Consider the following 72,089-nt stretch of genomic DNA (forward strand, 5'->3'; position numbering starts at 1 on the left):
AAGTTTAGTTGGAGCAATAGGAATTGGAAGAAAGGGGGTAGTTCGCGGTAAAATAGGTATAGATTGCGGTAGAGGCTTATATTCCGGTTGAGGTTTTTTAAATACGGATATCTGTTAATATCATCATTTAAAAGCTCGACAAAATTTTGGGGCAGTTCGAACTCTTTGGTCTTAATATAACGAAAAACCCCAGCTAGGATCACAGATGAACTCCTTAGGGCTTTATAGAGAACTCATATCAAAGAGTTCTTTGTAGATCAAAAAAGGGTTTAAAATAGGGGACAAGCGTTAAGAACCCTTTTCTCGGCAAAGTAGAACCTTTTTTTCTTAGAGTGTATGTTACTTGAATTTTTTTAAATACTAATTTTTCTAAAGTGCGTGCTACGGCCCGATAAAGCCCTTCGGCGTTTTTCTCTGGCGTTTCACTGGCTTTAAAAGTTTGCGGTAAGAACAATAGTGTGTAGTTGTCATAATCTTCAGGGTTAATTGGTTCTGGCTCTTCGGGTTTAATTGGCTCGGGGTTTCTCTCTGGCGGGTCAATTGGCTGCGGGAAGGGGAGGGAGTCGGTAGTATGGGTAGGTCAAAAATAGAGGATGTTGTAGAGTCTGGAGATTTTGGTGGGTCGGGTTTCGGTGGGTCGGGCTTTGGTGGGGCAGGTTTCGGTGGGTCGGGCTTTGGTGGGGCAGGTTTCGGTGGGTCGGGCTTTGGTGGGGCAGGTTTCGGTGGGTCTGGCTTCGGTAGGTTTGGCTTTGGTGGGGCAGGCTTGGGTGGGTCAGGTTTTGGTGGGTCGGGCTTTGGTAGAGCGGGTTTCGGTGGTGCAAGCTTGGGTGGGTCAGGTTTTGGTGGGTCGGGCTTCGGAAGAGCGGGTTTCGGTGGGTCGGGCTTTGGTGGGGCGGGTTTCGGTGGGTCGGGCTTTGGTGGGGCAGGTTTCGGTGGTTCTGGCTTCGGTAGGTTTGGCTTTGGTGGGGCAGGCTTGGGTGGGTCAGGTTTTGGTGGGTCGGGCTTTGGAAATGTTGGATAGTAGGGCTTTGGTGGGGCAGGCTTGGGTGAGTCAGGTTTTGGTGGGTCGGGCTTTGGAAATGTTGGATAGTAGGGCTTTGGTGGGGCAGGCTTGGGTGGGTCAGGTTTCGGTGGGTCTGGCTTTGGAAATGTTGGATAGTAGGGTTTCGGTGGTTCGAAAGTAGTAGGTTGCGGTTGTACAGGTGTTACAAGTTTAGTTGGAGCAATAGGAATTGGAAGAAAGGGGGTAGTTCGCGGTAAAATAGGTATAGATTGCGGTAGAGGCTTATATTCCGGTTGAGGTTTTTTAAATACGGATATCTGTTAATATCATCATTTAAAAGCTCGACAAAATTTTGGGGCAGTTCGAACTCTTTGGTCTTAATATAACGAAAAACCCCAGCTAGGATCACAGATGAACTCCTTAGGGCTTTATAGAGAACTCATATCAAAGAGTTCTTTGTAGATCAAAAAAGGGTTTAAAATAGGGGACAAGCGTTAAGAACCCTTTTCTCGGCAAAGTAGAACCTTTTTTTCTTAGAGTGTATGTTACTTGAATTTTTTTAAATACTAATTTTTCTAAAGTGCGTGCTACGGCCCGATAAAGCCCTTCGGCGTTTTTCTCTGGCGTTTCACTGGCTTTAAAAGTTTGCGGTAAGAACAATAGTGTGTAGTTGTCATAATCTTCAGGGTTAATTGGTTCTGGCTCTTCGGGTTTAATTGGCTCGGGGTTTCTCTCTGGCGGGTCAATTGGCTGCGGGAAGGGGAGGGAGTCGGTAGTATGGGTAGGTCAAAAATAGAGGATGTTGTAGAGTCTGGAGATTTTGGTGGGTCGGGTTTCGGTGGGTCGGGCTTTGGTGGGGCAGGTTTCGGTGGGTCGGGCTTTGGTGGGGCAGGTTTCGGTGGGTCTGGCTTCGGTAGGTTTGGCTTTGGTGGGGCAGGCTTGGGTGGGTCAGGTTTTGGTGGGTCGGGCTTTGGTAGAGCGGGTTTCGGTGGTGCAAGCTTGGGTGGGTCAGGTTTTGGTGGGTCGGGCTTCGGAAGAGCGGGTTTCGGTGGGTCGGGCTTTGGTGGGGCGGGTTTCGGTGGGTCGGGCTTTGGTGGGGCAGGTTTCGGTGGTTCTGGCTTCGGTAGGTTTGGCTTTGGTGGGGCAGGCTTGGGTGGGTCAGGTTTTGGTGGGTCGGGCTTTGGAAATGTTGGATAGTAGGGCTTTGGTGGGGCAGGCTTGGGTGAGTCAGGTTTTGGTGGGTCGGGCTTTGGAAATGTTGGATAGTAGGGCTTTGGTGGGGCAGGCTTGGGTGGGTCAGGTTTCGGTGGGTCTGGCTTTGGAAATGTTGGATAGTAGGGTTTCGGTGGTTCGGAAGTAGTAGGTTGCGGTTGTACAGGTGTTACAAGTTTAGTTGGAGCAATAGGAATTGGAAGAAAGGGGGTAGTTCGCGGTAAAATAGGTATAGATTGCGGTAGAGGCTTATATTCCGGTTGAGGTTTTTTAAATACGGATATCTGTTAATATCATCATTTAAAAGCTCGACAAAATTTTGGGGCAGTTCGAACTCTTTGGTCTTAATATAACGATTGACTGGTATCTCGACTTTATGATATTCAACAGGCTCTCGAACAGCGTATAGTTGTCACGATTCGAGTCACTTATGACCTGAATTTCAAATTTGTTAAAATCTTCGCTTATATTCACCCAGTGATTTGGAAAAATAATTTCCGCTAAACCGACTTCATAATTACCACTCAAGTTCAACGGCTGATGCAAATAATTTTTAAAACTTGACTGGGTATTATTTGGATATATATTTAGACATATATTAGACGCTAAAGTTAAAAAAAACTCGTCATTCATGACTAACGCTTGTTTGTCAACTAACACCAACTTGTTAGGCTAACGTTATTTTTTACAAAAAAAGATTGTCAATGGATCGATGGCTTTGCCAGGATTCGAACTCGTTACCTTTTGGTTACCACATCAGTAAATCTGCCTTTACCCATTGAGCCATTGACAATCTTAAGAAACACGCTGTTTATTTTCATCAAGATGACGAACTTGATAAGTCTTTGCAAGACGACCTTGCAACATCTACGAGGTTGATTAAACACGCGTGGGCTCCCGCTCTTAGGTTTTAATTATATAGACTTGCTTATTATTAGTACAAAGGGAATACCAGCCAGGGATCTGTCCGGGGGTATTAAAAATGGGTCATTACCCCTTTCATAGCCTGCTGGAAGGTAAGATATTTTAAATAGGATGTTAACATATCTGGGGTGGATGATGTCATGGCGGCCATCTTGGATCCTTGCATATTTTTATAGTCCTTACTACTGACGTCATTCTTTTTTGCTCGACTAATAATCTAGCTTTAAGAGGTTCATCGTCGAAAATTGAAACTCCGAACTGCGGAGTATTTCTTAATCTTATTAGCTTAATAAGCAAGTATGACAGTAAAATTGCAGAACACGTGAAAAAAGTAAAAGAAGGTCAAACGAATGTTACCTACTTTTCACCGGGTATTCAGAATGAAGTTATAGCTTTGCTTGGTTCGAAGGTGAGATCTCAAATTATTTCTCGAATAAAACATGCCAAGTACTACTCACTAATGTTTGACTGTACACCGGACGCATCACACAAAGAACAAGTGACACAAATTATACGATATGTAACCATAGATGACGAAGGATGTTCTATTCAAGAAAGTTTCATAGGTTTTATTGAGTCGAAAAATAAAACCGGATTAGGATTAGCCAACGAGATTGAAGAAAAATATGAGCGGATGGTTTGGAACTAAGAGATTGTAGAGGACAATGCTGGATCAAATATGGCCGGTATATACAAAAGTGTACAAGCACGGATTTTGACTAAAAACGAATTAGCAACCTTTGTCCCTTGTGCCGCTCACTCTCTCAATCTTGGCGGTGTCCACGGAGCTAGCGTTACGCCTAAAATGATAACACTTTTTGGAACTGTACAAAGACTGTTTGTATTCTTCTCCAGTTCAACTGATAGGTGGAGATTGTTGACATCGATGCTAGAAATCAGTTTGAAAGCAAGTAGTGACACAAGATGGTCAGCTAAAAGACAAGCCGTAGAATCACTTCATCAACAACTTCCTGGTGTCTTGTCTGTATTGAAAGAGATGGTTGATTCAAAAAAAATTCCGAAACTGTTTCAACAGCTCAAAGCTTTATAAAACTTATGAACTATGACTTCATCTGTAGTTTGGGTTTGTGGGTTAAATTATTATGTTTTATAGACAGAGTTAATATTTCACTTCAGAGCCGAAATATTTCGATAAATATTGCTTCAAAAATGGTCAGAGGGCTTAGAGATTCTATTCTTCACGTAAGAGAAAATGATTCAGAGATTGAAAAACTATTAGTACTTGGTAAGGAAGCTTGCAAGGAAATGAATTTGGTACCTGAATTTAAAGAAATGAGAAAACGGAAGGTTAAGAGGATGGATTCAGAAAAAGCTGCTGATGAAGGGCATTTAATAACTGAAGAACAAAAATTCAGACGAGAATCAAACTGTGTAATGGACAAACTTCTTTCAGAGCTTGAATGGCGTTTCACCAAGCTGCACCTTATTTCGGAAGAGTTCGAGTTCTTAAGTGGACAGTCACTTTTGGAAATGGGTGTAACCGATCTCAAAAAATGTGCCAATAATTGTGCATTAAAATATAAAGAAGACATAGAACCCTTAGAAATTGCCTCTGAGATAGAAAGTTTAAAATTTCAATCACCTTTATTAATTGAAAACCTAATTAGCACTACCCATTTGGACTTGCTCAATGAACTACACAAAAAAGGAATTGTAAGTGCATACCCGAACGTGGAAATTGCCATAAGAATTTTTTTAACTATTCCTGTGACAGTAGCGTCAGGTGAACGTTCATTCAGTAAATTGAAAATTATTAAAAATTACTTAAGATCCGTAATAGGCCAAGAAAGGCTCTCAAACATGGCTATTTTAAGCATAGAACATAAAATTTCCAACAGCTTGAATTATGATGATATTATCAACGATTTTGCAGCTGTTAAGGCTAGCAAATGAGTTTAATTGAAAGGTTTTCTGACTTTGGCAATTTTTGCTATGAGTTAGGGGCGCCAAATATTCTCTCGCCCCGGGCGCTATTTGCTCTAGGTGCGGCCCTGAACGTAATTATACAAAACAAGCCGAACGTGATTTATGAATAAAAAGTAGCACAGTAGTATGTAATAGATAGCTTATACACAATATTAAAAAAACATTCTCTTATCACAATGTTTTTTTACATATACATATGGTTTAATAGGCCAATGTCGTTTAAAAACTTCGACAGAAACCCCTGTCACGTGTTCGGGAGGTTAGGCTTAAGGTTAAGTGCCACATCGGCTTTTGACAACGTTGCTGTGAACGTCATGGTAAAGCCGCGCCAAGTGTTTAGCGGACCGAACACGTATCAACCATTTTGGCCAATGTCAGTCACATCGGCAGTTGACGTTGATATCACGCGCGAACACGCAGTCCTGAATCTCATCAATAATAATGCTGTCTGTTGAGATGACCATACGAAAATATTAGGCTTTGTACGTCATGCATACTAGTTATATCATTTGTTTCTTAAAGTAGTCTGTTTTAGGACTATTAATGGCTTGTGATTTAAATATCAATGTGATTTAATTACACGCATATGTAATGAGAAAAGGATAGCTTATAATATTTTATAGTACACAAGATCTAACGCAAAGCAAACAAAAACCAGAGAACAATCCTTTTTATGTTACTATCTAATAGCCTGGGCTTGCAGGCATCCAATACCCGCTACATTTCCTATCTACACAATATTTATGAACTTGGATGCTCAGTGGCGTCACTAGGCCTTTAGCTTGGGGGAGGGGCCATAAACCCCAAACTTCAAAGTTAGCCCGCTCAAAATAATTCGTGAACCTTACCAAAAATAATTCGTGAACCTTACCGAAAAAGTGCTCGTTGCCCCCTAAGTTATAAAGGTCTACACACGTTCCAAAGAACCAATTATGCAAAATTTGATATTAATTTCCCTTAAAAACTTTCAATAAGTTTGCCCAGTCAAAAAAATTGCAAAGCCTAGCAATGCTACTGTTGGTGCTTACCTCTGTAAAATTTTACAACTTTCGTCTCCTGCTCCTTCTTCCACTCATTCTTAGTTCTATCTTCTCTATTTTTCCCCATGTTTTTATGCTAATATCTTACAAAATTCCGAGTTATTATGCATAAAGAGCTCGCCATATTGCTGCCTCGGCATCTATGCACGTAATTAGACTTTCCCTAATTGGCTATTTGTCTCATCAATCGAAGTTGACGTCGACCGTCGATATTGATCCTCAAACTATTTAATATCAACTGATATCAAAGAAAAAACAGTCAATTTTACAAATAATTGATACGTGTTCGGTCAGCTTAAGGCCACGTGTCAAATTGATTTTTGAGGATGTGGTTCCAACGTATGAAAGACATGGTAAGTTTCAGGATAAGACAGTTTACTAGTCTTCAAGCATTCATTGAAGTGTAAGTATAGTTTCTCTTTAAATTTAAAGTGTTGTGTTTAAATCTTAGTTCGCAACTTAATTATGTTTAATGTGAATATTTAGGGATAACTCCAATACCATAAATGTATTTTTCGTGAAGGATGACGCTCAACCTACCACGAGCTTTTTCGAAGGGTCGGTGGACAAGTGAATTCAACTTGTAACTTTCCAGGATAGGAAAACGTTACATATCCGTCAAGTAATCCGTCGGGCAAAGGAGCGAACTATGGAATTCACTATCCGACTGAGAATGGATTTGCTATAGGTTCATAGCTATGGGAGAACTTACTGGAAAAACACATTCAAGTGGTTACATTCCTCACTGAATCAAAACGTGCAAAGAGCGCGATTAAGGAAATAGTTATACAGCAACTGACTGAGGGAATCAAGAATAGCTGCAACGGATGCATTTTTGACCACCCATCGCAGATACCACATGACTGCATAATGACGGAATGGAGTGAACGTGTGGACATCGACGCATAGATAGAAAAGTGATGGTGGCAGGCAGCTTATGTTAACTTCGTGAAGATATATTTAAAAACCCACTTCGGTCGTCTCTGTTAGGAATGTTTAACGCTACTGTTTCAAAACAAGTAAAATCATACCCCTTAAGTGTCATAGAAAGGAAGTCCTTCGCATTCCCGAGCAAAAATAAAGAGGTGATATCTATTGTTCCACTATTGCATAACTCTTACTTAATTTTTCTCCCAGATGTTTTTCATATTTTCATTTGATGAAGGAACTGTAGAGGTTGTCCCGTTGTCTTGGTGCCCTAGTGATGTTTTCTGTTATTGGCCTCCATCACACTTGCATTAAAAAATTAAGAAACTAATTACAAGCTCTGCAAATCCACATTCTGAATGGGAGAACAGGTAATGATGAAATTGGCAAGTGTTGCATTAACCTTCGTATTTTTACGAAAAAACGTACGAAGGTGTCACTAAAGATAATCTCGAGTATTTTAAAGAGGTTTGGAAATATTTGTGCCTTCATGAAGGTTTGAACAGAGTCTTAGTTGTGGTGTCCATGGTAGATTAATACTTGTTCAAAAAGTCCATTGTTATCTAGGAGTTATTAACTTCAAGGAAAAAACAATTTAAATAATCTATAAATACAGAAGCGGTCCTGACGAAATTCAATTCCGGGTTCTTCTGTTTACCTCTTATTTACCGTACTACGTGGCTGACCACGATTTTGACCCTGAGGGGTGGAAATTCTTTACGAGAAACGATTTTTCTGAACAGCAAAACTCTCGGGATTGTGGTTTGTTTACGAGGCTCTACATATAGGCCATAGTAACGGGTAAAATATCACAAGAAATAACAAGCTGCCCCATTTGAAAGGACATTCGTGCGGGATATGTAAGATAATGAAAAACTGAAAAAAAGGACTTAAAATTAGAGCATGAGGTAAAAAATTGTTTACAAGACGCAATACCTCCAGTTCTGAGCGAGGCTGATAAATATTTACTTAACAGTACAACTCGTAGCAGACAGCGAAATGGCTGTATAGCCTATATAAAGCGTATAACCCAAAAGTGCACTGGCATAGAGATGGATACCGTGTTTCTGCCCGTAAAATAAACTGCATTGACAAATTTCCATTAACTGACCATAATCAAGGAATGGAAATCAATACGACGATGATAAAAACAGACGATGTATCTAGCCGATCGTTGAGTTGAAGTCGGCTCATTTTCTTATCGAGTCTTTATTAAATTATGCGCAGGACATAATATATTTTCCAATGATTAATTTTGGTTTAAAGTTAAAGGTCAGAACTACCGCTGTTTAAGTGGTAGTAGCCAATAAATCAATCATTAAAGTTTAAATTGAAACACGTTTTTAGAATGGAACATACAAAATGATAGTTATACCAAATATATTGAAATTTCAATATTGCATTGTGACATATTATAATGTACAATTGGAAATTTTTATACTTCATTTAAAACAGCAGCAAAGATATCAATATAAAACCCACTTTAATATTTAGGATTTTAGGTGGATTACACACTTTCAATGAGTTGTATTTGAAATGAATTTTAATACAATGATCATTTATACAAAATAATGTTTAAGAACATCTAAATCTCTATTCATGGCACCTGAATGCCAGTCCTCCTTCACCCTAATACCATTCCAACAGACGCAAACATTTGCCTACGACAGTAAATTGCCTAATAATACCATATAGTCCATGAGACAGAGGAAATTCGAGTATCAATCGGGGGACCAGAAATGTTTATGATTTTTAGTTAGGGGGTCACGTGGGGATAGTGAAAACGCGTGATAGCAATCTCGGTCGCCCAGCTATACAAGATGGCGGCCGATCCAAGATGGCGTCGCGCGCCTTTCTTTAAACGGCTATTACGTTTGACCTTTTGATCCGATTACAATGAAACTAATTTTATTCGATAGATTATATATGGCTAAATATTTTGTCATGTGAATTATTTTTGTAAAACCAGCGGTTTGCCGTCAAATTTAAAAAAAGACATTTCAAGCAAATTTCAAGTCAAAGAGCTAATTTCTCTCATCATGATTTGCATAAAACAAGAATTAAGAGGGATGAAGAAGACGTTCGATCTATTTGCGAACTATTAGAAAACAACTGGACCAACCCTTTTCACCAAGACCCTTCCGATATCGTAAGTTTATCCACCGGAGCACTCGCGTCTCCAGATGTAAGTCAAGACCTTCTGAATGCTCATGATAAAGGTGAAGAGGCGTACAAAAATTTTCAAGAAAATCGAATCCAACATGGCAGGGATTTTCATGACCCAATCAAAAAGCTTCAACTTAAAACATTCTCAAATATGAAGACTCTTTCAATGAAAGGCAAGAACAAGGAAGTAATTTTGAAAGCTGATCAAAGGCTCTTTGCCAACATGATATTAGTAGCAGAAAACCGTAAGCTAGACATGCATGAGGTATTTTGTCACCCACTTGGTCCTACACCTTGGACGCTTGCTAACGCTGATGGGTCGCTTAATAAAACTAACAAAGCGGCTTTTGCAAAATTTCTGGAGAACAAAGTGGCCCCGACGGAAATTATTCGTGGCTCAAGTGCCACTTTGATCGATGCGATGGCGATAATTCAGAGATTGCACGGCGAAAACAACACTTTTGAAGAACTTTCTACGCAAATTTTTGGACAGATGCTCAAAGTTGGCAGAGACAGTGATCGTATTGATGTAGTGTTTGATGTTTACAAAGAAGCTTCAATCAAATCTGCTGAGCGTGCAAATCGAGGCTCTGGTGATGGAGTTATTTTTCATGAAATAAGACCTGGTCACAAAATTAAAAACTGGAGAAGATTTTTAACGTGCGGCGAAAGCAAGACTAATCTAATATCTTTCCTGGAAAAAAATTGGAAAACACAAGAAGTGAGAGATAATTTTTCACGCAAAACACGCAGAGAAGAACTACCCGACCATTATTATAGCATCAGACGACACTGACGTCCTCATTTTATGCCTAGCGTTCAGTTCCAAAATTGCAAGTAACATTTATGTTGGGAGAGGCACGAAGGATAAAGTAAGAATCGTTGACGTAGGAAAACTTGCTGCAGCTTTAGGATCAGATACGTGCGACGCACTTATAGGGCTTCATAGCTGGACTGGTTGCGACACAGTGAGCGCCCTCTCGGGTCAAGGAAAGCTCAAAGCGTTCAAGTGCATATCTCAAGATGCAAGTATCAGGCAAGCCGTATCGGATCTAGGTTTAAAGTGGGAGGTTACTGAAACGCACATGGCCTCAATTGAAGCGTTAACTTGCCAAATTTATTGCTCCAAAACCAAGTTCGTTCATGTTAACGCTTTACGATATCAAATGTTCCGCGCCAAAAAAGGAAACATTGAATCGGGACAAATACCTCCTTGCAAAGACACCCTTCACCAGCACACGTTACGTGCTAATTATCAAGCTGCAATTTGGCAGCGAAGTTTAATTGGCTCTCCTGATATACCAGACCCGGCTGCAGGCCATGGATGGAAACTTAACGACAAGGGACAACTAGAAATAAATTGGATGGTTGGCCTCCCAGCTCCGGAAGCTGTATTAAATTTAATGGCCTGCAACTGCAGTAGAAATTGTCGTCCCCTAGACTGCGCTTGCATTTTAAACAAGCTGAAATGCACAGCCGCATGCAAACTTCAAGAATGCTCTAATATGGAGATAGAAGAACCTTTGCACACTATACCTAATGAAGACTCTGATGAAAGCGATGACGATTAATTTTTATTATGCACATATGTATAGAGAATAAAGTGACTTAAAAGTTTTTAATACTTGAACTAATTTATCTGCACGTATAAGGACATATATTTCCATTCAGAACGAAATAGAATTCCATTTCAATGCAACAACTGATTACTAATTTAAGTATGTTTGAGACCTCCCATGTTGAATTATAGGTTATTTTGCTGATTTCTGAAGAATTTGTGGAAAAAACAATTTACCCCTATATTAAATTACTGATAAATTGTTACGTATCTTTAATAAACGTTCAAAATTTAGATCATGTGAAAGCTAGAAGACCATTGTAACGTACCGTACTCCAGAAAAAAATTAATTGTGAATATTAAGTACGTCGCGTTGCAGAAATTGATTAAAATAATGATGTGAAAAGTCTATTTTTAAATTTGACGGCAAACCGCTTGTTTTACAAAAATAACTCACATGACAATATATTTAGCCATATATATAATCTATCGAATAAAATTAGTTTCATTGTAATCGGATCAATAGGTCAAACGTAATAGCCGTTTAAAGAAAGGCGCGCGACGCCATCTTGGATCGGCCGCCATCTTGTATAGCTGGGCGACCGAGATTGCTATCACGCGTTTTCACCATCCCCACGTGACCCCCTAACTAGAAAACCTAAATATTTCTGGTCCCCCGAGTTGATACTCAAAAGTATTTTTTTGGCGCCTGGCTCACGGACTAATAAATATACATTAAGTAGTCGTCAAATACAATTTTCTTATAAATATTAAAAATTAGGGACTAATTTAAATCGAGAAACCTACGTGATAAAGTTAAAATAAACTCTGTTTTATTTAAATAATATTCCTAGATGGTTTTTGAGTAACATGTCATCAATCAGTCTCGACATAGGTTTCGCTTCATTAATTCCTATATGTAATACTTTATTACCATAATGTTAATTGGTAGTTAGATTTGTTTATCTTATACATACCTTTAAAGAACTCACCTCATATTTGAATGGTCTCAAAAAATATACTCATTGGTAGTTTTTATAGGATAGATAATCAACTTCAAGATATAGTTGCAACAATTAAGCCAGCCTGTTGCATTAAAGGGGCACCTTAAGGTAAGGCATGCTCGACTAATAATAGTGTATATACCTTAATATATGGGTTGATTACAACACTTAAACATGGCAAAGATCCTTGAAGAATTTGCAGCCTTAGAAAATTCACCATTGGCAGTGTCAATGATAAAAGTTTAAATACCAGAAATCTATAATAAAGAAGGCTTATGAATATTTATAATTTATTTTATTTTTTAGGCATGTCAAGAACATTATTTACCAGTCGAACATTATTCCAATAGTTGTTTTTCAAACTTCATTCGCTGCTGGTGATTTGATTATAAAATACGTACAGTTCATGGTGCCAAGTGCAAGGGAAGCTGGTTGTGACCGTCGTAGAATAGATATTAAACCGAATCAGGCTTGCATGACCCGTTACGAGTAGGCAATCATATTTGAATAAGACACAGATTTCTCCAGATCATGGCCTTTGAATGACTGAATACCTCCGCTATGGGATGGTGCCTCATTTCATGTTCCAATCACTTACTTGCGTTGCTCCTTTCCTTGAAACGTATCTTGAAGATCCATAAAATCAGTAAATAACAGCAGGAGTTCATAATAACCCCCCTTCGGGGGGGGAGTACGAAACTTGCCATGGAGCTAATGGTAAAAATCGCGAACAACAAGATTTTGTCGTTGCGCATATAAAGGAGTAGCTTGTTGATGGACATACAACTTTACAGTAGATTGTAGTAGTATCTATACTCCTTGGTTTTCGTTCCAAAACTTGGCCGGGATCTCCGTCGTTAAGAAAAATGGCGAGTATGTGGACGTAGAAACACGATGGAATTCTTATATTAAAGATACTGGGAATCAATTTGTCCAAACTGTTTTAATTTAACCACGGAATTCTCACACATATCACAAAAAAACAATAATGACTATCGTTTAAATGTTTTGTAGAAAACTAGAAACCATCGCAAAGCCAACTTCTTAGCCAAGGCTTAATGTACACCGCGGCTGCCCGCGCCGACAGACGTGAGACGCGACTCGCGAGCCATTTTCGCTCCGAAAATCACAAGATGAAAATAGTGCTAACGCGGAATATGGGAAATTAATGCGCGTGGGCGCTAAACATTTGGGTAACTATGTTTTTGGGAGTTAAGCGGTGTATAAATCCGCTGAGCTTTACGGCGAAACTTTGTTGTTACGGTCTTTTTAACCAGTTTCGTACTTGCCCCCCGAAGGGGGGTTATTATGAACTCCTGATAACAGTAAAAAAACACTTTTCATTACCTTGAAGGAACCTTTTCGCCTCCAGCAATTAAGCTGGTTCCTCGAAGTCTTTACTACTTACTACATTTACATAGTACTTCCATTGTCATAAGCCTCGGTCGAAATACTTTTCGAGCTCGTGCACAGTTCGGCTTGATTTTAAAAGTAAATCACATAACTTTTCCGCTACCTTTTCCGAACGATAGGTTAGGTTAGGTTGATTGACATTACAAACGGTATTACTTTGTAATCACATAACTTTTCCGCTACCTTTTCCGAACGATAGGTTAGGTTAGGTTACGTTAGGTTGATTGACATTACAAACGGTATTACTTTGTAATCACATAACTTTTCCACTACCTTTTCCGAACGATAGGTTAGGTTCATTGACATTACAAACGGTACTACTTTGTTATCACAGAAATTTCCTTTTCCGAACGATAGGTTAGGTTAGGAAATCGTAGGTTGATTTTCATTAAAAACGGTATTACTATGTAATAACATAACTTTTCCACTACCTTTTCCGAACGATAGGTTAGGTTGATTGACATTACAAACGGTACTACTTTGTAATCACATAACGTTCCACTACCTTTTCCGAACGATAGGTTAGGTTAGGTTCATTGACATTACAAACGGTACTACTTTGTAATCACATAAATTTCCTTTTCCGAACGATAGGTTAGGTTAGGATATCGTAGGTTGAAAAACATTACAAACGGTATTTCTTTGTAATCACATAACTTTTCCACTACCTTTTCCGAACGATAGGTTAGGTTCATTGACATTACAAACGGTACTACTTTCTAATCACATAAATTTCCTTTTCCGAACGATAGGTTAGGTTAGGAAATCGTAGGTTGAATAACATTACAAACGGTATTACTTTGTAATCACATAACTTTTCCACTACCACCTTTCCACTACCTTTTCCGAACGATAGGTTTGGTTAGGAATCTCCCTATTTCCACTTCATCCCCCTATTTCCACTTCATCCCAACTATTTCCACTTCATCCACCTTCTTTCTACTTCTTCCCCCTTCTTTCCACTTCATCCCCCCTCTTTCCACTTCATCACCCCTCTTTTCACTTAATCCCCCCTCTTTCAATATATTTCCTATGTCCCCTTTGTGGAGGGACAAAAATACGTCGTTACTTTTAACACTGTCGCTGATGAGCGGTAATGAAGATAACCCACGCCTCTTCTTTCATACCCTCACGCCGCGGGGAAAGGAATCGTGGACTTAGACGACCCCTTCCCTCTGTTCTGGATCCATTCCTAATGATCACAGGTGAGTGGACTTTATTATCAGAAGAAACTCCAGATATGCCACTTCAAAAAAAAATTAGACTAAATCTTGACTGGGAAGAGCTCACAGAGCATCACCAAAATTATGAAACTGGGGAAACTTCTGACCCAAGTAAAATTGTCCAGACCATATCAATGAGGTATATACGTAGCCTTCAGACTATAAGAATTCCGAATCAATGAGAGGATGGTTCTGAATCCTCTTATTGTGGGAACCGTATAATCATGTACGAATGTTAAAGTTAACTTTACCTAATTCATCTGCAGCTCCATACTGAGTGAAACGGAGGAAAAAATTATGTACTTAAAAAGATGGAAAGAAAAATTAGAAAAACTAAAGGTTGAGCAAGCAAAAATAACTCCCCAAGATCAACGAACAATTAAATATAAAACCGATATTGAAAAAACTATTAAAAAATTGGAAATCGACATAAATGACCTTAAGGTAAATATAATATAATTCACGAAACTTTCAGAGGTATTGCAAATAAATATTTTTCAGGAAATTGCCAAAAAGAAAGATGTAAAGACAAATTGCCAACGGAATTAAAAATATACTTATTCGCTACTCAAACCGTTTTTATTTTGTTATTAATTCATGATTCAAAATGTATAAATAAAAATTACCTTTATTAAAGTCAGTATTGCTATTTCGCATTATAGTACTTCTCTGAGAAAGTAACCACCCACCAAAGGGCCATAGGAAAGAAAATTGAAAACGATTTTGGCTTCTCATTAAGTTTATTACATAATTTAAAGAAAATGCAATGCAAAATATTTAAAAATCCCAATACCTAAAATATCAATAATAATTCCCCTAGACACAAAATCTCGTACAATAGTGAGCCAATAGTAGACCCCAATCCGCAAAGTCACTACCCTAACTTTACTTCTAACAATTAATTACAACTAACTACGATCACACTAAGGCTTAGCATAGCCAAAGCAAAATTACAATAAATTAGGACCTGCCGTGTCCTGGCAAGCTCGCCATATCAAGGATATTCAAACATCTGTTTTGCACGTGAACAAGAAGGCCTCTATGGTTACTTTGGATTATTTAATGGATATTTCTGGTCTACCTCAAAGTTTGATCGAACTGACAGCGAGTTTACAAAGAAAGGGAAATACGCCGAGCCAGTGGAGTAAATAGATATTTTTAACTATTCGAGCCTATAACAAAGTTTTTATAAACTCTTTGCAGCCATTTCCGATTATCTTACACTCCCCTGCGTTTGGAGCAATTTACAGGCCTCTTAACTGACGTTTTTGGGAAAGGGGCTTCTCATACAGTCTATGGAGATTTTCAGCCATTGGATAAGACAAGTGAAGCCCCGGCGTTTTACATTCACGCCATTCAAAAGCATTAGATTCGGTCCGTTTGCAAATCCGAAGATTAACAAATAAATTTTATAAATTTGATAGAAACATAAACTTATTGTACAAGTTATCTTGAAGGTCAATTACTTTTTACACTATGATTAAAAATTAAATATCTTCTTTCTTTACTATGAAAGTTTGTTCTCTTTTACCACCGTATCTGGAAGTATAATACTTCCGTTTAGTACTTGTCTCTGCCTTTCGCGTTTTAGAGCATTCAGATTCTTCGCGGTCTTTTAGTCTATGTTCATAAGTGTCACCACGTATTTTAATAGATTTTTCCACTTGGTCAACCTTTGGTTTTTTAGAAAGTGAAACACTTTCTCTACTTATATTACTGTCTGTCACGCTGTTTTGAATTGTCTATATCGCGAGTATCACGAGAGTTATGTTTTGGTTTCTGTTTCGGTGGCGTGATTAAAGTGGATGTAATCATGTTCCTTAAAAACCGTTTGTTTGTTACAGGCCTATTTGGCTTAGCCCACCCATGAGCTCCGATAGAATTTGCCCTAATAGCCGCTTTTTTAGTGTCATTAATTATTTCATCAATCGCCTGTTTTTCAAGAATGGAATCCTCCATTTCAAATATTCAAAGAATAATGTTTCTTCCCGAAACAATATGATAAAACTCTTTACCGTGAACCCTTTACTCGCAACAAATTAACACTTACAGTAAAATTTACTCGGTAATTAGGAAAAACACCGATTCCCTACCAGTAACCGCGCCGCTTTGGTAACCGTAACCGCGAGTCTGCGACACACCACGACCGATGCAAGCAAAATACTAGTACAATCTAATGCAAATTTAGTAAAGGGTATTTCTCCAGCTCCTTCTGCTGTTAGAACCCCTGTAATCCCTCCTGAAAGGTTAGCATTTTCGGGTTCACCAAATGAAAGTGCCGCAGAGTTTCTCATTTCTTATGAGGAATTTTCAAAGTTCCATAAACTTACAGATAAAGAGAGTCTATCTGCTTTGCCTCTCTTACTTAGAGGGCATGCCCTTTACTGGTTTAGAAATCTAACCCTGAGATATGATTCGGTACGCCAAACTAACCCGAGCCATCCTACACTGCAAATTCCAGGATCATTCCAAGAATGGTTGAAGCACACATTGAGACCACCAAATTTGGTATCGATTTAAGAACACATTCACTTCAGGATCATTACAAGACCACTTTAAAATGTTCTAAAAGTGATGTTGAAATGTTCTTGATATGTTCATGCGTTCTTAAAACATTCTAATCATGTGTTCTTGAAGTGGGTAAACGTTCTTATAGTGTGCCGTATATTGTGCTCTTATTGTGTTCTAAAGACGCGAAGTGTTCTAAAATTCCCTTTTTTAAGAACACTTTATATGATCTTGATGTGGTTCTCGGAAGTGTGCTTAAAATGCTAATAATAATCATTCAGTATACATTTTCACTTTCTTTATTAATTTATTATTGCCACAGTATTTTAATTTCCTTATCCAGTTTTGCTGCTCTATTTCCAAGCTTATAATACGAATGGTTCATGACCCATTTCGCAAAGAGGGCCATCGGTTGAAGAAACACAATTGGGTAGTCCAATTCTTGAGTGTAATATGCTGAAAGCAGAGTCATCAGTATCGTCGGGAGTTTCAGTTCATGATCCTTAAATATAATTTCGAATCCGTTGCCGACAATCACTGCTTTTGATATTTTACCGTTATCAATCGCCACTATAGGCACAGGGGTGGTCCTTTCGCGCGAATTTTCATTTGCTCAAGTATTTCTGAGTCCTGTCAGATGGGGAAAAGAGTTAAATATTCAAATGAATAGATATGAAAATAAATGATATTTACATACTTTAACTTCTTCAATAATTGACATAGTTTTAATTCCTTTGGTTTGAAAATTTCCTGCCTTTTTAACAAACCACATCCACGCGAAGTACATAAAATCGTGGCCCTGAATTAAACACTTTAAAACGCTGTTTATATTAGTTTAACTGATATGCAAATACCTTATTTTTTCTCGCTTCTGATATGTCTATAATTATATTGAAGAATTTTTCAACATTACGGGATACTGATTCAAATACCTCTCTTCCGCACATAAGGCGAAACTCAAACAAAAACTGCAAAGTGAAAGAAATCTTATTCAATGTGGGCTTTATAAAGCACTTTTCTAAGTTAGAAGTTAAAAACAATACGTTTAACTTACAATGTCGACAGTTTCAAAACAAGAGAACACTTCTAAAATCACTTCATCGCTACTGATAAGGTTGGTTCGCAAATTGAATGTCTTTTTTAAATTTGCCTTTACAACGCCCATATCTGGCTTGGCTTTAATCCACTCAGTTTGAATAATTTTTATACAATTTTTCTCTTCATCAGCAGTTGCCTGGTCTCCCTTATAATGGCTTCTCGAAAATCCACTAAAACAAACACACATATTTAAAGGAAAAATTGATAAAGCCCTATTGAAATATGAAAACCCACAAAGTAAAGAAATCATTTAAAATAATAAGAATCTTAATATAAAATAATGTTACGCTGCTAGCTCTGGTGGGTATGCACATTTATACATTTGAATGAAAGGAAATAAATGATGGCAATTATATTCATTTAATGTGGGGTATAAAGTTCAGCTATTAAGTAATTAATAATTTAAACGAGGGTTTTAGCTATAGAAATACTGCAAAATTCCTTTACTTTAAGATATCGTAGAATTTAGAAAGGCATTAAAATATAAATGCTCACTTTAAGACGGGTTTTGATTTCGAATTCTTAGAAACTTTTGGTTTTGAGACTGTCTCTGTATTTGCCGCAGCTAAACGCTTGAATCCTTTTGTTTCTCTCGTTTCATCAGTCGATTTTTCAATTATTCTTTGCTTTCTTATTTTCGAGCTAAGTGATTTTGTAAATTTTTCCTATAATGTATACAACTTAATTACTCATAGCGAAGAGCTAAAAAATGCATTCATTATCGGATTTATACCCATGGTGTAGTGCCGTCTAATTTTATGCTTGGATATAGTTCATACATCCTTGAGCCTATATTTGTGTAAGCGGTTCGTGTACAAACATTGGGGTTTTTTATATAAAAAAAACAGCATTCGGAGACGAAAATGTGCCAAGTATGGCCACTGGTGACAGTACCATCCTTTAGGGCTTTCTCTATAAACTTAGAAAAGGCAGGAATACCATAGTCTGAAATCTTCGCGTATATATAGTTAGAATATTATCAAGTTATATATAATTCAAATATAACTTACTGAGTTTTCTGGCTTTTTGTTATTGGTATTTTCTTCCTCAATAGTAATAGAAGCAAAGCTGGCTTCTTGATCTTTGCCAATGGTATCAGTCTCATCAGCAGTTTCTTTGCTGTTTGAACTAAGAAAATTTGGCTTCTCCGTATGCTGCTGGCAATTTAAGGTCTGAGAATAGTTCTCGCAACTAGTTTCCATCACAGACATGCTAGAATTAGGTCCTACAAAAACAAAATCATTTCAAATATATAAAGTTACACCCCTATCCAATAATTTAACTACTTATGTCAGAAGACGCTCCTTTTTCTAATGGCAAGGCAGGTTTTGAAACATCATTTGCGTTAATCACTACATTAATAAATGCGCAGTTAAGTAATAGTCTATTTATGAAGGTTTATGAAATACTTTTTTCGTGTTTCGTAACTGGGCAACAACAGTAAGCACAATTGTTATTTGTTACATCTGCACTTCTTTCGTATTCACAGCACTCGTCCTTTCCACAATCTTTACACGCACCCCTAAGGATGTTCCGACTATCTAACATTTCCGAACTGCAAAAAAAATCTTCAAATTAGGAACAATATGCGAAATTGCAAGGGGATGACTAGCAAATTTGTCTTTCATTTGGTGGGATGAAATCAAATGTGCTAAACCAACGCCTTATTACACTAAATATCAATATAGCACATCTATCTCATTGAGAATAACGACTCAAATTATTAAAATTAAAAATTATATGGTACATAAAAAATGAAAAGTATCAAAATATACATAATTTTCATTAAAATTTAGTATAGTTATATATGAATGAATATCTATAAATTTGTACTAGGAATGAGGCATGAATATTTGTTGACCACATAAAGATTTTCTGCTATGTACCTTGGGGCCAATGGAAATGGGTTTTGCAGAGATGACTGACGAACCAAACTATATAATTCGTTTAATACTAATTTGTACGCATTAAAATCTGGGTTGTACTCGTTTTTTGAAGACTCTTGGATCACAAAGCACAAATCATTTTCTAAACTTAATATCCGATGAACAACGGCAAAATTTGGCTGTGCTTCATTAATGCAATTTAATACTATACAGTTGCCTTCCCTGTAGATATGGCCATGTACAACAGCTTCTTTGATTTCCCAAATTTGAGATAATCCCGCTAAAGCCCTAATGCCCGTTATTATATATTCTGGATATTTTGACAAGTCCAATGGTCTCTTAACAGATATGTCATTTCCACCGTATAAATAGTTCAAATTTGGGCTTCCATTTGGTCCTCTTTGATAAAAACAATTTCTCAGTAAACTATAATTGCCCATGCTTTTCGCTATGTTTTTAAAGCTTCCCCACTTGCGCCCTTTAAATACCGAAAAAAATGCTTCAAATCTCATACACCAATGGTGTCTTAATGGTCCAAACATAGAAATCTGCCTAGGTAGATGTATTAGATAATGGAATTTTGGTTTAATTGAAATATCCGGGTAAAGCCGCCGAAACTCTATTATGTATAGTTCAACGGCATTTTTAAGCTCGTCAACCGTTTTTGATGTTGCGTAAGGCGATGTCCCGATGTGAACTATTTGCACCAAGCGAATGAAGTTTTTTAGATTGTCCTTTGACTCATCTGTAACCCTTTCTCGTATAACAAATGGCAAGATTTCTATTAGAGTTAGACACGAAGCTGCGGATATATTTAAAGATCCTTCAGATTTCAGGATAGAACTTTCAATTGTTGGTGGTTTATTTCTATTTTCAAGATAATAGTATTTAAAATTATTAAGGGATTGATTTAACCATTCTAAAGTAAACAATTTGGCTTCAGAAATGAAATAACTCAAAACTGCTTTTAACTCAACAAGGGCAACGCCTTCTAACAAAACATGCATAGGGTCATGGGTCGAAATACTTAAGTCAATACCCTTTATATCAAATAGAGGGGAACGCCGGTTTATACCATATTTCTTACTAAAATCCTTCCTATATTTTTCGGTAGAAATTTCATCTAGAATATCACATAAATCAAGGTGATCTTCTGTTGTACGCAAACTAAAATGCTCTTCTCTGAAGTGCTCAAAAACATCAGGCTTAGATCCATGGCATGTTCTGCAACATTTATGAGCGAATCCAACCCCCTCTTTAAAACCCCAAAGCTGGTTTGAAGCAGGAGTATCTGCTGGTGTACCAAGTAAAAGGCCAGTTAAATTTTTACTAACGCCATCTATTTTAAACCCCAAATCTACACCATTCTGAAGTTCATTCATAGATTGTACAAAATCTAAAAGAATATTTTTCATACCAAATTTCTTAATGTAGGATGATTTAACAATTGCCAGTAATTGTTTTGTGTACAATTTTGACCTGAACATAGGAGGGATATTCACTAACTCATACGTGAAAAATGTCAGTTTGTGAATTTTTTTGTGCATTCCAATTGGATTACATGTCTCAACATCATCTACATTTAAAATAATTTGCAGGCAAAATGCTCCAGCTAAATTATGGTTTTTATAGAAAATACCATCACACCAGTCTTTCATTACGTCCCCAGTAGTATCAAGTGCATTTGTAAGCCAGAATTTGACATCAGGCATGGCAATTAAACATTTTAAGCTCTCTAAAATGGGAATACTATAACCCCAAACCGACTGATTTTTCAATTTCCCCTTAGAAACGACGGTCATTCTTCCCATGTACACTTCCTGAGGTGTAATTAAATTGAAATCTGACTTATAAAATGTTTTCCTTAACGCGTCAGATTTGAGAGATAATGAAATGTCTTTGATATCAAAAAAATTATCAAACAATGTATCTGATAACTTTTTCCCATCTTCATTTGCAAAATTGCCAAACTTAGAACGGATAAATACCCCAAATGCTTTCATAAGCTCACTAAATTCTTCAACAATGCAGTCTATACTTTTCTTACTGAATCCAAACTTTGCTTCAAGTTTTAGCAAAAAGTACCCGAAAGCTTTTTTTAGCAATAAGTATTCATTTTTAGGATCCTTCCCTTCAACTAACGGGGCATGGTCATTAATGTTAAACTCATCTGTGTCCATTGAAATATCTTCCAGCGAATGATATTCATCTTCATCATCAATTTCATTTGGAATTGGTTCATTAAGTTCCGGTTCATTATGATACTTTGAACAATGTTTTTTAAACGCGTGCCAACTTTTAGATGTGTAAGGACAATTTTTGCAAGAAACAAAAAATAATGGATCATTCCGATGTAATTTTATGCAATGCAAACTTAACGCTTGTAAAGTTTTTCCAGAATAGCTACAAATATTGCATGGGAAAGTATTCATATCTATATAATCCGTCCCTAGCTTAAAATAAGCTAGCCAAAAATAGCTGAAAAAAAGGGAAGAGAAACACTGATTCCTGGTCAGTGATGTTTCGAAAATTGATTTTTATCATAAATTGAACTTTGCTAGGTTATAGGACTATGAAATAAATGTGCATAAACAGAAAATTTCTCACAATTGCTCGTATACTTACCTGAAAAACAATGATCTTGTTTAACCAAGAAGCCTAGAAAAAATAAGAAAAAATTTTGAATACCTAGATTTACCGATGGTGAAGGAAAATAGTTTTAACTTTAAAATCTATTTTCCAATAATTACAGCCAAACTTCCCCAGCCACGCTTGCTCTTACCCAACTGTTATCCGTTTGAATTTCCTTAGCACAGTTAATTACGAAACTGAATTTGTTTGTAGGCCTTTAACTAAGCCTATTGCAGATACAAAGAGAGCCTCATGTTACCCTAAGCCTAACAGAATTTTTTTTTTTTTATTGTCGAGCTAGGACCAAAGAAAAGGTCTTACAGCTCCGAAACTTTTTGAAAATACTTATGAACACTTTACATTACAAGATATAGGGAATATAATACAAAAGTAACATTAATTAAAATTCAAAATTTCATCAGTACATTCTATGTCCTATAACCCCTGTGTTATTGTTATATAGAGTACCTTAACCAGTGGGAGCCGTAACGCTTTATCTTTTAAGTTGCTCAATTATTTTACGTTATTAAACAACAAAAAAGGTACTTACTTATGCTTATTTACTCGTGCCCTCTGCCGAAAAACTGGACTACGTTCAACAGAACTTAGTAACCTTCGCCGAAAGCCCGAAAGAAAACTTTCCAAAAACCGATAACTTCAACTCAACCGCCGGCTTTTCCGCAAGCCCGTAGTCCGTTATTTTGCTCTTCAGAGACGAGGCAACTTCACTCTTTCTGTCCGAGTCGTGTCGTGTCACGTGCTATGAAATTAACAACGTCATTGGGTGAAAGAAATGCGTGCCTTCTGGCGGGTTTTACCGAAACGATCCTAAGACAGTAAGCTTAGCTCGCGAACGCGAAACCGTACGTCTCCGAACGCAGGAGCCTCGGAAAGTTGGAACATCATGGCGCCGTCGTTTTGTTGTGTACCTCAGTGTAATTCTTCGAAAAATAAATCCATCCCAGGACTTTCAATGCACTTATTTCCAAAGGATAAGAATATTAGATTAGAGTGGAAACAAAAACTAAAAATTAGGAAGAAAATAAGCAATTATATGCGGGTTTGTGGCCTTCATTTCCAACGGAAGGATTTCTTCTTTCCAGGTAATTGAGCCAAGGCTTAAGTAAACATTTTGAAGTTCTGACCACGCAATAATAATTAATTTGGAATAATAATATTTTTCTATTAGATTTGCCAGCAAAGAGACGAAAACTTAAGAAAGGAATAATTCCTTCACAGAATTTGCCAGTAACTTTGCTAGAACCAAAGGATATTGTCGGGAAGAGGAAGTTACGAAAACAGTTTGTGAAACATATTCCGAAGGAGGATAGTGGCTCTAAATCAGTTCAAGATAGCGTATTGAAAGAAACTGACAGTAGTAATTCTGAAAATTCGGACCATTTATTCAGTTCATGTAATTTGACTACGTCCACAGAAACGTTTGTGTGTGTTAGAAAGTTTGACAAGACTTGCCAGGTCAATAAACATGTTTCCCATAACTTCAATCTTTTGAACATTATAAAAACTGATAGTGACTTGTATAATATGTGTGGAATAGCTTCTTTTGAGCTGTTCAACGTACTTGTTGGCTGTACGCGTTCCATATTTACTATAGATATTTCCCTGCCAACCGAAGGTCTAGTATTTTTAGTACTAATGAAAATGAAACTCAATCTGAGTTTTATCGTCATAGCGACAGTGCTAGGCATTTCTGAAAAAAGTTGTAGACTCTACTTTCATCAGGGTGTACGTGCTTTAGCGGATGTTTTGGAAACAGCAATTGAATGGCTCAGTAAGGATGAAATTCTAAAAAACCTGCCTACGTTTTTTGAGAATTACAAGAACGTGGTTTTGATTTTAGAATGCACAGAAGTACTAATTAAAAAGTCCAAGTGCTTGAGGTCCAGCATTTTGACATGTTCATTCTGTAAAAGTTGCAACTCAGTAAAGTTTTTAGTGGGTGTTGCTCCAGCTGGAAACATAACGTTTATCAGTAAAGCTTATGGAGGACGAACCTCTGATAAGTTTGTAACTAATGATAGCCAAATATTAGACAAGCTCACACCATATACAGATGGTATTATGGTTGGCAAAGGTTTCCACATCGATGAACTGTGCTACAGTCGAGGAATTGAGCTAATTAGATTGCCATTTCCTAATAAAAACAAAAATCAGCTAACCGTTATGGAGCCAAAAACTGAAGTAGACCTAGTCAAAGTCAGGGATCATGTCAAAAAGTCCATTAAGCGATTAAAAATATTTGAAATATTTAATAACAACATGGAATGGGAATTCATGCCTCATTTTCATTCTATGATAACTATAGCCTCAGGCCTTGTGAATTTATCAAGGCCATAAGGCTGATACTGAGTCACTTTTTTCCCTGAAAGTAAACTATTTTTGCCATTGGTTACTGAAAGCAAGAGCAAATAGAAGAGTATAATACTTTGCCTCCATGCGCTGAACCTCGTTTGAGGGGCAAGATTCCTACCACTCGGTTAGCGTCGGCTGACGAGCAGCGGGATCTCTACACTCCCACACTCCCTTGAGTGGTTCTACTTTCTCAAAACACCTCTAGCGTCCTGATAGGTTAATTAAAATTCTAGGGGCAAAAGTTAGATTTTGACTTGAGTCAAAGCTATTTTTTAAACTGAGTTACTTAAAGTTGCTGATAAGTCCTATCTCAAAAATATGTTTTTCCTATCATTTTCGAGTTAATTAAGGGTGAAAAACCCGTAAACTAATTTTTATCAAGGTATCTGTATTATTCCAGGGTTGCCACGGGTCATAGAGAACCTGGAAAAGTCAGGGAATTTAAAAATGGGCTGAAAATCCGGGAATAGGGACTTGGCAATTCAGGCTTAACTCCGCCCCCAGCGCCATTATGGTATGTTTTTTTAACAGAATGAAAGCTACATAAGCCCCTCCTCCTGGTATGTTTTTTAGCACTAGTGGAAGGTAGCCTGACGTTGCATGACGTAGTACTGCCAAGTCCCTATTTTAAAAGTTTCAGCAAAGTCAGGGAATTTGATTTTAGTGGGTAAAAGTTATGGTGATAAGTCTTTATTGAAAGAGTATAGTGAAAGTTGCTCCTCATCCTCTCTTAACACGGATAACTCTAGAGCAATCCTTAAAAATGTCTAGAATTTGTTTTTGTAAAGTAAATGCTCTCTAAAAAAATCTCTTAGACTGTTATTTATAGTTAAATATTTCTTAATCATTTTGGTAGAACAAATACATTGGAAAACTTAATGTAGAGAGTTTATTTAATTATAAGTACTTAAAATGTTTATTGCTCTGAATAAACTTAGTAATTTTTTGGAAACTTTTGGTTATCATTTCGTTAACCTTCTCTACGCTGATATGAAAAATTTAATTACTTTACAACCGTAAATCATGATAAATTTAATGAACTTGAGCAAAATGTGTTTTTAGGGTAAAAGTATTATTGTAAACTTCTCGTTAGAACACTTAGCACAGGAGCATAGTAAGATCACTTTCAAATATTTGGTGTTCTTGAAGTGTGTAACTCGCTTTAATTTTCAAAGTCAAGTCATAAGAACACTTTAAACTTTCAAGAACACGAATGATCGCTATTAGAACGAAAACGGAACCATAAGATCATATTGAGAACACATCGACTCACTTCAAGAACTCATCAGGAACACTTAAGTGTTCTTTTGTGATCTTGAAGTGATCCTGAAATTTGCAGTGATAAGCTAACATGGAAAAGTTTTAAGAAACATTTTAAAGCTCAGTTTAGGGACTCAGCTGAAGCAGATTCAAAACTTAGATTAGAAATTTCACAGAGGAGACAGAAAGATAAAGAATCTGTTGAAGAGTTTATTGGGGAAGTAACAAAATTAAATCTGGGAATGAATCTCCCATTAACGGAAAAAAAATAGTTATCATTATAAAAAGTAACCTTAAAAAAGAGTTGGAAGCTCCTCTACTTTTATGCCATTTACAACTCTTGAGCAGTTAAGAACAGCTTTAAAAACAGTAGAAAGAAACCTGCACAAAGAAGATAAGCCTATTGAAAAGAAAAAAATCTCCTCCTAAGCAGTCAAATAGGGCTAGGGATTCCCGAAATAATGGGGCCTTTGCTCCACAGCCTTATGCCATGAATTGGATCCCTCAACCTATGTATTATAATCAGAATGCCCTACCTTGAGAATATCCTAATCAAAATATGGGAAACCAAAATAGGTCAATGATCCCAAATGTACAAGGAAATAACTCTCGACCTAATTAAAGGTCTAGGTATAGAGCAAAATCCCCAGCTAGACAATTCCACCCACCTACTTGTTACATATGTCAGAAGACTGGACATTACGCTTCCGACTGCCCTGATAAACAACCCAGCAAGTCGGGGGAAGATAAAGCTGGAGAGATCCCTCAGGGTCCCTCTCCCGATGCCCAATAAAAATCCCTATCAAGAAGCGTGTCGCGTTCCCTTTAAGGATTGAATCCGTAAAGAAAGGTTCCATCCATAAAAGGGTTACTATTCCCGTTATATTTGAACACGCGACAGTATACGCAAAATTAGATAGCGGGGCAGATGCTTCTTTTATTAGCTTAGATCAATGGCAATGGATTTGTAAATTTGGAAGTTTTTCAGAGCTACCTGAAGATGAACATTTAGATTGTGTAGTTTGGGGCGACGGCCGTTATACGTTTACAAAAGGTTCCCACGAACTTGACTTCTCTCTTAAAGATAATGGGAATGAAAAATATTTTAATTTTCAATTCTATTTTGTTCCTTCCCTCACTAGTGACTTTATATTGGGACAAGATTTCCTTGAGGAATATAGGGTCTTTTTTGAATCTTCACATTGTTTAGTGGGTAATTTGAAGATCCGTTTTTCAATTCCATCAGAAAAGGATCGAGTAAACCAGGAGATATTAGATAACATCAGGGAAGCGATTTCCGCAGCTCCTATTTCTAATGACCAACGTCTACAATTAGAATCCCTTTTGTTAAAATTCCCTGAATTGTTTTCAGATAAAGTAGGAAGAACAGGACTAGTCTTCCATGAGATTCATACGGGTAATAGTCCGCCCATAAAATCAAAACCTTATCGTGTAAATGATCAGAAGAAAAAATAATCGAACAACATGTTAGGGACATGTTACAAGTATGAAAATTCTTATCTTTAATTGATTTGCTTCTGCTTAAACTAAAATTACCTCAACCCGTAAGTGGTAACTGCCACAGAATAAAAATAAGGAACTCCGTACTTCTACTTTCTTATAGACTTATTACTAGCCTTTATAACTACTACTAGTAATTCTATTAGAAAATTTCTTTCTTGTCATGTTGAATGTTTTCATAATAACAAAGGAGATCGTAAGAAAATAGACGCATAGTAAGCGAGAAAAACAAATTTCAAAAATCAAAAATTATTATTTGTTCCATCTGTAGTATGGCGATATGTTTAACAAATTTCCCTACTCTGATATTTTCATGATTTTCCACACTGCCGTTTATAGAGTAGTGTCAGTATGGAAACGTCATAGCTCAGTGTAATCCCCCTACTGGGCGTGTACAATATCCCCTCTTACAAGAGAGCGCCTAGAGGGAGAGATACACCGTCTACACCTCGTTTCTTTCGCAGCTTTGATTTGATCGTCACAGATGCTTAATATTAAAATTTGTAATTTTATGCTAAATACTTAAATCCGCAATTTTATGCTTAATATTGAAATTGTCCGTAATTTTATGCTTAATATTGAAATTGTCCGTAATTTTATGTTTAATATTTAAATTGTCCGAAATTTTATACTTAATATTGAAATTGTCCGAAATTTTATGCTTCATATTAAAATCCATAGTTTTGTGCTTAATGTTAAAATCTTTAACATAATTCACATATAGGCCTAGGTTAAATATTTCATTTGGGCAGAAAGTTAGTAATTGAAATGAATAGAAACGGCATAATTGTAATTACTACATACTAGTGATTTAATAAATTGAGAATGTTCAGTGATCATCGTCGATTCAATCAAATTCATATCTTCAAATACATAAATTTTTCTTTGGTGGAATAAAATCATCTACCGATAGTTTCTCGTATACTACCTTACCTATCAGAACTTCTTTCCCATTGAAAGAAGCCTTAAAACCTTCCGCGGGCTGTTTACATCACGGAAGAAAAAAAATTCCCTTCTTGGGCAATGCCTATTCCCTCCCTCCCCCAAAACTTCCCTTCTTTGCCACTGTCCCTTCCCAAAAAAAGAAGGTAAACATCCTTCACCAGCCAGTTGCCTTCTTTAATTCTGAAGAGATATTTCTTCCCAAAAAAGAAGGCTCACCTCCCTACTCGAGGGACTACCTTCCGAATCTTAGAAAGGGGGTTCGCGATAGCTAAAGCTCCATTCAAGACATTTTTCGGTCTGGGGAAGGAAGGTAGGGTTGTAGGAAGGAAGTTGTGCCTTCTTTTACCCAATCTTCTTATCAAAGAAGGCGCCCTTCAGCTTCTATAGTGTTGCCCTCTCTTCTCCGAAAAAAAAGGGTTAGAAGGCGCGATAGCGCCCTTCTAAGGAAGATTCTTCTGAAAATTCCCACCACTGCCCGTTGGTTTAGTTGATCAAACAAAACGGGGAAAACCCTATCGGTTTTGTATTGATTATAGAAAAATAAATAGTGTTACAATAAAAGACCCGTATCCCCTGCCTAATATAGAGGATATGCTAGCTAGAGTGGGAAGACCTAATATTATCACTAGCCTTGACTTAAAATCCGGGTATTGGCAAGTGGAAATGCACCCTAAAAGTAGACCAAAAACTGCTTTCGTGACTCATATGGGAAAATTCGAGTTTAACGTACTCCCATTTGGGCTTTGTTACGCCCCTTGCACTTTCCAACGTTTAAACGACGAGATTTTTAGAGACGATGATTACTTTCAGTTAATTGACTATTTAGACGATTTAATCTCTCTTAGTGAAGATTGGGATCAGCACCTAACGTGTTTGGAATACGTCCTAAATACATTAAAGGAGCTCACCCTTCAGTTAAAGAAATGTCGGTTTGCACAAAAAGAAGCAGTTATTTTCGGTCACATAGATAATGCACAAGGAGTGCATATTGACCCTTCTAAGATTGAAGCCATTAAGAAATTCCCTCCTCCTAAAAACATTAAGGAAGAACTAAGATTTTTAAGGATGGCAGGTTGGCATAACCGGTTTATTAATCACTATTCTCAAATAGTAGCTCCAATTAATAAACTTAAAATAAAAGGTCAGAAATTTAATTGGGGTACTGAACAGCAGATAACATTCGATAAAATAAAGGAAGAAATATGCAAGGAGCCGCCTTTCGTTTCCTTTAGAAGGGATTGCCCTTGTATTCTAACTACAGATGCTAGTGACGCAGGGTTAGGTGCCCTTCTATCCCAAATTCAGGATGATACAGAAGTCCCTATAGCATATGCTAGTACTGCACTTAGGGATGCTGAAACTAGGTACTCCACTAGCGAGACGGAATGTTTAGCTATTTGTTGGGCAGTTAAAAAATTTAGACCCTTTTTAGAAGGTCGTAAGTTCACAGTTCTTACGGACCATCAAGCTTTGCAATGGCTGTTCAATATTAGGGAACCGAATTCTCGTCTAGTTAAATGGGCCATGTACCTTCAAACGTTTCACTTTAACATTAAACACTAGAAAGGAGTAGAGAATGTGGTAGCAGACGCGTTATCAAGAGCTCCGATAAACTTCTTAAGCATTAATTTTAGCTTTTCTCCTTCCTCATCTACTAGATTACAGGATCCAACTAGTAGTAATACAAGTTCAAATTCTACCGATAACAGTTCCTCAACCTCCTCTAGCGACTCTTTTGAAGGTCAAATACCTCCCCCAGGTCCTAGAGCGTTATATTCAGTGTTTACATTAGAAGATGTGAGAAAATCCCAAAGGGAAGACCCTTTTGCTTCCCCTATACTAAATTCCTTACAAGAACCAAACCCAGTTAGGCATAAATTGTTTGAACTGAAAAATAATCTTCTTTATCGAAGACCTTATAGAAATCAACCTGAGAAAATATATTTACCCCCTCGGTTAAGGTTAGAAGCCATGCGATTATTGCATGATCACCCTTTGTCTGCTCACAGGGGCAAAGATAAAATCCTGAGAAAAGTAATATTTAGATATTGGTGGCCTACTATAGTAAGAGAAGTTCAGTATTACGTGAGAGGTTGTACATTATGCCAACAGTTTAAGGCTAGGAATAGAAAAAAAGCAAGGGTTAATGCAAACCTCCGAATTGACAAGTCCTTGGGACCAAATTAGCGTCGACATAATGGGGCCTTTCCCTCAAAGTAGACACCATTGTCTTTGTCGATTATATGACAAAGTTCGTGGAGATGATTCCACTTAAGACTATAACCGCTAAAACTTGTGTTCAAGCCTTTAAGTCTATTATTACTAGGTGGGGAGCTCCTAAAGCTATTCTTAGTGATAGAAGGGTACAATTTACTTCGAAACTTTGGCTTCAAACTTGCAGAGCTTTAAGAATTAATCCCAAGTTTTCTACCCCCTACACGCCTAAGGGAAATCCCACTGAACGAGTTAATCGTGTAATAGGCGAACTTATATCATTTTATGTAGGGAATCACCACGAAAGATGGGATGAAACCCTAGACCTTCTTCAATTTGCTATCAATTCTGAATCCCACGAAACCACGGGCAGATCCCCTTTCTTTTTGAATTTTGTGCGGGAGCCACGTCTCCCTTGGGATTTTGAAATTGAAGAACCTATTCAGGACCCTGATGACCCCGGTCGTGCTAAAGCTTTAAAAGTTCTTAGGGAACAAATAGAACTCAGTAATGAATTATCTAAATTGGCTAAGGCTCATCAAAAGAAATACTATGACCTCCGCCTTGACCCTGTAGAATTTGAGGTAGGAACTTTAGTATGGATGGAAACCCATCCTTTGTCAAGTACGGCGGACCAAATTATGAGAAAACTCAGTCCAAAATGGGCAGGTCCCTTTAAAATAGTTGCTAAACATTTTCCCGTTGTCTATGAGTTGGAGGAAACTATCTCAGGACAGAATGTAGGGAAAAGTTAACCTTGAACATTTAAAACTTTACTGGACAAATGTAGTTGTCTTCGACGATGCACCCGCTTCACAGTCAGAAGTCGCCGATGATCCTGAGCCAAGCTCTCCTACGGAAGATAGTCATGCACCCCAACCCACAAAGACTTCCTCATCATCATCATCCTCTTCTACTTCAACGTCACTTCCTCAGGACGATCAGGACTCAGTTCAACAGATCCCTCCTGCAATACCAGATGATTCTCATCACCCTCCTGACTCTGACAGTGAACCGGGCATGGACCTATTTGAAGACCCTCCTCTCCAGCTCACTCATCCCTCTAGTTACAGTCCGCCTTCTGCGGCAGGGGAGGCTTCCCCGTCTGATTATGAAAAATCAGTCGCAGAAACTGAGCTACAACAATCACCTTCTGGCTTTTCGGAGGAGATTTTGACACCTGAACAGATTTCTCAGTCGCATTTCCAATCGCTGCGTGAGTCCGAAAGTTCATCGGCCACATTATCTGAGTCGATGAGGACCCCAAGATTAAACAGGGTTACCTTACCCGATGCGTATATAGAGCCTATTCAATTGGGAAGGCGTAGAGAAGTGTGTTAGAGAGCAACGGTTAGGCCGGGAGGAAACGAGGTCCATATCTATTACCGACCTAATGACAATAAACGATTAAGGTCAACATACGAGGTCCAAGTTTACCTCCAAAATGATAAGATCCCGAACCTAACCAGGGAACATTTCTCTTTTGCCCGAGAGCCAATCTCAATTTTCCATTGAGAATTTATTTCCCAGGCAAATAAGAGGGGGTACTAAAACAGTATATATTTTCAGATGGCCGAAGGAGGAAGAGATTATTCACGCCCTATATACTTCGACCCTCCATTAGGAGCAAAAATTATTAACAATACGAGATCAAAATCATCCAAACTGGAGTCTACGCAGGAAATATGCGCCAAATACGCAGATTTCTGCCTAAACTGTGGACAATCCTCGCATCTTCAAAAGGATTATTTTATTCCAAAAAGGGATAAAGACACTCCCCTAAAATGTATTGATTGCGGAGGTCTCCACTGGACCAAAGATTGTAGTACTTCTCCCCAAGATATAACAATCATCATTATGGTTTCGCCAGGAGAGCGACGCTCCCTTGATATCGGCGAACAACATTCGGAACACGAAACTAGTCCGGAGCCAGAACACCGTCCTGTCACGGTGTATCGCCGTTTTAAAGAAGCCCTACTGCTTACTGACACCGTCTCTGATTCTCCTCTACAAAATATGTTCCCTCCTGCTCCTGATTTTGTCCCACTGCCCATTCCTGGCCCTCTCGCTACTTTTCCTTCTCTTCCCTCAGCTCCTCGGCAACCTTGGAGTTCCGATGTGCGTCCTGTTGACGAAGATAGCATATACTGGGAGCGTTTGGACAAATGGGATGGATCCCTCGCACCAGAATTCCCAAAGTCCTCATCGCATCCAAGATTCCCAATGCCAAACATCCACTTATATGGAGCACACATAAATGCTGGCGTTGCCATAAAATTGGCCATCACGTCGTTGCTGATTGCCCCGAAGAATCGTTGGAAAAAAGAGCAGCTCGCAGACGTGCCCGGAAGCCAAACACCTGCTAAAACTTTTAGGTTCCTCGGGGTAACCTAACCTTTCTATTCTCAAATATATTGTTTCTTTAGTATCACAGTTCCTAAAGAGGGTGGATGTAGCATGGCTGCCATATTCTTGGAGTATCCGCTCCTTGGGTTTTAGCAGGGCTTTTGCCTCCATGCTACATGCTCCACCCCCTACCTTTAACTAACTACTAATATATATCAGGGAATGAAGTTGGTGGTAAATATTGAAATGTTTCAATTTCACTTAGGTTCACTCTTATACATGCATTTGCTTTTAAAATATATGGATCAACATTGACAAATGCATTTAAAATATATGGATCAACATTGTCAAATGCATTTAAAATATATGGATCAACATTGTCAAATGCATTTAAAACATATGGATCAACATTGTCAAATGCATTTAAAACATATGGATCAACATTGTCAAATGCATTTAAAACATATGGATCAACATTGTCAAATGCATTTAAAACATAAGGATCAACATTGTCAAATGCATTTAAAACATATGGATCAACATTGTCAAATGCATTTAAAACATAAGGATCAACATTGTCAAATGCATTTAAAACATATGGATCAACATTGTCAAATGCATTTAAAACATATGGATCAACATTGTCAAATGCATTTAAAACATATGGATCAACATTGTCAAATGCATTTAAAACATATGGATCAACATTGTCAAATGCATTTAAAACATATGGATCAACATTGTCAAATGCATTTAAAACATATGGATCAACATTGTCAAATGCATTTAAAACATATGGATCAACATTGTCAAATGCATTTAAAACATATGGATCAACATTGTCAAATGCATTTAAAACATATGGATCAACATTGTCAAATGCATTTAAAACATAAGGATCAACATTGTCAAATGCATTTAAAACATATGGATCAACATTGTCAAATGCATTTAAAACATATGGATCAACAATGTCAAATGCATTTAAAACATATGGATCAACATTGTCAAATGCATTTAAAACATATGGATCAACATTGTCAAATGCATTTAAAACATATGGATCAACATTGTCAAATGCATTTAAAACATATGGATCAACATTGTCAAATGCATTTAAAACATATGGTTCAACATTGTCAAATGCATTTAAAACATATGGATCAACATTGTCAAATGCATTTAAAACATATGGATCAACATTGTCAAATGCATTTAAAACATATGGTTCAACATTGTCAAACGCATTTAAAACATATGGATCAACATTGTCAAACGCATTTAAAACATATGGATCAACATTGTCAAATGCATTTAAAACATATGGATCAACATTGTCAAATGCATTTAAAACATATCGATCAACATTGTCAAATGCATTTAAAACATATGGATCAACATTGTCAAATGCATTTAAAACATATGGATCAACATTGTCAAATGCATTTAAAACATATGGATCAACAATGTCAAATGCATTTAAAACATATGGATCAACATTGTCAAATGCATTTAAAACATATGGTTCAACATTGTCAAATGCATTTAAAACATATGGATCAACATTGTCAAATGCATTTAAAACATATGGATCAACATTGTCAAATGCATTTAAAACATATGGTTCAACATTGTCAAACGCATTTAAAACATATGGATCAACATTGTCAAACGCATTTAAAACATATGGATCAACATTGTCAAATGCATTTAAAACATATGGATCAACATTGTCAAATGCATTTAAAACATATCGATCAACATTGTCAAATGCATTTAAAACATATGGATCAACATTGTCAAATGCATTTAAAACATATGGATCAACATTGTCAAATGCATTTAAAACATATGGATCAACAATGTCAAATGCATTTAAAACATATGGATCAACATTGTCAAATGCATTTAAAACATATGGATCAACATTGTCAAATGCATTTAAAACATATGGATCAACATTGTCAAATGTATTTGAAACATATGGATCAACATTGTCAAATGCATTTAAAACATATGGATCAACAATGTCAAATGCATTTAAAACATATGGATCAACATTGTCAAATGCATTTAAAACATATGGATCAACATTGTCAAATGCATTTAAAACATATGGATCAACATTTTCAAATGCATTTAAAACATATGGATCAACATTGTCAAATGCATTTAAAACATATGGATCAACATTTTCAAATGCATTTAAAACATATGGATCAACATTGTCAAATGCATTTAAAACATATGGATCAACATTGTCAAATGCATTTAAAACATATGGATCAACATTGTCAAATGCATTTAAAACATATGGATCAACATTGTCAAATGCATTTAAAACATATGGATCAACATTGTCAAATGCATTTAAAACATATGGATCAACATTGTCAAATGTATTTGAAACATATGGATCAACATTGTCAAATGCATTTAAAACATATGGATCAACATTTTCAAATGCATTTAAAACATATGGATCAACATTGTCAAATGCATTTAAAACATATGGATCAACAGTGTCAAATGCATTTAAAACATATGGATCAACATTTTGGTATATATATGGAAATCGTTTCACTTATAATAGTAAGGAAAAAGCGCAATTGCGAAAACCTTTGGTGGCCGATCCCACCTTAGGGAGGCTAGACGTTTCTCGTAACCCTAGCTGATCGCCGCGTATATTCTAAAACCAAACGATGATAGAGTAGAAGCCGATGATACAGATTGGTCTCTATGTGGAATAGACGGAAGACCAGTGGATGGCGGTGTTAGAATTAGAAGCTAGTCTAAGTGCAGACTGGTGTCAATGTGGTATTGGCAAAGAACAGAAGATGGTGGTGTTGGAAGCCAGAAAAGTACCAGACTAGTGTTTATGTGGGATGGACGAAGAACAAACATGATGGTGTGAGAGTAATACGGAGAGTAATACAATTTTCCAAATTTCTGTGAATTGTCAATGCGGTCCGGAAATTGGGAACACGTTTGCTCCGATACGCAAACTGCGTCACGTGGGTGTAACAACGGACAGACAGACACACAGACACGGCCGTTACAGAACCTCTCCTGGACTACGTCACACGGAGAGGTAAAAATACCTGATTCCTTATTCAAAGGCGAGTACAGTTCGTATAATTCTTCTCTTCGAGAGAAGTGTAAGTACCACAAAGCGGGATAACATGATTCTTCCCAACATCATTTTTCATTGGGAGCAAGGTTACTAAACCGAATCACATACGTAACGATAAATAGTTCCCTCATCATTAATCTATTAGCGTTTAACTATTTGCGAAGTTCTGGATTTTTGTCCCAGGTCAAGACTAGGTTTGTGGGTTGATTGCTGAGGATTTAGTACCAAACAGTTGTAGAATTAAACCCCACGGTGTGATGCCCATCTGAATTTTGATGAGCCTGGGCAGAAACATGTTACATAACTAAAATATCAAGGGGAAACAGAGTGTCATCCTTGTTCTATTATCCCCTTTCGCTATTAATGGGCAAGTTTTCCCTTTATCGTTGGCCCAGAGCTGATAACGCGTGGAAACGTATCAGCAACTCCATACATTCACAATGAAATGGACATGAACGAATTTGAATTTCTGGGAATTGATCGGTATTTTAAATACAGGTAGAATTTGCAATTTAAAATAGAAAGGGTTCGAATTAAAAAACCCAGCCCAAAAAAACCCCGCGGGTCTTATTGGATTTTACCCACCATAAAACGCACTACACACCCACTTAATAAAACCCAACACTAAAGGTACGTCCACACTAGTCGTAAATTTTCGCTCGCCACGCTACGTACGCTACGCTCGCCACGCACGCCGAGAAAAACCACTGTCCGCACTTGGCAAATTTTCGCACCAACCGCGCCAACGAGGCGTAGAGAGAAAAAATGTTCGCCAAGCTGAACTTTTTACGTCGGTCTCGCCGGCGTTGGTGGCGTACATCCAATCAGCGAGCGTCTCTGGCTCACGTGCGAATGTCGTCTGCCTCCTATATTAAAATGGCGCCTGTTTGTAGCAAAGCAAAGCGATTAGCTCACGCTAATAATTTAATAATTTCACTGCTTTTAATTCGGAAGCGAAAACAAAATTACGCTGAATATGGATCAGAGAAGTTTTTCAGGACAGGGAAATTGATGGTGATTTTAAAAACCTTATTCCCAAAATGCGTTACTGTTTCCAAAGATACGGGGATAATCTTTATGTTGAATATTGTCGACATACACCAACCCAATTTGACTATTTGTTGAATCTCGTTTCATCAGAATTAAACAAACAATCTACCCAATTTCGCGAGTGCATTTCGCCAGCTGAGCGACTGTACTTAACTCTGAGGTAAGGTAATGAAAGTAATATTTAGTAGATAGAATTTGCATCATTGCTTGTTTTTAGATACCTTGCAACAGGCAACAGCTATAGATCTTTGTCACTAGCATTTCGATTAGGAAAATCTACTGTCGCTGAGATTATCCCCGAAACATGCAAAGCTATTTGGAATGCGTTATTGCCTCTCTACATGCGACCCTTAACAAAGTCGAGCATGGCTACCATTGCAGATGATTTTTATACCCAATGGAATTTTCCTAACTGCGTAGGAGCCATCGATGGGAAACATATATATCTTGTCGCACCCCCAAGCAGTGGTTCGAAATACTTTAACTACAAAGGGCACCACAGTATCGTTCTAATGGCACCTTGTGATGCTAATTATGTGTTCACTTTCGTTGACATTGGGAATTTTGGTAGAATAAGTGACGGTGGAGTTTTTGGATCATCAGAGCTAGGTATGGCAATTGAAAAGCCAGAGTATTTTCCTCCGCCAAGGAAAGTGGATAACAGCCAAATAGAATTCCCCTTTACCTTTGTCGGCGATGAAGCATTTCCGTTGAAGCCCAACCTCATGCGACGGTACTCAGGAAGAAACCTTCCAGATGATAAATGTATATTTAACTATAGGCTATCCCGGGCTAGAAGGTGTATAGAGAATGCTTTTGGAATTTTATGCGCACGATTCAGGGTGCTTCGTAACAGCATCCCTCTCATGCCTGCAAATGCTGAAGACGTGGTGAAAGCTTGTGTTTCCCTTCATAATTTCTTAATGATCAAAGATGGACACCTGGATGAACGACTATATTGTCCGAGAGATTTTGGTGATTTTGTGGATTCAGAAGGAAAGTTGCATGTTGGACGTTGGCGAATTGACCCAGGAAATGTTTTGCCTCAACTGAATCACCAAGGAACGAATACCTACAAAAGAAATGCATCGGCAACAAGGGATGACTTGAAAACGTTTTTCATGACTGATGGCAAGGTTGAATGGCAAGACAGATATAACCAATGAATTCAAATATGCATTTACTATTATTTTAATTATTGTCAAAAGTATCGGTAGTACTGACTGTCCCGGTTTCATTGTTTAACTCATCTAAAATCGTTATAAAACGGATTTTAGCTAAACGCTTTTTTTGTGGTGGCAAACTTTTCAAGTCGTCTAGCAAACTCAATAAAAAATGTTCATCAGAATCTCGTGTTTCTTTTTGGCTACAACATGAACCATTTTTTATGATGTCATTGTTGTTCTTCATCATTTGCAGAAGAGCAGCTTCTGTTCCATCTTTTCTTCCTCTTTTTTTATTATTGATAGGAATTCCATTTTAGATTAGATTAGATATTTTTTATTTTCCACAATTGTTACATATTTTTGACATGATTATTTAGTTGGAATTTCGCCGTCCGCCTAAGTAAGACTTGTATGCGGGTGACAAGTTAATCTTTTATTTATTATTCTCGCGCGCAGGCTAATCTCGCGGCTTTTCATTTGTTTCCAGTTAAGTTATATATTAGTTACCGATTAGGTTGTATATTAATTTCCAGATCAGTTACATATTATTTCCAGTTCAGTTCCATATTAATTATTAATTACAAATTTAGTTACAGATTAATTACAAATTTAGTTACATATTAATTTCAAATTTAGTTACATATTAATTACAAAGTTGATTACAAATTTAGAACATATAAATTACAAATTTAGTTATATATTAATTAATAATATGTAAATTACAAATTCAGTTCAATGTTAATAGGCTAGTTCTATATCATTATTTTTTATGTAAAATTTAACAGCCGTTTTAAATTGATTATAATTTTTTAAGCATGGGCGAATACCAGTTTTTGACTGTCGAGACGAATATCGAATAGTGAAAAATTTTCTTATCGAATACCGAGACGAATAGTTGTTTGGGAACCGAATATCGAATAATTAGGCTTAACTTAAAATTGCCCTTATCGAATAGTTATCGAATAGTCAGAAATAGAAGGATTAATTAAAATCAATTTAAATTATATTTAGAATTTAGATGCGCTATAGAGTAGTAGCACTTCAGGCCTATTTTCTCATAGAAACTTATACATTAAAAAGTGTAACTGCCATTACTTTTTTAAAACATTTTTAGGGTTAATATTTTTGTTTTCTCGAATAGTTAGTCGAATATTTAACGAATAGTTAATCGAATATTTAACGAATAGTTAGTCGAATATTTAACGAATAGTAGGCCCGAATAGTAAAATTCACTATTCGATATTCGTTCGAATACCTGAAATGGGGCTTATCGAATATCGAGACGGTTATTCGTCTCGATATTCGATCGAGTTATTCGTGTTACTCGAGTATTCGCCCATGCTTAAATTTTTTAGACTCTTTATGTTCTGAGGCAACTTATTAAAACAGCTTATTGCTGTATACGAAGCATGTTTTTGTCCCAGAGAGGTAAACACTCTGGGTAGAGCCAGGCTACCTTTTAAAACTAACTTAGTTTTCCTTCCATGACTTATCACAGCAGTTTTAAATCGTTTATTAAAACCATCCAGTAGGATATTATACACATATAAGTTAGATACCGAGAAAACATTGAATTCTTCGTACAAGAGTTTAGTTGGATAGTCATATTGTTTATGTAAACAAATACGCAATATCCTATTAACAAGAACAATTAATGGGCGTAAAATCGCATAATGCGTATTGCCCCATGCTATTAGACCATATTGAAGTTGCGATTGGACCAAGGCGAAATATACCATTCTTAATAGTTTTAAGTTTAAGAATTTACTCAAGGTTTTAAAATTAAATGATACGAATCTTAATATTTTAGTAACATGCTGTATATGAGTATCCCATTTCAATTGACAGTCTATATATAGGCCCAAGTATTTAATAGAATTTACTTGTTCAAGTTTAATACACGAACAGTTTGACGATAAGCAATTCATTTTATGTATTTTCAATTCAATTTCTGGTATGTCAGTAGGCGATCTCATAGAAAAGGTTATATATTTAGTTTTCGGGATATTTAAACTTAACAAGTTTATTTGCAATACATTAAATGCCTTTTTGAGACCTATCGATGCTGCCGAGTGTACCTTTTCCCATGTCTCATCTATGTAAATTAGGACAGTATCGTCAGCAAAAGATATTAACGAGCTGGATATTTTAGCTTCACAAAAATCATTTATATAGACTAAGAACAGAATGGAGCCCAAAATGGTGCCTTGTGGTACTCCACATTTTACTAACAGAGCTTCACTATATGAATTACCCACGCGCACTATCTGTTTCCTATTACTTAGGTAGCTTTTAAATAACTCAAGGGCAATACCCCTCACACCATATCGCCTAAGTTTTACCAAGAGTATTTCATGGGAAATGGTATCAAACGCTTTTGCTAGATCGAGGAATACTGCCAGGGCTTTTTTACGATTATCAAGTGCATTAGTAATGGTTTTTGTGAAATGATAAATAGCATCATTGGTGCTGAGATTTTTTTGGAATCCATACTGATTTCCTGATACAATTTTATTCATTGTTAAGTAATTCTCTAAACGTTTTTTAAGGCAAGCTTCAAAAAGTTTTGATAATTGGCTGAGTACTGATATAGGCCTGTAATTAGTTAACTTTGAGCGACTACCAGATTTTGGTACAGGTCAGATAATAGCTATTTTGAGGGCATCAGGGTATATCCCAGTAGAGATAGAATTATTTATTATGTGTTTTAGGGGTTTAACTATATAATTTGCAATCGATTTAAGTACCATCGCACTGATATTATCATATCCAGTAGCGGTTGAATTTTTTAATTTATTAATTTCTGTGGTAAGTTCGTCTTCTTCTACTGGTCTTAGATATATGGAGCTCGACTGCTTTAGGCTGCTAGTTTCTGGTGGTGGGACTAAGCTTGAATGATTAATATTGTTTTTTATTTCACGAGCCATATTCCCCCCAATGTTGGTGAAATAATTATTGAATAATCTAGCACATTCTTGCGGATTTTTTATAGCATCAATTTCAATATTTAGTTCCGGATGAAGAATATTCATAATAGGCAGTTTAGGTTTGACTCTTGAGGTAGATTCGTTAATGACTTGCCATATTTTACGGCTGTCATTACTATGCTGATTTATTTTTTGTAAAAAGTAATTGTTTTTTGCAACTCTAATTAAGGTGGACAGTTTATTGCGGTAATTTGTATATTTCACCTTTAGCCCAAAGTTGAGGGGTTCACTCAAACTTCTAAGTTTTAATTTATCTCTTTTTTTTATAGAGAAGGCAATGGCTTGGGTCATCCAGGGTTTAATCAACTTTAATTTTTTAACTTTATTATTATCATTAGGTTTTGCTAAGATATTTGTTTTAGATAAATTAACGTAGAATTTTATATTATTAGTAAAATTTTCCAGTGCTGCATTTACGTTATGTTCCTTATAAACTGAGAGCCAAGTCTCAAATCCTAACAACATTTTTAGTTTTTGGTAGTCTATTTTCGAAGGTATTTTTAAATTATCAGTATATTTTTTGGTTATAGTCACTTCACTATCGATACTTAGTAGTATTGGGAAGTGGTCCGTGATAAACGTTTGAAGGATTACAGATATTATATCTCTAGAATGTTTTTGCTTTATAAAGCAATGATCTAAACATTTTTTTGATGTATCTGATATTCTAGTAAAATTTCTAATAAGTGGGATAAAGCCATGAAGTTGTAGAATATCTAAATAATCCGAATTTAGTATACTAGGCTCATTTGAGAGGATGTTTATATTAATATCGCCAATTAGGATTATGTTGTCAATATTTATTTTCGCAAAGTTATCTAGCGTTTTATTGAGGTCAAATAAAAATTCTTGCAAATCATTGTTAGGAGAACGGTAGATACATAAGATACGGTACATTAATAAACCGTTTAATTTTATATCTATATATTTGGAACTAGAACCACCAATTCTTATATCAAAGTCTTCAATGTTAATAGTATTTTTCACAAAGACCACCACGCCGTCACTTCTGTTTGAGTGGTTGGTGGTAGAAATTGTCTGATAGTTGCTAATTTGGAAGTGTTGCGCATTTTTACCCTCTAGCCAACATTCCGTTAATATAATAATATCAAAATTTGCAGACAGTTCATTTAGAAGGAAACAGAGTTCGTCAAAGTTTTTAGCGATACTTCTAATATTCAGATGAAATATTTTAAAGCCGTTTAAATGAGAACAAATTTTTTTATGACATTGAAAAAAATCTTTTTCGATATTTGGAAACATTTCATTGTGCGGTAGACCTATGCAGTCGGAAAAGTCAGCAAAAGTATTAAAGGGCATCACAATCGGAAAAGGTTTAATATATAAATTAATAAGACTTTACGATGAGGTCGAACGAAGATTCCGAAGTGAAGTAACTTTCATTATTTTAGATCCTTGATCCTTGCGCGTCAAAATGTTTCCATTACTAACCCATACATATTTTATTCCCTTATTTTTTGCATAGGCCTTCGTTTCATACAAAAGTTTTTTGAGTAAGATGGCAAAATTTCATTTACGTAGAATCTATCATTTTTTAGCGACTGGTGAATATTATTGCAAAAAAGATCCAGTTTGTTAGATCTAGAGTTTTCAAAAAACTGATCTCTCAACTTAATGTCATAGAATTTAACTACTACAGGGTTGCCTATTTTTTTGGTATTTGGAGTGCCGGGTTGATATTTACGGTAACATTTAACGATTAGATTATTAGAGATATCTAAATTTAGGATTTTCCCCACAATTTGTACAATTTTTACAGTATCTTCATTTTTAGACTCTGGGATTCCTGACAGCTCTAGACAGTTTTTGTTTTGAGTGAATTCCAGATTAGCAACTTTTTCCTCTAAAAATTGGACTTTGTCGTCTAACTCCTTGTTTTTTAATGCTATTCCGGTAAACTCTTCTTTAACTTCACCCACTGATTTTTTTAAGTCGGACATATTTTGACCGAATTCATCAATTTTATCAGAATTAAATTGCATGGCTCTTTCGAAATCAATAATTTTCAGGTTAATAGTGTCCAACGTATCAAGTTTATGGGACATCTCATTAATTTTGGCCATTATTTCCCTTAGAACATCAGTAGATTGTATTTCACTTACGGGCTGATTCGTTGCTGAGTTTTTTCGTTTAGTCGAATCCGGTTGCTTACAAGAGTCACATTTCCAAGCAGTTTTCTTGGCTCCTAACTTTCGTAAATTTTCCTCGGTTTTTAAACTGGTGCATTTAGCATGGTAATAGTTCATACATTCGCCAACACATTGAATTATGTCTTTGGTCGTCGTTATTTCGTTATCACAGCTAGAACAGAATTCTGCCATGTTTAAATATATAAAAAACTAGTAGCTGATAAGCAATGTTGATAAGCGAGACGGAGCGAAAAAACATGCGACTGTTTGTTTTAAATAAGATCACAGGAATACTTGTGTAATGAATTTTAAAAGAACTATACGATCATATTTAATGCTTTTTTATTAAGACTTGATCAATGAAAAAACAGTTGAAATCACCAGTTATCATTTCAGTTCTGGGAAAAACTTAAACTGAAATATAACAACACTATGATTTTTTTTAATTATAGGTCTTTTCTAGTTAAGTTTCTTCTCGAGTTTCTAAACATACTTTTTGGAATCTCAGAAAACATTTTTTAACAATAAAAATATATTCTTGATTTTAATCAAATGATTTTTTTTAAAAAAATCGCTTGATTTAAGTCAAACCACCCTGGAACAGAGCACACAAATTAGACACTCGAGCAGTTAGAATGTGTAGTCTTTACGAATGATAAACGTTTCGTCGTCGGACACGATGGCCAGATAATTTTTTAGAGGATGGATGTGCACCAATTTATGCCCATCCACTCGAGCACTCGAAAGGCTTAATGTGGTTTAGTAGGGTAAAAGTCTTAAAACGGAAGTTAAAGAATGCCATTTTTTACAACTCAAATAATAGAATTTATATGTTGCCTTTCATAATTTCTCTATTAGGTGATGAAATGATCTTCAAAAAGCTGCGATATCAAATTATGAATGGTTTTAGCATTTTTCAAAAATTATAATTTTTATTAAGCGCTATTATTGCTATTTTAGTGGAAAACTTTTCGTATATTTCTATGTAAATATTGTAATAATATTGTAAAAAATAATGTTTACCAAAAGTTATACCGATAAAAATTTTAAAAATCAATTTCTATTTATGTAAAAAGGCGGATCTCAGTCTGTTTTTCCTTCCAAGGGTTTTTATCCTACTTCCGGGTACCATAGGAGCATGGATAAAGAATTCGTGTGAGGAAATTTGTTTTCACGCTATAGGATAGGCAATTCCCCTATTTCTGACGACAGCTTATTCTGTATAATCTGATTCAGCTTGGGTTGTCAGCACGCGCAATACCGGGTCTCTATGTAACGTAACTTTGTGCGTGCTGACAAGAGACGAAGAAAATAATGATTTTCTGGACTTAAAATATCCGTGAGTATTAGCTCAAATTTATGGGCGGAAATTCTAGTAGGCTTCGAAAAAAGTTGAAGTGCCTCGACTGTCGAGTGTCGACTTCATAGTCGAGCCAGTGACTTTTAAAATTTCAAGTAATACTAATTTAGACTATTACAGAAGGATGTTAGAGTTAGTATTATAAATATTTATTACGTTTCTAAATCTTTTGGGAATTTCAAGAAATAATTTTCGCTATTTTTAATATCACAACGTTCCTTGATAATGTTTGAAGGATCCACCAATTGAATACTTACGACTATGCACGTATTTGAAACTAAAGCCTACAGGTCCGTGCATTTGAGATAAAAATCTCGCGGATATTTATAATCCTTTTTTTTTCTTCGTCTCTTGTCAGCACGCACAAAGCTACATAACACAGAGACCTAGCTTTGCGCGTGCTAACAACCGAAGCTGAAAATAGAGTATATACAGAATAAGCTGCTGTCGGAGATAGAGGAGTTGCCTATCCTATAGCGTGAAAACAAATTTCCTCGCGCGCATTCTTTATCCAAAACAGAAGGTTGAAATTTGGCAAAGAGTTGCCTGAGACCCCGTGAATGGTATGAGTAATTCTAAAACTCCCACAAGTGTTCTTTCACTGGTTGAACTTATTTTTCCCTTGAAATGAATAAAAGTCAACGAATTAATTAAAAATAGTCCAACGCCTGATCTATTGCACTACCGGATTGCTGAAGTGTTTCGGATTATATTGATATTGTATTTTTTCTATGATGGGGATAATTATCGGGGGATTTTTCACTTTTCTCGGATAGGGTTAACAACCGAGGATTATGTCTGTGGATGGGGGATTTTGTACTATTTCAGTAATGGGTTCTTTGTCTTGGAAGTGTTTAGTCCGTATACCCATGTGAATCGATAAAACCTAAAAGCTATTTTTCAGTTCTTATATGTAAATCGAGATATTGAACAAGGGTTTGAACACACTCCAGCTGTTTATACGTCAATCAATCGTATATCGCGGTTTTTGCATAAGTAAATAAACTGTCGTAAGCATACCAATACAGAAATTAGTACTGGAAGACCAATAAATCAAACCCATGTTCTACAATGCCCTCTATACCATTTGTTACTCAAATTTCAAAGACACCAATTTCAAAGACACCACTAATCTAAGACATCGAGTTTTTTTTTACTTTGGGAATTTCAATTTAAATCTTAAGGACGTCTAGGAAAGGTCAGACACTTTTAGGCTTAACATCTATAAAACCATTCGTTATAATTTGAAAATATTCATGATGCATTTTTTTCTCTATGTATTCATGGAGAATTTTTTTTCAAATATTCTAGATGGATTTTTCTAAATATTCATGATAGATTTTTTCTTAGTTATCATGATTGATTTTTCTAAATTTTCAGGATTAATTTTTCTAAAGTTTCATGATTAATTTTTCTAAAGTTTCATGATTAATTTTTCTAAAGTTTCATGATGAGATTCTTAAAAATGTTCATGATCAAATTTTCAAAAATATTCATGATTAAATTTTTGCAAACATTCATGATAAAATTCCTGGATATTTTCATTGGTGAATAAACGTAAATCGTAACATCATCTCCAACGTAGGCAGGCACTTGTTTATTGTGATTATACACTTCGGCGTGGCTGATGAATAAAGTGATTGCCATGCTGCAAGCTTAAAAAACAAGGCAGCCTACCTACTCGGAAATAAAATACAAAAGGTATTTATTTCTCGATTCATGGAGCCCAGCCCCTATTATTATTATTATTATGATGTTGATGACTGTGTAATTTCCAGTGAACTACTTATATAGTTTTTTATATACACATTAAAAATCCATTTCATTCATTGTTTGAAGACTACTTTTTTAAATACAACGTTCTATAGTTAACCTTAGATTTAACAAAAAATATATGGCATTCTAAAATTTAAAGAGATAGTTGTCTAATTTCAAAAGTGGTGGAAAAATTAAACTTCCAGACAAAAGGAGAAGTATTCGAATATCAATATTTTCATGTCATTAGGACAAGTAAGTCATTTTAATTGAAATAGTATAATAATTCGAACCATTATCTTCGGAGATTACATCCATTTCACAATGAGAATTAATATTCGCATCCTTCTTCAAGAATTTGTCGTTGTTACATTCTTCTCTAATTCATGTCATCGTGAATCTTCATTCCCGATTCTCCGCTACATTTTCATGGTAGACACGTCACCTATTCTGCAAACTGGAGTTCTACCACGATATTTATTCTCCAAGCACTCAAAACATTTCTTAACAAAATCCAAACCAAACATTTTTATACCGAAAAGACACCCAATCATTATTTACCGAAAAGACACAAAAACATTAATCATCGAAAACCCGAATGTAGGACATAATCCCCCCTGGACATAATCCCCCGGACATAATCCCCCCATTAGAGAAGAAAAAGACATAATCCCCTCAGGTAGGAGACAAAATCCCCCGGACAATTTCCCCCGAATGGATGATGAAGACAAAATACCCCCAGCCCTAGGACAAATTCCCCCCAGCCCTAGGACAAATTCCCCCCAGCCCTAGGACAAATTCCCCCCAGCCCCAGGACACATTCCCCCCAATAAATGTAAAAAATAACATTTTGGAAAAGGCATACCTTTGTTGGTCGCTAATATATTTTGGAAAAGGTGGCAGCTAATTAATAGGAGAATATTTTAGAAAAGGTGCCTGCTAATTAATAGGAGAATATTTTGGAAAAGGTGCCAGCTAATTAATAGGAGAATATTTTGGAAAAGGTGCCAGCTAATTAATAGGAGAATATTTTGGAAAAGGTGCCAGCTAATTTATAGGAGAATATTTTGGAAAAGGTGCCAGCTAATTAATAGAAGAATATTTTGGAAAAGGTGCCAGCTAATTAATAGGAGAATATTTTGGAAAAGATGCCAGCTAATTAATAGGAGAATATTTTGGAAAAGGTGCCAGCTAATTAATAGGAGAATATTTTGGAAAAGGTGCCAGCTAATTTATAGGAGAATATTTTGGAAAAGGTGCCAGCTAATTAATAGAAGAATATTTTGGAAAAGGTGCCAGCTAATTAATAGGAGAATATTTTGGAAAAGGTGCCAGCTAATTAATAGGAGAATATTTTGGAAAAGGTGCCAGCTAATTAATAGGAGAATATTTTGGAAAAGGTGCCAGCTAATTAATAGGAGAATATTTTGGAAAAGGTGCCAGCTAATTAATAGGAGAATATTTTGGAAAAGGTGCCAGCTAATTAATAGGAGAATATTTTGAGTGAGTGAATCGATACGGTTTCGCCATTTAACTTGGCTGCAGTGGCGTATATGACGTAGCCTTCTTTGTATTCCCTCCAAGCGGTAGCAGGGTCTGTACCGGGTATAAATTGCGCAGGGCTTTTGAACGATGCCATCTGGAGTCAGTCTCCTTCTTTTGTGGTCGAAATCAGTTTGGGCCTTGGCGTGTTGTGACGGTGCGGATCTTTCTGTATACGTTAGCGTGGGGCCGGTATACCACCTCTATCACCATGTTGTAATAATAAGTCGGGCATAAAAACTTAAAAACAGTATCTTTATTACTTTGATATAAGTTCGTTAGATTAACATTAAGAATGACTACGTCGCTCGAGTATCTGATCCTGACTGTCGACTCGCCGATCTACCTAGCCTGACTATAGCTTTGTTTATCGTGTAAGTTTCTTATTGGCCAGTCTAGATCACGTGAATAAGCTAGTCTCGTCTGGGTCACGTGACAACATTATAACAGACGCCTATAGCCAACGACAACTCGAAAAGGAATCAAGAAAGCTCACAGTCATTAACATATCCAAGGGTCTATACGAATGCAACAGATTGCCATTTGGTATCTCGTCAGCCTCTGCCATTTTTGAAACACATATTGAGATTTTACTTGCCAGTCAAAAACGGTGTCCCCATACCAAGATGACATCCTTCTGAGAGGCGCTGACGATCAAGATCACCTGGATAAGTTGGAGAAACTGTTGACCACACTACAAGAATCTGGACTCTAACTCAAAGAGATAAATGCAAATTCGTGGAATACAGTCTGGACTTTCTGGGATATCACTTGGACAAAGAAGGTCTACACCCTCCACGTTCAAAACTAAAGGTCATCGTGTAAGCACCCGAGCCGTGAAATTGGGATGAACTGCGATCATTAATCGAACTTCTGAACTACTACTCGAAATTTATAACTAACCAAGCGGCAGCATTATCTCCACTGTATGACCTAATTAAGTAATCTTCGAAATGGACATGAACTCTAGAGCATGAACGAGCCTATGCCGAAGCGAAGCAATTGTTTGCAAATCAAGATTTCTTACTCACTTTAATCCGAAGAACGACATCAGACTTGCATGTAATGCATCACCAAAATGAATTGGATAAGTCATTTCCCATGTCAAAAACGGAACGGAAGTCCAAATTGCCTTTGCATCCAGAACATTGGCAACAGCAGAGAAAAACTATTCGCGGTTAGAACGAGAAGCCCTATCACTGATTTTTGGAGTAACGAAGTTTAGAGATTACCTCCTTGGTCAAACATTTACGCTGGTAAGGGACCATCAACCGTTAATATACCTATTATCAGAGAAAAACGAATCCCTCAAATGGCCGCAGTAAGACTACAATTACAAAGATGGGGTTTGATCTTATCAGCTTATCGATATACCATCGAGTACAATAAAGGGATTCAAACAGCGATTTCTCCTGGGACGCTACTGGTCAGTAGCCAAAAAGCAAGAAGTCATAAGTTTATAAATTATGTTATGGTAATGAAAAATGCTAAGGTTTCAAGAAAAGGAGTCGATAGTGAAGTTCCTTTGCCTATGCTTGAGTTTCCTACTGATTGTCAAAATCATGAGACTTTTGAAGCCGCGCTCAATCAATTCCTAATTCTTCAAAGCTCACAAAAGTAGACTTGGTCACTGAGACATTTTTAAGCCCGCAGTTATTTCAAGCGACAGAAGCTTACTTTTAATTTGAGCTGCTCTAAAAGAATTCAACATCATAGAATTACCGGAATATCTGGATTCTTGTAGGAAGATTTTGTAGGGAAAAGCTGATGGAAAAGATTGAAGTATAACATTTATCCAGTGTGGTCTGTGTCATATGATGAATGATTATAGCAGACTTTTGAGAAAATGTTACAGTTCTGAACTTAAATTTGGCCTGTTCATGTTAAGTGTCATCATAAACAGCCTGTTATTAAGCGACGTAAAAGATCGAATTTCTTGCGCTGCAGTTATTGTTCTGTCGAGGTACTGAAATGATTTCTTGTTTAATTTTTAAGAAATATGTCCAACTATGCTGAATTCTTGGAGAATAACTGTGAAGATAATAACGAGAATCAGGATCACACCCCAAAAGAACTGAAAACGATGAATTAGAAGAACGCTACAGCCCTCAACTGCCTAAAAACGAAGAAGATTTACTTTCTGGGAACAAGTATTTTTAAAGCTTGTCAGATTCTCTTATCTGATTAATTACATTGATAATCCGATTTATACTTAAGTTCACGAATAAGGATCCCATAAGGTTTTGAAAGAACAATGCCTTCCTAGGGACCATCTACTCCGTGTTGGCTTTGCTGTGTTAAAATTAGAAACTTACCACTAACAACAATTCAAGCGCGCAGCTATTAGTTCTCATATAAGTCTTCCCAATTCAAATAGGCGTAAAACATATAGAGAAACCAAGGAAATTACTAAAACCTTTAAGAAAACAAGAACAAGGGAGAAGAAAGATGCTTCCGGAAGATCTAGAGGTGTATACCAACAACGTCCCCGTGCATCATTAATCCAAAGGTACGAAAATAAACACAGAAAAGAAAAAAATGACCAGACCTCAAGCAAGAACACAACAGTGTGCGAAGGTGATCAAACACCATCAATGAAAAGGTTTTAGGAACCAGACATTTTGGATAAACCGAAGAGAAGGAAGTTAGATTTTGTGAAAAAATTATGAAAATATAAAGTCATTGATCTGTCCAAGCATAGCTAGATATGTAGTTAACGGAAAATTAATTCAACCCGAGCCTTTGTCCCCAAAGAGCGAAGATTGTATACCTCTAAGAAATTTATCTTCAAACGAGCCAACATTTCCGAAAAATTCAGATGAATTTAAGTTTCGTTTACAGGAAATCAATATTCTCAATAGTACGAAGTGTTTTCACTACAACATGCTTAGAGGTTATTTTAAAATGTTGGAAACCATTGCCCTGTGATTTCTTTTCAAGACATCCATTTCTACACTAACGTTCTAAAGTGTTTAGAACAGAAAGCCACTTCTAAATGGTTGCAGAGAAGGCATACCAAAAAATTCATGAATCAAAAATAACCTACATCATCATGGTTCTTAACAACCATTTGTTCATATTCACAGTCAAACTTCTGCCACAAAAAGATCTAGAAACAATTCGAATAACTATTTACGATTCCATACCCGACTTAAATAGGAACCAAATTAAACATAACCAACAGGGTATATAAGAAGGGTCACACCTTTAAGAGGCACTCAACATTATCGAGGATTCAATCTAGTTCTTAAAACGACCGAACCAGCCTAGATAATTGAAAAATTTGCCGAAAATTTTCCAACACAAGGTAACTTACACGATTGCGGTCCAATAACGTGAATATACGCTAAATGGATAGCATTACAATATCCTGGAGATGAACCTACTAAACGGGATATCCTATGTTGCAGAGATATTTTTAAACGAGAAATTATGAACAGAATATTTCTCTAAACGTTTTCCATGGCTGAAAGATTCATATTTGTTCCTCCTACTTTTTCCCATGGCTTCTTTAGACTCAGTAGCTTTAGAGACGACTTTATCGCTATTGAGCCTCGATTGTTAATTAAAACAGACTACACTGCTACTTTTGTGCCAACAATCTAGCTAATTTGAGCGTCGATAAGGAGCTAATATCCATGACATTGAAAGGAAACTTCAGCAAGCATGACATTATACCACAAAAGAATGGTCTTTTGCTAAATAAAAAAGGATAATTACTTGTAAAAAAATAAATGATCTCTTATAACAAAATAATTAGCATTTTACTAGTCTTAATAACCGAACTACTGTGCCACCTGGGGTTTAGATTCTCCTGCTAAACCGAACCTATTACCCCATCCCTACCTTACTCTTACCCCTCTCAGCCTGTGTGAAATCAACCTGTTTCCGGCAGAAACGAAAAAGTCACCAAGAAGCGATAGATCATAAAAAAAACAGTAGACTTCAAAATATGGACTTATCGAAGTTAGTTTTTTTTTGTGAAGGCTCTTATAATTTTTGGACCTAAAATTGATCTAAAACTAGTAACTATATATACTGTGAATCTCAATCTTAATCACTGGTACACTTGTAATCTCGTAGTTTAAGTTGTCTTATCAAAATAGCCCTAGTCTTTAGCCTCGTTGGTCAAACGTATACAGGGTGTATCTGAAATGGACAAAGGGAGCGAAAGTATTTGGGTTCCTGGGGCCAATAAGAGGCGAAACTGTGGTATGACCCATTTGGAAGTTACTTGAACCTCACACTTGCTAGTTTGCATAAATCACAGCATGTTGACTTCGTCTAAATTAGTAGGAATTAAGTTCAAGATAGGATGATTATTGGAAATTAGTGGTTAACAGCTAAAACAAAAAAAGCCTCGTAGCCATAGAGTCAATTTTTAAGGAGTAGAAAGTTGTACAGTTGGTGACTCATAACGAACATCATTGTAAAACAACATGTTACGATTAGTTTGTTGAAACAACTGACCGATACTAACGGGAAACTGACAGCGATAAGTAGCGGAAACTAATAAGGAACACCGACATTTTGCTTCACTCTTCAAACAAACGAAAGGTTGCAAAAGCGTTCATTTTGGTTTGTGTACAAGACTACAAATCCGACGACGTCTTGTTTCCATTAAACTAGCAAATTTATTTTTTACATGCTTGAAAACTCTTTGAACCTTTAAAAGAACAACCTTTTTTACCGTTTTTATTGGCAAGTTTCATAGAATAATTCTAAGGAGTAAGAGTGTACATTTCCTTATGGGTACATTACATTGCATTTCGAATTGCACGTATGTCTCCTGTCGTTCTCAACGCTGGCAGATTGCTACCAGTTAGTAAACGCCATTAGTCTAAAGTTTTAGGGTGGTCTCAAAATCACTAATAAAACGTTCGCATGCTACTACACTTCATTCATTTCTCTCACATTTTCTTGTCCAACCATCCGTATTTGTTTTGACTATGGCTAGGTATTAGGTCTCTTCACTATTTGTTGATTTTTATAAGGATTAAATTTTACAAATTATGCATTTTACTGCTCAGTTTTAACAGGCGTTGCCCAACATCCCATCCCAAATATTCGCCCACTAACATTTATTCACGAATACCGATTTCGATAAGTTGCAACATTAACCTTATCTCTAAACTAAATGCAAACTTTCGATTGATTGAAGAATGAAGCAAAATGTCGGTGTTCCTTATTAGTTTGCGCTACTTATTTCTGTCAGTTTCTCGTTAGTATCTGTCAGTTGTTTCAACAAACTAATCGTAACATGTTGTTTTACATTGATGTTCTTTATGAGGCACCAACTGTACAACTTTCTACTCCTCAAAAAGTGACTCTAAACTCTATGGCTATGAGGCTTTTTTTTGTTTTAGCTAGCAACCACTAATTTGCAATAATCATCCTATCTTGAACTTAACTCCTATTGTTTTAGACGAAGTCAACATGCTGTGATTTATGCAAACTAGCAAGTGTGAGGTTCAAGTAACTTCCAAATGGGTTGGCGTACGACAAAATGTCATACCACAGTTTCACCTTATATTGGCCCCAGGAACCCAAATACTTTCGCTCCTACGTCCATTTCAGATACACCCTGTATATTAATAAAGTTAAACGTTGTCCAAACGGACATAAAACAAAGTTATTTATTTTTAACTGGCCGTCGTGGAACTTTTAGTTAGTCAACACTTATATCACGCAATATTTCTTGGTGCCGAAACCTGGGAGTAAGTAAGCGGAACGTTCTGTTAAGGAGTCGTGTTGAGAGATACGGTACGTGAGACAAAATAAAGAAGTTGCGGGTAGTACGAAGAACTTTACGCTTTAGAACAACTAAAATTATAAACTAGTTGTTGGAGATAGTCGAGGACGAGAAATGGCTAACGGAAGAAGCTGAGCAGCTACTTGATCAACTTACCGAAAAGGAAGCTAGACGAATTACACAAACAAGTCATGAACCTGATTCCTGAGGATAACGAAGACGAAATTGCAAATGAGATTGAGGCAGTTGAGGAGTATAGGGAAGCCGTGATTGCTATCAAGAGAAAAGTTCTTAGACGATTGACTGGTGGTGGAGAAATGAACTCGTTAGTATCCGGTGGCCAAATGGTACGAGATTCTTTGAGAGAAGTCATAGTAAGAGAGTCTAGAGTTCAGAGAGAGGCTAGAGTACAAGTCAAGTTACCAAGGCTCACTTTTCAAACGTTTTCTGGAGATGTTACAAGATGGTACAGTGTTTGGGGAAAATTCAAGACTACCATCCACGAGAACGAGGGTCTAGCGCAGAGCTGTGCTAATTAGCTGACAACAAATTGAATTAGAAATAGCAATTAGGGAAATATTTATGAACTTATTAATTAGCCAATTAGCAATAAGGGAAATATTTATGAACTAAGTAATTAGCCAATTAGTTAAATTTTAATTAGATAATTACCTTTCCGATTCATACCAATTAATTAGAATTACTTCTCAATTAGCACTAAGGTAATTAAAATTCAATTACTATTTTCAATTAGTAAATGTTGCTAATTAATTAGAAATTCAATTAGATAACTAATTAATTAGCACAGCTGGTCTAGCGAACACGGATAAGTCCAATTACTTAAAGTCCTAAAGTCCTATATGGAGGGAATGGCAGCCAGCGCTATATCAGGTCTTACTATGACCGCGCAAAGTTATGAGAAAGCGGTTGAAGTCTTGAAGAATCGTTCAAGAAGAAAGACGGTAGCCATGCAGAGTCACATGCAGAAGCTGACAAGCCTTGTAGCAGTTAAGAGGTCAAGCGACGTTGCGGGTCTGCGTCAGATGTATGACACTTGTGACACCCAAAGAAGAAGTCTGGAGTCACTGAGGGAGTCGAACTATCAACGTACTGTAGCATGCTGTATTCGATCCTTCTGAGCGTGATACCTTCGGATATCCAACTGGATTATACCAAGAAGCTGGAAGCCGAGGATATTTGGAGTGTCACCGACTTGCTTGCGCACGTACGGAGAGAAGTTGAGAGAAGAGAGAGAACGGCCATCTAAAAGACAGACGCCAGGAGAATTACAGCACAAGGAGCAAGATGGGTTCTAGTAATCAACTTGAGTCAAGGTATCCCAGAAGAACTTCAACCACAGCCGCTTTGAGTACTGCGGTCTCGAAAGTATGCATCTACTGCCAGGAATCCAGCCATAGACCGCAAGAGTGCACGTCGACGACACTTCAGCTGAAGATGAAAGCCATTCACCAACAGGACAGATGCTTTATCTGTCTTGGTACGGGACACATGGCACGACGATGTAAATCTGAATTCAAGTGCAGCACCTGCGGAAAAAGGCATCACACGTCCATTTGTAAAACTGGTCCACAAGCGGAAGCGGAGTGGAAGATAGGAGAATCCAAAGAAGGTAATGACGGTCCTACCTCAGTTTCATCACTCTACCTACAAGTATATCTGCAACCGTACTTATGCATCTAGAGCATCAAAACAATCAAGTCTTGGCAAGATGTCTTCTTGATAACGGAGCCCAGCAATTCTTCATACGAGAAGAACTATCAAGAACATTGAATTTACCGGTCATCGCCGAGGACATCGTTCGAGTAAATTCATTTGGATCAAGTGAGGGCGTTATACGCAAGCAAAGACGAGTCCAAATAAAGCTAAGAAGTATTCTGCTTCCTTACAACTGTGTTCAGTTGGAGGTACTGGAAGTTCCGAATATCTGTAGAGCGCTCGTGAGCATTCCGGGAGAGATAATTCGACAACAATTGAAAGAACGGGGCATTAACATTACGGATGTGTGGTGGCTCCAACCGAGCTAGGAAAACTAATCGGTGCCTATCATTATTGGTCACTGGTACCTGGAAATACCGTAAGGCTAGGAGGATCATTAGCAGCAGTCGAGAGTCTGTTCGGCTGGTCTATCCAAAGGCCGATACCAGTATCTATAAACGTAGCAGCAGTTTGATCATCATCGATAATCATCTATCATGTTATCAGTCGCAGAGGATCAGAGACTGTCCGCGTGTTTACGTCAGCTTTGGGAGCTAGAATCTATTGGGATCCAAAAAGACCAGTCACTATCCATGTCTGATAGCGAAATGATTTCTAAGCACAGATCCACAATACAAGTCAAGGCAGGGCGATACCAAGTCCAGCTATCCTGGAAAGCAAGTTACCCTACGCTCAAGGCTAACTTACCAATCGCCATGCAAAGAATGAGCGGTTTACTCTAGCGCTTCCAACAAGATAGCAACCTCTAGGACGGATACAAAGCCGTCATATCGGAGTATTTAGACACGGGAATCGTCAAAGAAGCTCCAACGGACGATATAACTTTCCAAGATGGACAAGCCTTCTACATACCACACTTCGCAGTTTTGCGGGAGCAAAAGAAAACTACCAAAATACGAGTGGTTCACGATGCTTCTGCCAGTCAAAAGGGTGCGCCGTCACTCAACGATTGTCTGATGCCCGGTCCAAATCTTAATCCAGATCTCTTACAAGTCCTACTTCAGTTCAGAATGAATTGTATAGCTCTGATGGTGGACGTAGAGAAGGCATACCTCCAGATTTCACTAGTGCCAGAAGACCAACGTTTCGTACGATTCTTATGGATTAATAAGTTACCACGAGCCGATGAGAAGCCAGAGTTTTTCCATCTTCTTAAGAACTGAGTACTGTGCGGCGTAACCTCGAGCCCCTTCCTATGGACCGCAACACTTAAGTATCATTTTGAGAAGTATCAAGACGAATTTCCAGAAGTTAGCTCATTACTTATGAAACAGCTTTATGTGGACGATTTCATCACCGGAGCGGCAAACGTATAAGATATACTAAGTTTCGACCTTAATCCTTCAGGGAGCTAACATGAACTTAAGAAAATGGGTGACGAACGCTCCGGAGCTTCATGGAATCTGTGCAGATGAAACCATGACACCAATGTCGCTGCTCAAATAAGACAGCCAGAGCCATAACAGTAAGGTATTGGGTATATCATTGAACCCTAGAAACGACGCATTCGCATTCGACACATCGGACCTGCTCGACTTTCTTCTGGACAAAAAAGAAACCAAGAGAGGCGTCCTCCAAGCTACTTTGAGAATATTCGACCCAATTAGTAATCTCCAGTACTCATAACCGTTAAATGCCTATTCAAGAAATCGAATGGGATGAGAAGCTTCCCGACGATCTACAAGCGGAATTGGAACTATGGTGCCAAGATCTAACCATGATTCCTCATGTAGTCATTCCCAGGTACTACGCCATGAACGACAAGAATCCAATTTGAGGGATCCATATGTTTTGCGACGCGAGCAAAAACGCATACGGTGCTGTGATATACTTACGCTACGTAACAGCATCCGGAAACGTGGGAGTATCGTTGGTAACGTCCAAAACCAGAGTCGCACCAATGAAAAAAATTGACTGGAGCTGATGGCGGCATTCGTCGGAGCAAGGTTGCTGATGTACAGTCTGGGAGTTTTCGATGGAAGCGTTACAGAGTATCGTTGTTGGTCAGACTCCGAAATCGTATTACATTGGATCACAGGGGTCTCCAAGAAAGGGAAACCGTTCGTGGAAAACCGGAATTCCGAAATTCAGTCTCTAACTGAACCGTTACGGTGGAGCCATTGCCCGGGGCATGAAAATCCAGCGGACTTACCTTCTCGAGGAGGTAAGGTCAAGGATATAATTCACAATGAATCCTGGTGGAAGGATTCATCATGGCTTTCCCAGCACGAAGAAAGTTGGCGAAAAGTAAGTTCCACTCAATGGCAGAATCCAGCGAAGTCCTGAAGAAAGACGCTCAACCGCACTACTTACGTGCATTGCAAAGAACCGAGAGCCATTACTACGGAAGTGTAAAACAGCAAGCCGAGCCTTCAGAATTAATGCCTGAATCCTACGATTTGTCCACAACACTAGAAAACCAATAAGGATTCAAGGATCGTTGGGAGCTGACGAAATTAATGAAAAAAAAACGATTCTGGATAAAGAACACTCAAGCAGAGGCCTTTTCACAGGAATATCAGTCCTTGAAAGAAATCACCCAGTTGCAAGCTTCATCTAAACTCCTCCAGTACAGCCCATTTCTGGACCAAGACCTTATACCGCTCGGTGAACGATTGCAATTTGCCAATCTGACTTATGGTGGCAAGTATCCTTACCTTCTTCCTGGGAAGCACAGATTGTCGGAACTGCTTGTAATGGAATGTCACTGGCGAACAATGCACGGGGGCTTGAACAGTACCATTACACAACTTCGAGAAGACTTTTGGATTTTACAAGGACGTAAACTGGTCAAGAAGGTCCTTGGACGCTGTTATATCTGTAAACGTTTCCAGGCAAAGCGCGATTCCCAAGTCATAGCACCACTACCAGCAGATTGAGCTCACGAGACACCTACGAGAAAAATAAATGATCTCTTATAACAAAATAATTAGCATTGTACTAGTCTTAAAAACCGGACTACTGTGCCACCAGGGGTTTAGATTCTCCTGCTAAACCGAACCTATTACCTCATCCCTACCTTACTCTTACCCCTCTCAGCCTGTGTGAAATCAACCTGTTTCCGGCAGAAACGAAAAAGTCACCAAGAAGCGATAGATCATAAAAAAACAGTAGACTTCAAAATATAGACATATCAAAGTTAGTTTTTTGGTTAAGGCTCTTATCATTTCTTGACCTAAGTTTGATCTAAAACTAGTAACTATATATATACTGTGAACCTCAATCTTATAGACTGGTAAATTTGTAATATAGTAGTTTAAGTTGTGTTATCAAAGTATCCCTAGTCGTTAGCTTCTTTGGTCAATCTTATGTATTAATTTAGTTAAACGTTGTCCAAATAGACATAAAATAAAGTTATTCATTTTTAACTTTTGGTACTTTTAATTAATCAACACTTATATCACGCAATACATCCAATCCCGTAATGTGGTTCGATTTAGCAGACGCCACTAAATGAATGGTGGCACTGTAGTCCTCGTTTTTTAGACAAATTAAATGCTAATTATTTTATAAGTAGAGATCATTATATATATATTTTTCCAATAACACTTAGAAAAACGCCGTTCTTTTATGTTAAAATGTTATGCTTTCTGAACTTTTTCTTTAAATACAATAACCCCGTTGTAGAATATGACGTGTTCGTCGTTACGTAGCAGTTAAGATCAAATAAAAGTAGTTAGTCTTAGCAAAAAGCCAGCCTACTCAAGCCAGGAAAAATTGAGCATGTTTATTTTGGGTGAATGTCGCGTAAACATTCGACAAGCGGCAGTGCCTTTTGCCGAATTCCACATTAACGATATTTACCAACCTTATCGAAACCTTTAGGATTTCGGTAGTTGCGTCGTGCAAGACCGTTGAGGTGTTTACCAAACAAATTAGAGTTTTTAATTTGAAGCCGAATTTCTACGGCTAGTTGGAATGTGCTTCAAATAATTTTGTTGCATTCAGACATATTTCCCAATATATTTTTGTACCTTGTCTCCTGAATCAAATAAAAAATGAACTCAAAAACACATTTATTTACACCCTGTATTTGAGGTCTATAACTTAGTCTAGTGACGTCATCCATGGGGGAGACTAAAGTACGGAAAAAGTCGAATGTGCTTAAGGTCGGAAATCACTAAAATCCCAGTCAGGTGAAACGGCGGTAGAGGATACTTCCTCCTAAACGTTATTTTACACCAAAGAGACCAATGGGGAGTAAAATACATTTAATTTTAATTAAAAATGAGTAACATTTCACTAATTTAAGCATTTCTATCATTAAAATCATCTAATTCTTTAAAAAAATAACGATTTACTTTGACGGCATCAGGACCACTTAACTCCGCCCACAATTCTGTACTTTAGTCAGCTTAGACCCCTTTATGTTTCTTAATTATCCCGGCCTAATTCATTTAATTATTTCTATTAAAACTAATGTTATGAATAAAAAAAACCCTTTCACCCCCTGTAACTTTACACTTTATTTCCTTAAGTAATCCTTATTAAAACCACCCCAAATCACCCTTAGGCACCCGCTGAATAGGATATATTTTGTCAGCCAATAATGAAACCGGATATTTCTGGCGGGTGATTCGAAAAATTCTGTACTTTAGTCAGTCGAGAAAATTTGAGTTTATTCCCGAAAATGGAGCAAATTAAATAAAACAATCGATTTAGAACGACTAATTATCACGAAAAATGGCTTATTCAACATCTTTTATAATTATTCCATGCCAATGTAAAATTTTCGTACCCTTAGGCACCCTAAAAAAGGCCATTATTACAATTTAAACGCTTAAATATTAATTATCCATGTCTTCTAACACAATATAGATTACAAATATAATTGTAATTAAACTAATTAATGTGGTAAATCATCATTTCTACCCTTTCTTTTTTTCAAAAACAATGTTTTTTTTATTCAAAAGCAATTTTTTTTAATCCAAAAAAGCTTTTTTAAAATCCAAAAGCAATTTGTTTTAATCCAAGATCATTTTTTAAATCCATTTTTTTAAATCCTTTTTTTTAATCCAAAAATTAGTATTTTTTAAATCCAAAGATGTGTGTTTTTAAATCCAAAGATGTGTGTTTTTAAATCCAAAGAATTTTTTTTAAATCGAAAAATTTGTTTTTTAAATCCAAAAATTTGTTTTTTTAAATCCAAAAATTTCTTTAATCGAAAAAACACTTCATTTTCGGAAAAATCTAGCCCGCTTCGATCCCCTTCCTCCTCCTCTTCCTCTTCCCCTTCCTGGGGGCCGGGTGGTTCATTTACCTCGGTCATCATGTGGGCTCCCTGTGGACAAAAATATTTAAATATTATCTCTTGACGTCTGTCCCTTTAACGATATGTATTACACATTGACCGTCGTTATATCTTACACTCCGTAATTAGACGCCTTTTTTAATTTTATTGAAAACACCTTATGCCCGGTAATTTATGAATAAAAAGCGTCCTTAAATTATAAGACATGCCATGCTCAATCAATTTCTTAAATCTTCTCCAATTAGCTTTACGGGGCATAAGGCCCATGAAATTACTTTGGTCAGACAACTAGTACTTACGAATTGCTTCATCGCCTCTTCAAGGGGTTTAAGGGTTTCCTGGAATTGGGGTCCAAAAAGGTTTTCTTCATCTGTCCAAATCTCGATGGATTGAAGTGCATTTATTGTTTTTTCCATAAAACGAGGCCTTATTTTTCCTTCTCAAATTTCGTTACTGGATCACGAGTTTTTCTATTTCTTCCTCCTCTTTCGCTCGGTTTTGTAAACTTTGGAACGCCTACGTTAAGAAAATAAAATTATAATTCGTTATTAACTTACATCATCTTTTAATAAATTTAATGTTTTAATTCCAATTTCTTCGGCTTTGAACAGTGCGCGTTCTGTTATCAAGCCTTCCGGGTCCAGCATAACGGCGACAAAGTTGTCTATTTTAGCGAGAATTGCGAAGAATACACGGAGAAAGTCAAACAGTTTGTGGCGGCAGAGCGCGAAGCCCTCGAAATTTTATAGTTAACGCTAAAAAGCTATCCCACGCTCTAGGGTGCCCTCAAGCGGGCCTAAAAGGAAGCTCATGCCGTTTTCCAAGGAGCATTATTTAAAGAGACGTAGCTGTATTTTAATTCACTAATGAGGAAATTTTCACTCTCTATCCAACAAAATTACTCCCTGGGAAACCAACTGTTTGACTTTCTCCGTGTATTTGTCGCAATTCTCACAAAAATAATGAAACCCTTGAAAAAAGACAACTTGGTCGCTGTACTAATGAACACGGAAGCCGAAGAAATTGGTATAAAAACCTTAAATTTATTAAACAATGATGTAAGTTAATAACGAATATCGTATTATGAAAGAAGCCCAACCCACTTATAATTTTATTTTCTTAACGCAGGCGTTCGAAAGTTTAAAAAACCGAGCGGGTTTTAAACTTCATCTAGGTAGGTCTAAAAATATACTGCGTTTAACTTATGGTCGAGAAGGTAAATAACATCTTAAGACAGGAAATTAGGGACTAATTTTCATAAAGTGACTTTTATTGGCAAATTTTAAAGCTGACTCGATATCAGCCCTGCGATATTTCAAAACGTTTTTTACTAACGTTGTAAATAAATGCTATCATGCTCAAAGTGTGATTTTGCTATTAGGCCTATATCTATTTTCTATTGATCGATGCCCGCGAGCGGATCAAACACAGTGTGTGTATTCAAAACGCAAGTTTGCTTAGAAATTAATCTAAAGCCAAACCTTGTAATTTGATTAACACACCATCTTTGTCGCGGACCGGCTCCCCCCACCTGTTTATGATGGCCATGACCCTTCGTTTAAAACCCGACGCCGAATAGACGCTAAAAAGCTTCATTTCGTCGCAACAAAACTTTCCCAAGCAAGCGTGGTAAGGGTATATTTTTTCTCACGATCAGCTGATGAGAACGGGGTCGTAAAATAGTGGAAAAGATTACAACTTGAGTCTGAGATATTTTTCTACCAATAATAAAATGGGATCTTTCTGGCGGGCGATTCGAAAAATTCTGTATTTTACATGTCGAGGGCCGATTTTCCTTTTTTTGGCCTATTCTAAGAAATTGAATTTTAATAAAATTGAAACAACTAATCAGGATTAAAACGAATTATTAATTTTCTAGAATAATTATGAAACGTTTCCAAACACTATAGTAATCCCGACTCTAATGGTCATTAAAGTAATTAATTAAATAGACTTTAATTTCTGTTCTCACCATTGAGTCACTTGTGTTTATTAGGGGAGGAATACTTGAAAGGGGTTTACAGACATAAAAAGTGAAAGTGTTCTATCGGATGAAAACCTAGATGGCGCGAAGTGTCCACCCCCTTTATTAATTTTCTCTGCTCTACCAGACTACCACTCGCCGAAGAGCGGCAAAATTATTCCGGTCAGAATCTGTTTGTCGTCTGGGACCTTCGCACGTTGCTTTCGTATAGGTTGTCTTACAGCTTTTGAAAAGCCTTTTTAGCGTTATTCAGCCAAACACGATTCTTAATAGGAGGTCCAAAACGCTTTAATTACAAGCGATAAAACCGTTAGCTGTTTTCAACAGTATTTTCGGTTAATTTTCTAATCGAATCAGAAAGATTCGTAGAAAAATTGAGCCAAGTACAAATTTTGTACGTTTTTCTTGGCAAAATTAAATAAGGAGAGCCAAAGTACCTCTAAACTGCCTTTCATTGAAGAGCCAGTTTTCACGGATTTGAATAAAAAAATTAAATTGATGTACAAAAATCCTGCCGAGTACAAATTTAGTACTTTTTATCGGCGAAAACAAGAGGTACGTTAAAAATGATTTCTGAAAATTTTGATCAGAAAGAATTCCTTATGGATTTTTCATCGTCAGTAAACGAACTTTAGAGTCGTTGAACAATGATAATGTCGATTGTGACATCATTTCTTTGCATAAACGTAATGATCAATCTGAATGATTTGCTGATGGTGATGACTGTTCTGAAACAAGCTTAACTGCAAACAATTCAGTTCGAGGGGTTCAGGAATTACCTATTGAGACCGATTGCACTAAAACCACGTCCATTAGAAGAGAATGGAACCCCTCTGGAAATGAATTGCATGACATTAATTTATTAGAAGAAAGGCACATTGTGGCCCAATTCCTTGACGGAGATGAAAATCCAAATTGTCCAGCAGAATCCGAGGGCGAAATTGGAAATTTCACGCGTGATATTTTGGGAACTTCAAAAACCCTTGCATATAAAAGTGGTATTTCAAGAAGCCTCAAACCAGAAGAAGCGCGAAATATTTAAATGGATGTAAAGAATGGGGTTATAAAAAATAACGTTTTGAGATTTTGTCCAAAAAATGAAATTAAAGGGGGCGATATTTTTTTACTTTGTACCAGCGTGGGAAATAAGGCGGTGGCACAGGGCAAATGACCAGTTTAAAAATTGCCTGGACCAGTTTAAAAATTAAATCGGAGGGGGGTCAGTGGTCCACAGGACCACTTAGAAAATTCAAGGGTTTCCAGAGTCCAGACATTAGCTAATATATTTTAATTATCCACTTCTTCAATTTAGCAGACGACGCGCCCTGGTCAGTGGTCATGGACCAGTTTATTTATTCCAGGCCAGACTAAAAAAAATCCTTATTTCCCACCCTGCTTTGTACCGATGACATTGCAATGGTTCACCAGAACTCATTGCAGACGACGGTTGGATTTGCAGGTTTTTTATGTTCAGCGGGGACGGTGGCTGAACTTCAGCCACCGTCCCCGGCGATCCCTCCTAACCCCTCCCCCTTTTGTTCATACCGAGGCGTAAAGAAACTTCGGAAACGAAACATAAGTTAGTCGCTCTTCTCTTAACATAGTGATCGGTAGTCACCGGCTAAAGTATAGGACCAGGCTTGGGCCCGTTTATTTTGAATTTAAATAATTGTGTTATCACGGTCATGTCATCCTTCTGGAAAAATATCTGAAAGTTTTTGTTGAACATTCTTGTTTTTTTGAATAAAAGAAACACTTCAAGATGCATAGAAGGTATGTGTTTTCTTGACTCTCAATATCTTCCGTACGGAATGAGATAGGCCTATTTTCCGAGTCTTGTAACGAACCCCTTTTCGCGACCGGCCACTTTCTTTTTACCGGGGCGTAACGTTACAACATAATGAAGGAAAGAGATCTATATAATGACGGAATGCGATGGAGAAATTCTCACACTACCAAAACGTACCAAGACATCATCAAATTGTACTGTGATATTGGTCCTGGATTTGAAAAAGCAGATAGTAGGGAGTTTCATAGGCATGTTTACACTCTTAAAAATCGTTCGAATGGCCCATATCCTGTATTATATAAAAACAAAACGATAAGAGTTTTTCCAGTTGACTGAAGCGTGGATATTATTTTTTGCTATTGAATTTTAAAAACAATCCGTATTTTACTACTCTTTAGAATTTAATTCAATCACCTGATTTTACTGCTAATGGATTAGTTTCCAATAAATTAATTGAAATAAAAAAATTACTTGTCTCAGATTTTTCAACAATTTCATTTTCCTGAAACATTTTATCGTGAAATTTTTCCTTTTCAAGGGAGAACGTACTTTAATTTTCAAATAATACTTTCATTAATAATGTATTATATGCGGTCTTTTCGAATTTAAAAGGGGGCTGTTATCACCTTTCTTATATTTGATAAAGGGGTTCGTTTCCTCTTTAAGCACAGTCACAATTATTGATCTGTGTATATCAGTACTTTTGGGGAAGATTTTCGAAGTGTTGGTTAAGTTGCTGTTTAGTTGACAACATTATGAAAACTTGATGTGTTTAAAACCTTTTGAAAGGAAAATTCTCGGAAATTAAAAAAGAGAGTCTATTTGATTAAATTTACACGATATCCCTCAAAATAATAAATGCATGATAAAATGTTTCAGGAAAATGGAATAGTTGTTGAAAAATCTGAGATAAGTAATTTTTTTATTTCAATTAATTTATAGGAAACTAATCCATTAGCAGTGAAATCAGGTGATTGAATTAAATTCTAAAGAGTAGTAAAATACGGGTTGACTTTCTAATTCAATAGAAAAAACATAATATCCGCGCTTCAGTCAACTGGAAAAACTCTTATCGTTTTGTTTTAAGGCTTGGGCAAACCAAGTCTTTTTTATATAATATCTGTTCCTTCAGCCTTAATTTGTATTAATCTATAATAAAAATTAATAATATGCTTGTCAAACGTCATTAATTCGATGTTCCAGTAAGATGTTGGTGAGCATATTGGCTCACTCCAAGTTCCTCTCATTATTTTATGGGAAAGATTAAAATTTTAAATCATTTGGCAGGGGAGTGGTAAATTAATTCACAATTGGTAGGCGGGTGGTAAATTAATTCACCATAGATAGGCGGGTGGTAAATTAATTCACCATAGATAGGCGGGTGGTAAATTAATTCACCATAGATAGGCGGGTGGTAACTTATATTATATAAAAAGGCGGTTGGTGACTCAAATAAGTTTATTTGACCTTTTTGTATAGATTTTAAAAAACAGTTATTTCTAAACCACGCGCCAGCACGCGCACATTTCATTGAAAGTTTGTTATTTAAGAATTTTCCCTTATACATGTATGTATATACTAAGATTCTTCATCAAAAATAGACAACGAGTTTTCCAAGACTCGAACCCGCATTGTTTTGCTTCGAATGCAAACGCGTTATCCATTACGCCACATTAAGCCCGTACTTTGTAACAAAAAAATTATCCAAAGCATTCCCCAGGGAAGCATTCTTGGACCCTTACTTTTCAATCTATATACTAAGAATAACCACGCGTCGGTTAAGGAAGCAGCTCTATTAGAGTATGCAGACGACGAATCACTAATAAACTCTAACTACAGTATCGGATCCCAAATATCAAGCCTTGAATCCGATATTAATAAGCTCAAGGAAGCATTACAAAAAATTGGATTATTACTTAATGTTAAAAAAAGTGTTTTCATGGTTTTTTCGCCATCACGTAAAATGAAGTCTGAGAAAAGACATTAAATCCTTGGGCAATACCAATATTTTAAGAGTGTCGGAAGTTAAATACTTAGGCATCTATTTTGATGAAGACTTTTCTTGGCTACCACATATAACTTACACTTGTAAAAAAATTAGAAAACGTATCTGGTTATTACATCCTTTAATTTGTGCTCTGGACAAGAAAAGCTTGTGTATTCTGTATAATGCTTTAATTCAACCCCTTTTTGATTACATGGACATATTTTACGCCACTGCTAATAAAGTTAGTTTAAGGCCGCTACAAGTCCTACAAAATAGCTGTGCGAAACGTATTCTCCACAAAGGCAAACGGGACTCAGCAACCGATGCCAGGGCAGAATTAGGTTGGCTAGAATTACAAGCCCGATATAAATTACACCTTGCTATCATGATGTTTAATGTCATAAAGAAATCTACTCCAGATTATGTTCTTGACCACTTTGATAGGGCTTGTAATGGCCCTAAAACATATCGAACAAGAGGCAGTACACATAAATTATATGTAGAGTCCTCCAAAAGTACTTTTAATCGTAAGAGTGTCAAAACTAGAGGTGTGGCTTTATGGAATGAACTCCCTAACACACTTAAAGATTCAGCCACAATATTAATATTCAAAAAAGAAATGTTATACGCGTTAACAATATAATTAACTGTTTGTATTTTCCATCATTTGAACCCACAATGTAATTAATTTAATAAGGGACTCCCTTGTAAAACAGAACTTATTCTGAACGGGAATATCCTATCAATAAAGCTTTTTATTATTATTATTATTATTATTATTATTATTATTATTATTATTGTATTTACAGGATTATTTCATTTATGTTGTATAAATGATCTGTAAAAATAAACACCGATCTTGCCAGGACTCGAACCTGCAATCTTCTGCTCCATAGGTAGACGCGTTATCCTATGCGCCACAAACCCGATAAAGGCTGAACAAAATGCTATGCAAACAGTGTAATATATGTAACGGTTTAACCATGATTTATAAATTAATTAAAATAAAATAGTTAGACTTAATTGTTCTTAATCAAACTTCATAAGTTCAACATTCAATAGTTGCTTGATAATTCAAAAGTGTTCCGAACCTTAACTTCGCAGTAGTTTCTGAGTTATTCGATGGAGTGGACCACCAAAAATCCCATGCTTTTTCTATGGGACGCTAAGCCTAAAATCTGTGAATTATTTCTTTAACATTACGGGAGGATTTGGGTTCTTATCTAGAAGGGCCTACCGGCCCTCTAGAATTTTGCTTTGGCATTTTCTATAGAAAAGACCCCTTTCAGGCCAAATCTAAAATTTTTGTACTTGGATTGGAGTTTCTTGTACCAGTGTTCCTAAACAGAAAATAATCTCAAATTCCATTCTTTAAAACACGAAATGGTATGATAGAGAACCCGAAATTTACAACTTATTCCCTTAAAGGGAGAACCATTTTTTGATCGAGTTATACTGACAAAATAACATCAAAGTCATTAAAAGTATTTTTTAAGTTTTATTAATGATTTTGATGATGCTTTGTTTATTAAATTCTCCCTTTAAATGTCGACTCACGTAAGTTTCCTTATCAGGATCTTGAATCAAATGTGGGTATGTTAGTACGAGCTTCTTAGCAACGTGATTGTGAGAAGTTGGATATCTGAAAACGAAGTTGGTTAATGGAAAAGTATTACGAAAACTAATTGTTAAATTAATCCCTTGCACCATGCTTTTATACATTTTACGCATGAATATAGTTCTGTACAATTTGACCATTGCAAAGTGATTGAAGCGAGCCAGACTGGGTATTAAGGAAATTTTAATTATTTTTTCTGTCTGAGCTTAAAAACGGATCTATATTCACATAATCATATGCGTAAATTCATGATCATAGAAAATATGTCAAGAGGCAAAGGATTTGCCTTTCTAAGAGGCATTAAAAACCTATTCTCCCAAATAAAAAGAAATGTATTGGACTCACAGTGAATAATTTTTCAGGGTATCGTTAAACGAGATATTGATCAATTCTCTGTTTAATTTCGCCTTATTCTCTTATAGAATGCAATTGTATTGCTCTTCCTTTTTAAGTGTCAGGAATTTCTGGTAATTTATATTCGAGTCCAAAATTTGTGCGTGATACAAGACCCACCATATCTTTCTTGTTTCAATAATCCTATTATGATACAAGCATTTTAAGTTAATATGTGCTTTTCACGAACTCTTATGTTTTTAATATATATTTCAAAAGAGTGGCACTATTTGAAGAGCTAATTTTGTTGTTTTTGAGCGATTGAAACTATACAAAATCGCTCAAAAAACGCAGCAGCTTGGTGTTTCGATCTGATGCAGGTGCCGTTCCTTTCCGTAACCCTTCCATTGGGACCCCACGTATGGAACATATAATGCAAACTTTAAAGCTTAAATAAATAGGAATTTTTAAAATTACTATGAACTGTTATTCGTTTTATTAGATTGTTCGTTCTCGTCATGAATTTCAATTTGTGACTCCTCCAAATCCTTGATATTCAAAAATATTAAAAAGTTTAAATTTAATCATAAACGAATTCACATTAACATCGGTTCTAATAACTAATTTCCTTAGATCACAATAAACATTTTCATACTTCATTTGATACCGTTTTTGAGACTACGTCTCCGTTTTCACTCGACTGGGCCGCCTTTTTTTCCGGCAAACCAATGACGGCTTCATTTGCTCATTTTTTCTGGTAAGAATTGCAAGTTTTGTCGTAAAATATAACGTAACCTATAGGTTCATAAATATTGAGGATTTTTAATCGAATTCATCCGCACTTCAAACACTGGCGATAGCTGAGGTGCATGAATTCCTAAACCCCAGTAAAAAAAATTGGGTTCCTCAAGTGCGGGTGAACAGAACCACATAGTGCAGTTCATAAAATTTGTTCCCCAAGTGTGACAGTTCCTATACTTCATAATGAAAAAAACTATTGCTAGAACCAAGTTTGAAAACGAGGTGTTTATTGACCATAGTAGGGCCTCTCGTGCAGGCGTCGCTTTATGATAAATAACACATAACTTTAATTAGTGCCCAACTTACGAAACATATTTTAGAAACTTATGGTATAAATTATTTTAAAATATTTATCAATGAGTGGAAGATGCCACGTTTACTTATTACTTACGTTTATCACTTTTATTTTCATTTTATTTATGATTTCGGTTTCATCATCCATATCGACAAATATATCGAAATAAGTGTCGTAAACCTTATTGGTGCATAAATTTGTTAAAACGGTAAGTTCCGAAAAAGTCGGGTTTTTTTTGGGTTTTCCCAGAGTTCGAATTAAAAAGGCCACTGTTTTTTTTTAGTTTTACCCACCATGAAAAACCCACTTAGTAAAACCCAAAAACCCAGGTATGTTGGGGGGTTTACCCACTTAATAAAACCCTTCACTAGGATCTTCAATTTTGATGAATTTGAATGCTAGAATAATTTCATTTTAAAAATAGTTTAAGATATTTATTCTTTAAACTTCTAAAGTATTATTTAGTAATGTTTACTACTTTTATGAAACACTTTAAGAATTTTTCTATTAAGCAGTGACTTTTGAATGACGATTTCTACAATGCATGCAGCTGCTAAAGATAACAAGACGGCCCAAGGGCTCGTAATAGTAGCCATATCGTACGAGTGAATAGCCCCTCTATACCCTACCCTAATGAGTGGATAACCCCTCTATACGTTACCCTAATGAGTGAATAGCGCTATCTTTTTCAATGCTTAAATGATTTACCGTGCATAAAATCAGAGTGAATAGCCCCTCGATTCCCTACTCTAAACAGTGATTAAATTATAACCGTATAAATTTACTTATGCTGTAATTCTAATATTCCGGCGAATCGAAGAACAGATAGTTTTTAGTGATAATCCCCTCGATGAGTTTACAACATAGACTTATGCCGATGCACACTTATCGCATCTTATAAATTTCTAACAAGGACTTATGCCCAGAAACTTTTGAAAGAGAAAGTTTAGTTATAGTGATTACGCATTTTAGTGATTATCCCCTCGAATTACCTTTAGCAATGATAAAATGATCAAACGCATAACGCTCATTTAACACTATGTTAGCTCTATCTAAACCCATTTTTGAATTAACCGCCAAAACGTTCCAGTCAAACATAACATAGATGACGATAGCTACCGAACGAGAACGAAAAACGGGGAAAATCGTTATCTATTTAATTAGCACATACATAAAAAAGAAAATAAATATAAAAACCCCAAACATACAAATTCATAAGTATCCGTCTCCACAGATAAAAATTCAAAAGTTTCCGACCCCACAGATTAAGAGGTACCCCACCCCACATCACCCCGACATTTTAGAGATAAGAATAAATAATAGAAAACTCGGAGTTTTTATCAAGTCTCTATGGTTCAGTTGGTAGAATGTCTGCCTGTTGCGCCACCGACGCGGGTTCGATTCCCGGGTCTGACCTGAAAAAATTTTAATTAAAATTAAATCTCTAACCGAGCCCAGTTACCCCTATGGGTGGGTTGTGGTAATATAAAGTTCCTTTTAAGCTAAAATCTGACGATAACGAAAGCGAAAACTCCGGCCACGACTACTAGTACTACTACGGCTCGGGTCAAACTAAGAGCCTATCGTATACTACGATATGGCTAAAAAGCCCGAAAAAACCCAAAAACTCGGAGCTAAAGGTTTTTTCGAAACCTCTTTTTTGGCTTTTTATCTCTAGCGGCATTGTAAAGATTGTCATTTAACAGTCACTGATAATAGTAAAAGTCCTTAATGTCTAAAAAAAATAAAAAAATATTATTAAATAATAAATTTGAAGTTGAATCAATAAATACCTTAAACCATGGACTAACTAATGCTAGGGATTGTTCGTTACAACTAAAAGATGAAATTTGCTTGTTCCAAACGCAGCAGGTACTATCCCTAAGAGGAAGTCATTAGAAAATTGGACCAAATATCACGTGTCATATGACGTCAAAATTTAAATACCAACCTGTCGTCTGCTTTGAAACAACATATTTTTAAAATGAATAGCTGAAGCAACAGTGGGAGTTAAAAATCATAATTTTTGTTGTCATTAAATATAAATATAAGTCTTTCAACTTTTCAAGATATTCATTTGTTTAGTTGTTTAAAAACTATGTTCTCGAACCATACATATGAATTACTCGGTATTTCTCCTCCAATAACTACAACATTAAGTTATGGAGAAAGTTCCTCTGGTAAGTAGTGTTGGTAAAGT

General features: G+C 36.6%; 6 protein-coding genes and 2 long non-coding RNA genes across 9 annotated transcripts in view; 5 read left to right on the forward strand and 3 right to left on the reverse strand.

The window, feature by feature from the left end:
• Positions 1-11,843: 11,843 nt before the first annotated feature.
• On the reverse strand, positions 11,844-12,201 carry LOC149695141 (uncharacterized). The gene is made up of 3 exons (XR_016382495.1): positions 12,110-12,201; positions 11,924-12,038; positions 11,844-11,863 (listed from the first exon to the last, which is right to left on the reverse strand). It is a non-coding gene; the product is annotated as an uncharacterized LOC149695141 (long non-coding RNA).
• Positions 12,202-15,409: 3,208 nt separating this feature from the next.
• Positions 15,410-15,916, forward strand: LOC149695142 (uncharacterized). The gene is made up of 2 exons (XR_016382496.1): positions 15,410-15,561; positions 15,621-15,916. It is a non-coding gene; the product is annotated as an uncharacterized LOC149695142 (long non-coding RNA).
• Positions 15,917-17,233: 1,317 nt separating this feature from the next.
• Positions 17,234-23,240, reverse strand: LOC149695143 (uncharacterized). Its single transcript, XM_089867457.1, has 11 exons — positions 23,091-23,240; positions 22,535-22,567; positions 19,433-19,578; positions 19,310-19,375; positions 19,034-19,248; positions 18,757-18,975; positions 18,519-18,688; positions 17,980-18,193; positions 17,780-17,893; positions 17,623-17,724; positions 17,234-17,555 (listed from the first exon to the last, which is right to left on the reverse strand). Exons 3-11 carry the CDS (start codon positions 19,569-19,571, stop codon positions 17,496-17,498), a joined length of 1,299 nt encoding a protein of 432 aa, XP_089723583.1. The 5' UTR covers positions 19,572-19,578; positions 22,535-22,567; positions 23,091-23,240; the 3' UTR covers positions 17,234-17,495.
• Positions 19,843-23,446, reverse strand: LOC149695144 (uncharacterized). Its single transcript, XM_089867480.1, has 4 exons — positions 23,408-23,446; positions 23,154-23,300; positions 22,535-22,567; positions 19,843-22,173 (listed from the first exon to the last, which is right to left on the reverse strand). Exons 1-4 carry the CDS (start codon positions 23,444-23,446, stop codon positions 19,843-19,845), a joined length of 2,550 nt encoding a protein of 849 aa, XP_089723606.1.
• On the forward strand, positions 23,277-25,958 carry LOC149695145 (uncharacterized). Of its 2 annotated transcripts, XM_089867456.1 has the most exons (3): positions 23,277-23,643; positions 23,730-24,332; positions 24,402-25,958. In XM_089867456.1, exons 1-3 carry the CDS (start codon positions 23,445-23,447, stop codon positions 24,896-24,898), a joined length of 1,299 nt encoding a protein of 432 aa, XP_089723582.1. In that variant the 5' UTR covers positions 23,277-23,444; the 3' UTR covers positions 24,899-25,958. The 2 variants fall into 2 exon arrangements, with proteins under 2 accessions (XP_089723582.1, XP_089723581.1); XM_089867455.1 differs by having other exon boundaries at positions 23,730-25,957.
• Positions 25,959-29,302: 3,344 nt separating this feature from the next.
• Positions 29,303-32,194, forward strand: LOC149695146 (uncharacterized). Its single transcript, XM_089867481.1, has 6 exons — positions 29,303-29,711; positions 29,781-30,165; positions 30,274-30,600; positions 30,752-30,890; positions 31,300-31,593; positions 31,673-32,194. The coding sequence occupies exons 1-6, from the start codon at positions 29,303-29,305 to the stop codon at positions 32,192-32,194; spliced, it is 2,076 nt and encodes a 691-aa protein (XP_089723607.1).
• Positions 32,195-58,290: 26,096 nt separating this feature from the next.
• LOC149695147 (uncharacterized) lies at positions 58,291-59,178 on the forward strand. Its single transcript, XM_089867482.1, has 2 exons — positions 58,291-58,629; positions 59,173-59,178. The coding sequence occupies exons 1-2, from the start codon at positions 58,291-58,293 to the stop codon at positions 59,176-59,178; spliced, it is 345 nt and encodes a 114-aa protein (XP_089723608.1).
• A 12,873-nt stretch (positions 59,179-72,051) lies between these two features.
• Positions 72,052-72,089, forward strand: part of LOC149695148 (uncharacterized) — a 4,083-nt gene continuing 4,045 nt past the window's right edge. The window contains exon 1 of the mRNA XM_089867483.1: positions 72,052-72,082. Within this exon, the coding sequence (XP_089723609.1) occupies positions 72,052-72,082 (31 nt within the window). The remainder of the gene's footprint in view (positions 72,083-72,089) is intronic.

The sequence above is a fragment of the Phalangium opilio genome, unplaced genomic scaffold (genome assembly GCF_054372755.1).
Source record: "Phalangium opilio isolate 3A_F unplaced genomic scaffold, DU_Popi_V2 ptg000022l_1, whole genome shotgun sequence".
Classification (NCBI taxonomy): domain Eukaryota; kingdom Metazoa; phylum Arthropoda; class Arachnida; order Opiliones; family Phalangiidae; genus Phalangium; species Phalangium opilio.

Coding starts and splice junctions, on each gene's coding strand:
- LOC149695146 (XM_089867481.1), top strand. CDS start 29,303: ATGCACCCTAAAAGTAGACCAAAAACTGCTTTCGTGACTCATATGGGA. Junction 29,712..29,780: donor AAGATTTTTAAGGATGGCAG/GTTGGCATAACC, acceptor TTAAAATAAAAG/GTCAGAAATTTAATTGGGGT. Junction 30,166..30,273: donor CGTCTAGTTAAATGGGCCAT/GTACCTTCAAAC, acceptor CATTAATTTTAG/CTTTTCTCCTTCCTCATCTA.
- LOC149695145 (XM_089867455.1), top strand. CDS start 23,445: ATGGCGCCGTCGTTTTGTTGTGTACCTCAGTGTAATTCTTCGAAAAAT. Junction 23,644..23,729: donor GAAGGATTTCTTCTTTCCAG/GTAATTGAGCCA, acceptor TTTTTCTATTAG/ATTTGCCAGCAAAGAGACGA.
- LOC149695144 (XM_089867480.1), bottom strand. CDS start 23,446: ATGATGTTCCAACTTTCCGAGGCTCCTGCGTTCGGAGAC. Junction 23,301..23,407: donor AGGCTCCTGCGTTCGGAGAC/GTACGGTTTCGC, acceptor TTAATTTCATAG/CACGTGACACGACACGACTC. Junction 22,174..22,534: donor ACAAGATCATTGTTTTTCAG/GTAAGTATACGA, acceptor CATTGTTCAAAG/TATCATAATGAACCGGAACT.
- LOC149695143 (XM_089867457.1), bottom strand. CDS start 19,571: ATGTTAGATAGTCGGAACATCCTTAGGGGTGCGTGTAAAGATTGTGGA. Junction 19,376..19,432: donor AGTTACGAAACACGAAAAAA/GTATTTCATAAA, acceptor TTATTAATGTAG/TGATTAACGCAAATGATGTT. Junction 17,556..17,622: donor CAATTATTGAAGAAGTTAAA/GTATGTAAATAT, acceptor CCCATCTGACAG/GACTCAGAAATACTTGAGCA.
- LOC149695147 (XM_089867482.1), top strand. CDS start 58,291: ATGAAAAAAAAACGATTCTGGATAAAGAACACTCAAGCAGAGGCCTTT.